The sequence below is a fragment of the Paramacrobiotus metropolitanus genome, unplaced genomic scaffold (genome assembly GCF_019649055.1).
Source record: "Paramacrobiotus metropolitanus isolate TYO unplaced genomic scaffold, Prichtersi_v1.0 Parri_scaffold0000218, whole genome shotgun sequence".
In the NCBI taxonomy this organism is placed as follows: domain Eukaryota; kingdom Metazoa; phylum Tardigrada; class Eutardigrada; order Parachela; family Macrobiotidae; genus Paramacrobiotus; species Paramacrobiotus metropolitanus.
Window position 1 is genome coordinate 1,217 of NW_026570438.1, and position 68,403 is coordinate 69,619.

A 68,403-nucleotide genomic window follows, 5' to 3' on the forward strand; every position below is an offset into this window, starting at 1 on the left:
GACACCTTCTGGGTCACTCAACAGTTTTCAAAATGGCTCGCGCAAGAATATTTGTTGGGACATTTTGAATCGGTCCAGTCATAAGCCCCCGAAAAACTACCTTCACCCCCGCCTCTTATATTCCGCCTGGCCCCTTGCTATCGAGTCGAATGATTGAAAATTTGACACTGTTAGATTAGCAAGAAAAAGTTACACTAGAAAAGTGAAGAAACGAAAACAAAATGGCGTACGGGAATATTTACAATTTATTTTACGCAGCTGCCCGAACTTGGCGTAGCACCCCTGTAAATTAACCGTTACAACATCGGCGCAAACTGTATCCACAAAAAATTCACCGTGAGTAGAATGAGAATTTTATTTCAATTTTTTTTAAAATAACGGCACTCTGAATTTAATGAGCTTGGGATTTACAGACATAACCGGCATCTTCAGATCAGCAATCTTGTTCGCCGGGAAATTGTTGCCGGCACTACCTTGCCTGGAAAAAAAAGAAAGAGAGAAAAAATAAAGCCACGCGGGAAAAAATTTACATAAAATATGAAATTTCAATTTCAACTTAGGCATCTGGCAAAAACGATGTTTGATAATTTTTAATTTCGCAAAACTACAAACAGAAAATTATTCCGGAGCAGAATCAAACAAATCAACGAAAAATTACAAAAAAGCAACGACAAAACTATCAAAATTAATCAAATAAATCAACGAAAATTATCACAAAAAATTAAATTTAAAATATTCAAATTAAAGAAATCAGAAGAAAAATAGCAGAAATAATTAGGCCAGCAAATTCCCTAAAAAATAATATTCAATTCGACAAGAAGCGCACTAACCTGGCCCCTGAAAATCCACGGTGATAATAATTATGCATATGTAGGCGAATAAACGTCGGAATCGTGTGGAATCCCACTTCCCAGCACCACCGGGTAGTGCGTTTTCGGTCGAATATCTGCTCATCCGCAAACCACTGCGCCCGACGGAACGTATGCCGGAATAACGGCACATGCTCCGGCGTCAAATACTGGACGGTGTCGGCTCCAGGGCCCAGGGGTGTCGGTCGGTGATGGGCTCCAGGGGCAACGCCAGATAGTGATGGCGGGACTTGGGGATGGAGTCGGACAGGATGACAATGGATACATCGAGGTACAGTTGGCGCGCGCGGGGTCCTTGGAGGATCGTAGAAGCCCCAGACGCCAGCGCTGCTGGAGGGACACCTCCCAGAGGGTCTCCAGAGGGGCCCGATCACCCGTCGCCCCGGACCGGCGTCGTAGGCGGAGAGGGAGGCGGGGGCCGGGGCAGACTGATGGAGGTAATCACGGGGGTCTGTGTCTCCATCGCACGGCGGGCGGCGCTGCGACACGATACCACAACGTCGTCACGACGGTCACGTCAGGTTTAGGAACTCGAGTTTCTGTCCGAATTTTCTGTTACGGTGGAGACCGATGGACTAATACAGAAAATTTCCGTACTGTTAAAACAATACATATACACAGTACAATTATTATTAGTCAATTAAAAACCATGAAGACTATTTAAAAAGCATTCTCAACATATCAAAGTATCGTCGCAACCTTATGGGGACGGAACTAAAAAGCTAGTGGAAATGGTTGGAAACGGTATAGCGACTTCCACTGGCCAGACGCGGGCGAAAGAGTTTTTTAAACAGCGAATACAAATACAACGGAGAAACGCGATTTGTGTAATGGGTACGATCCCCGATCGTGATAGCATAGAGGAAGTGTTTGTGTTATAAATGCTGTTTCGTTTTGGTACATAGTTTGTACTCGTATCATGATAGTGATGATACTTATTAAAGGTTATTTGTCAGGTACGTATCGTCGTAGCGCAGGAAGTTTGCATCTCTTTTCCAGTCGCTTCGTCGGTAGGTTAGTAAGGTAACAGTAGGGTAAAAAATCCTGTGAGTACCTGGTGTATCGAATACTCCTATGCGTATCCGTTGTACGGTATCTGTACTTGTACAGCGTATCCGTTGTTCAGAGCCTAACACCTTTAAAATCTACGTGACCACTACATCGGAACCTCCGCGTTTGCACATCTCTAAGCGCTGGACATCTCTGAATCTTGAACAGATTTTTTGTACATATTGGCGGTAACCTGTGAGTCGTGAACACCTCTGAACCCTGAAACAAAAATTGCGTACCGAGGGTGTTCAAGATCGGGAGGTTCCACTGTATCAATTTTTGCAAAGAGGGAGGTGTTGCTTATCTTTTGATATTCGTACTGTCATGATATTTAAAGGGTCGCGACCCGTAAAGTGTAATTCTTGTGGAAAATTACCCGATACAGGGTGGCAAAATCATGTACATACACATGTCTACACATGAAAATTTTCGCGCGCTCTAGACATTTTTTGCACTGCTACATAGGGATCTATAGACTATAGCCAAATGATTTGTATTTGTTGGCGTGAAGACCGTTTGTACGCGCAACATCCGGATGGGAAGTTATCGGTGAAATTATTATTATTACGGCACGAGAGCCGACAACCCCGATAGGACTTCAAATCCGGTCATGAAAATGGCACTACACAAAGTTTAATTGCAAGAAGAGGTACCACAGTCTCATTACAGACAGCTCTCCTTCAAATTAAAAACTGCGCATAAGGATAAAATTAGTTTTGTCGTTGTATTATGATGCACGGTGCATTTATGCTTAGGTGCATGTTAATAATGCATGCTGAGTATTCCTCATGTATGTAGAATTCTAGCGAAAGCTTTTCTACGATAATGCGAAAAACATGGAAGTGATTACTTATTTCACGCAACAGTACCGCGGAATGAATCAGCAGTCTAGACTACGTTATTGTTCGTATTGTCCCATTGGATAACGGCTGTTACCGTACCGCTATACAACGGTCAGCCGGCGTGGTCAATGCGCAGAGGTCAAGTACGCGGCAGTCCGAATCATCATTTATCTAGTGACAATTACGCAGCCTCTCCACGACAACGCTATACCGGTAACACGCTCGCGACATAAACAAACACCGGCTTGTATCGCATCTAGCACCTTACAATGGACATCTGGACACATTGCAAAGATAAACATCCGCGCGGGTATCGCGACGCATTACGCTGCAGAAAAAAGCGTAACACGAGCTGGACATTACACACATTATACCCGATATCACCGATGTAACCGGCATCCGCAGAGCGAATTTACACCGTGCTGCAGCGGGTGTCATCATCAGATTTTAATTTAATTACCCGGCGATGAAACGCCAGTTCGGCAGTTATTTATTTGGTCAACCGGCAAAATAAACTGCTGTATCGGGAAAATGACATTACCGTGGATTACTAAACCATGCGCCGCTTTTGTGATGTTGTTTACCGGATTCTGCTTAGTTTGTGTTTTTTGTTTGCTTGTTGATGCAGCCGATCATCGCTCCAAAAGTGATCCCAGGGTACGTTAGATAGTAAATTTTTAAAATCATTAAAAAGATAATTTTGCTTTGATTGATTTAAAGACTAATTAAAGAAAAATGTTGATTGTTTATTGAGCAACCAAGCATCATCATCACATATCTTTATTCACGAACAACATCAAATATACTGGCTATAGGCTAGTCAAGCCACCACACTCCGAATTAAACGCAATATTGTTTATTACGCGGTCGCAATTAATTATTCGCAGCTTAATTATATATTGGCCATTTTTGCTGTACACGACTATTCTTAAACTGCTGCAGCTAACGGCCAACTGGAAGTTGACGATCAGCCGGACCTTGTCGGCCACGCCCACCCGCGCTAAACGCGACCACCGTTCCAGCGCCTCCTCGGAAGAACACCGCTCTCGCAACCGCTACTGGAACAGCAATGGGCTGCTGCGCATGGCCCCGGTTAATCAGAGTCCGGCCCGGCAGAATAACGCCCTCCCGGTGGCCATGCTGCTGCTGTTCTCCGGTCTGGGAGGTACATCGATCAGCGGAATACCCGCTCTCGGTTTTTTTAACATACTTTTCTTATGTTTCTTAGGTTTTCTTATGCATTATACAGCCGACACGTAATTTAAAAAAATGATTTTACATTAGAAAAAATACCGCTAACGCATTTTGGCGGTTAAATAAGCAACCGGTGTTTAATACAGGTAGTGGCCCGGACAGAATTAAAATATAATTATATTACAGGGACTTGTTTTATTAAAAAATTAGTAATTCTGGAATAGGAAGTACTGGTAACTGCGCCGTAATGTTTTTAGGTGGAGGTGGAGGCGGCCACATTGGAGGCGGTGGCGGTGGACTGTTGGACGGCGGAGGCGGTGGCGGCGAAATGGGACTCCTGCCAGGTCCGCCGGTCCCGCCCGCACCCGGTACAATAATTCTAATTCGGTCTAATTCTTGACCACAGATGGGCCGGCACGCGCCGTACCCGACGCCGAAGACGAAATCGATCTAAGCGATCTCTTCCAATTTTAGGCCCCGGAGGAGGCGGCGATTTCGATAATCTATGTAAGCGTAGCGCGCTGCTAATCAACGGAAATTATGTTTAAACTTTTACATACAGAATAATTATTACTGAAATTATGTGTAAAACTTTAAATAATCAACAAAATCGTTGCTAAATTGGCAAATTGTATAAATTATACGGATAAATCAGTAGATGCAAAATTATTTAAATCTGAGCGTCTAGCTATTAAAGAAATAATAAAAAAGAATATTAAATAAAACCTTCCACATATTAATTTTTGGTTATATAGCTATTAAAGGGATAATAAAAATGATTAATAAATAAAATCTTCCATAAAATAGTTTTTTCTGTATTTTTCTGTATACTATGTTAATTTTGCAGGGAATCTTATCGAAAATTGTGAGTGCCTTGACGAGCGAAATTAGCCGGCAACGAATTTCCAGGAGGCTAAAACTGGCTGGCTGCGTTAAAAGAAATCGGGTGGCATCCTTTCATAATTAATTAAATAAAAGAGCGGGTGTTGGTTGTTGTGTCTTTGCAGTAATTCCCGGAGTGCCGCCCGGAGCATTTATCTGAATGATTGCGTGCATGCTGCATGCGCTGTACATCCGCTAATCTCTGGCTGTACATTCTCCCTTTAGATCTATTCGACACGGACCCCACCGCCAAATTAACCGCCCGCCGCCCCTTAGCCCCGCCCACCCTGCAGTTGCGCCGTGTCGCGGATGTACCGCCCGCTGACGGCGCTCTGCGGGAGAAAATCTCCTCGTCCGCCGCGCTCTTAGCGCGCCCGCCCGCCGCTTCCGAGTTCCGCAATGCGCGCCGCCCACAGCGCCGCCGGCATCTGTGACCTTTCTAATTTATTCTTCTCTGTACATTTCCGCGAGATCTGTATAATACATGAGTACAACGTCAGCAGTTAATAAAAGCGGGAAAAATTAAGTCCGCTTCACTTAATAATCATAGGCAAGTTCTCATCACGGTAGATCCGACCGCGTCAAACCGCAGATGTAGAAAATCGCAGAACGATGGCGTAACAGTTGAAACCCTCGACCATTTGGCGTCACAAAAGCACACCGATCATTAGAATCACGGCGCAAAAAAAATTTCAGATAATTTTTTTACGTGCGAATAAATTTAAAATTCAAACATTTTTAGCCCTTTTTTATTAAAAGCTTGATTGGGAACTGAATGAAGTTTGCAATTAAAATCAGAAATTTTTAAGAATTTATTTTCCGAATTACGCTTTCTGTTATGAACAAAGTGATTAAATCAGGTATTAAAAAAATACGAGTATAAGCCAGTTTCTTTATTACTGTATATCGTTGGTTGCAATTTCCGCTGATGTTGTCAGATCGGAATTCAAATTTGATTAATATCTCCACTTAAAATTAGCAAACAATAATTTTTGAAAAGATACATCTTTTATTTTAAAGCGTTTTAAAATTGCCAAAGCTCGGACAGATTTTGAAATGACGGAATGTGACGCTTGAAACCGCAAACGTTTAAAATTGGGATTTGAATCCTACCGTTTTCCAACAAAGTTTCTTGTATTTTCTTCAGCAATTTTTCGTTCTCACGTTTTCTTAAATAATTTTTTACATAGTCACGAACAGCATTTTTCACCGTCATTTCCATCCGCAACACTTCAGAGCCCGAGAATTTCAAATAAGAAAATCACAACAAAATTGCTGCAGATAAGAAAACAACACCGGAAGTCCCAAAAAATTCCCCATCGGTCGAAAAAACACATTTTCGTTATTAAAAACACATGCTCTAAAATTTCGTCAACGGGCACTGCATTCCCACGTTGTATCGCCAATTCGCAATACTGATTCTCTGATGCAAAAGCTCCCCCGACCGCAGATGACCCCGACATCCCGGTTTTTGCCGATAAGGCCTAGAATAATTATCGAGCCTTTTTCGCCGCGGGATCCCAGTCATAATCGCTATCCTCATGCTCCCGGCCGCTTCCCCGGCGATTGTCCCGCCGGCTGTCCGCAGCGCCGCCGGCGCCCGCCGCGGACCATCGCCCGCGTTCCGGCCGACCCAGATCCCGTCCGTAGCGCCTGCCTTCCGCTGACGGTGGGACGTACGTCCGTGGGCGCTCGTTCTCGGAACGCTGGCTCTGCAAATTCGGTCCAAAAATCATAATTTGAAACGTATTAATTTTATTTATTATTTCAATTATTTTAAACTTTTATTTCCTGAAATTCTTTCATTTACAGCACAACGGAATTTTTCTAAATAAATTTCTACAAATCTAGTTCATAAATTTAAAATTTTATATATTTCTGTATACATATTCATAGCAGAAAGATATTCTAAAGAAATTTATTTCCTAAATTTCAAATTTATTTATTTGTAGCACAAAGATATTTTACGCAGATTTTTAGAAAATTATTTCATAGATTTCAAATCTAAATTTTTTATTTATTTAAAACAGAAAGATAATCTATATATAAATTTTTAGAAATTTATTTCAAAAATTTCAAATTTTATTTATTTTTATTTATTCGTAGCACAAAGATATGCTAAACAAATTTTTCGAAATTTATTTAAGAAATTTCAAATTGTATTTATTCATAGCACAAAGATATTTTAAACAAATTTTTAGAAATTTATTTCATAGATTTCGTTAATTATTAGATTTTTAATCAAGTTTTCTAATCAGTTTCCTGTCTAAAATGGCCAACAGACTGCCAGAATGGCAAGCAAACCTGGAAGGCCGCCCGTTCGATGGCGTCCATGAAGGGCCGCTCCAGGAACTCCTCCAGGGTCTGGGCGTCCACGGCGTCCTCCTCCAGCGCGGCGAAGATCCGCTCGAATTCCCGCCGCAGCTCCGCGGCGTTGCTGACGGCCACGGCAGCCTTCACTTCCGCCATCTATCCCCACAGAAATAACCATCAGTAATGTTTTATTTAACTGACCAGTAATTCATTTTCATACTGCATAATTTTGCAGCTTGATTCGATTCAAGAAACTGGGGAAAATGGCCCGGTACAGGGTGTCAAAAATGGTATACATACACTAAAACTTTCACTTTCGCGCACTCGAATAAGTTTATAACTTTTGGGAAGGAATACATACATTAAATGCATTGTTGTGTATCAAAAGTCTGGTTATTGTCCAATCTTCTTGAAACTTTGCTGGAAAAGATACAGAGTTATGAAGTTAAAAGTGAAACAAGTTCAGGTTCACTGTTCATATCAAATTTTAAAATAGAATTAAAATTTGGGAAATCGGAAAAAAATATTATTAGTGTATACGGTTTTAGTGTAAGTATCCCATTGTTGAAACCAGGTACCGGACCATTTTCCTTAAGGCGCTGTTTAGCAAAAAATTACAAAATTTCCCAAAGATCCGACAAGGTACTAGTACTACCTCCGTTTTCAATATACTGAACACTATCGGACAATAATTTTTCTTTCACGTGCAAATTATTATTCTACAACGCGTCTCCACTTCCGATGTCCGTGCCACTTAATTTATTTTTCTCTTAATTATCCTAAATAATTTTATTCCTTCCTATTCTTTCTTAATGATTTAAAAAAATGATTTTTTCTTAATTTACAGAAATTAATATTAACTAACACATCAACGAATAATTTTACTGATTATTTTATTTCGATATTATTAAAACTTACAATAAAAAACCATCGTTCCTTTCTATTATTATTTAATTTTTATTTTATTCCTCGCTATAATAATTTTATTCTTTCTTAGTGATTTAATGAAATGATTATTTCTGAATTTACAGAAATTAAAAATAACTATCACATCAGCGAACAATTTTACTAATTATTTTATTTCAATATTATTAAAACTGACAATAAAAACCATCGTTCCTTTCAATTATTATTTAATATTAATTGTATAATAACTTTATTTTATGATAATCACAAATTTATAGAAATAATTAGTACAGACAGTGGTAAGGATCAAAAATATTCGCAGTATTATTAACTATTATTTTTTGAATAAAACTGTTATTTCCATAATAGTGACCGGCATGGATTTCACATCTGGAAAACCGATTAAATAATGTGCTACACCGTCCGTAAGGGAAAGCGTTAGCGTAAAAAAAAAAAAAGTTCAAATGTGAATTCACATCCTACGTACAGTAAATAACGCCATAGCGTGCATAAGAAGCCGTTTGCTAACGCGGTTTAGCGCCACTGTTCTACGATATCCAGCTGCTTATACGTGATTATTTTCCCATATTAACAAGTTATTCTACGGAAAAATGCTAGAAAACTGAATATTAAACTGCGTGCTTACCACATCCTGGAAGAAGGCCAATCCCGCCCGTTTCGCCGCGCTGTCCTGCGCGGCGGTCCAGCCGAGGATGGGGAGGACCTCGTCCAGACGACCCAGTCGGGTCAGCGCCAGCACGCGCAGATTGCGGCTGGACATGTAGGATTGGTGACTGTGAAAGGAACCCTGCAGCTCCAACGCGCCCGCCGCATCGTTCTACAGTGGAACCTTTAATAAGTATCATGGTACGAGTACAAACTATGCACCAGAACAAAACAGCATTTTTAAAAGAAACACTTCCTCTATGCAGACTATGCTATCCTGATCGGGGATCGCACCCATTACACAAATTGCGTTTCCCGGTGTATTTGCATAGATATTCGCTGTTTAAAAAACTCGTTTTACACAAATCCACATGAAGGTACGTGGATCCAATTTTAGATAAATTAATTAAACTAATTAGAAATTAAATTACGTACAATACATATTATACTTTATTAATACACTTAAATTACATTAAATAAAATTTGAATTTAATTTAAATTAACTTAAACTGATATTAAATACTGTAGTTTTTATTTCACAAAATGCGGTAACATCACAGTTAAATTATATTAAATTAAAACAATATAAATTCAATAAAAAAATTTAAATTAAGTATACTGCAAATTAATCTGGACTGCAGATAAATCACCATTATTTATTAAACTGCTGGAAACTCAGAAAGTGTGTTTAAAATTCTGATATACTAACTAAATCTACTTTTTTAATATTAATACAGATTAATTTGCATAAATTAACTGGCTTCATGATATTTTATTATTTTGACAGAAAACTGCGCACATTGTTTGCCAGTTAATGGCCGCGTGAATTCTTAAAAAATATCGTAACGGGGAACAGTTTAAATACTTAAACAGTGAAAGTTGACACCGCAGAGTTCAGTGGAAAACATTAATAAGAAACGTAAACAAAAATTTCTAAAATCACGCGAAAAAGCCAAATTTAATCGATTTAATTGTGCTCACAGTTTTCAACGCTAAAGCCACCACGAAGGCCGCCGCTTTACGCATAACCGGCGCCTGTTTGTCCACGGCACCCTGTATCCACCCGCGGGCGGTGGCGTAGGCTTCCGCTGTCCCCTACGCAAAATTAACAAGTATTACTTAATTTGTTAAGTATCAAAAAGTATTATAAATTTCTTAAAGATTTTTTTCAGTATCGCGATTCTGACGGGAAACTGTTTTGCAATTTAACGAATAAATAAATCTCATGAAAAAGAAAATAAACAAATTAGTAACTAGATAAACCGTATCATAAATAACCACCATATACTGTAATGCACGAGAAATTAACCAATTAAGCCAAGTTATTTATTGGTTAAATCCTTTCGATGTTCTTTTTCGAATATCTGGCCAACTGCAGAACAGATTTCCATAGATTGTACAATTTTACAATTAATTAAATTAATTTATTGATGGAATTAATTTTAATACAGATGCTATTCAATTCATTATTTGGAAGAAAAGGGTTAAACAATTTTTTTACGACATTTCTAATGGCGCATTTTTATACGAATTTTAAATAATAATTTATTTTTTTTAATCTGAAAGCCAGGAAAGTCTCTCAGTGTTTTCTCAAAAAAAATCTGACCAACTAAAAAGCAGAATTCCGGTAAATTAATTCAACTAATCACAGAAATAAATTTTCAGATTTCCCTCAAGTATAATTTAATTGATTAAGTACAAGTAATCAATTTTAATACACGAGGTATTTTGTTTCTAAACTTGAAAGAAAATACTAACATGATTTTTTCGGGATATAACTGGAGCATTTTTGTAGGAATTTGTGGTTTTAATTTTACTTTTTTATAATAGGCCAAAAAATAAATCCCTGTTAAAAAAAATTTGAAAAAAATTGGTAAAAATTTTTAAAATGAATCTCAATTAGAAATTTAAAAAACCGGGCCAGCTAGAGAAAATTATTCGACTGGATGGTACAAGTTTATAGCAAGCCGCGCAGGCCAGCGCCAGATTTTCGCGGGGGAATCTCGTCGCGATGAAGGGACGCTGCAGCATGTATGTGTACAACTGCACCACGTCGTTGTAGCGCTGGTGATTGTACAGGAGATTCATGGCCACCATGTACGACGTCAGCTGGTCGTACACCTCCGCCAAAACCTGAAGACAAAATTAAGAAATTATTTGGAAAATTTACGGCATTTTATTTAACGTAAATTTATCCGATTTATTTGAAGGTATTTTCTTATTTATTTTTGTTTATTATTCTTTTCTATTTTTTATTTTTTCTGATGGATTTTTTGCTTATATTTATGTCTTGTTTTATGTTTTTCTAATTAATTGCCTTTTTTTAATTTTTCTGTTTATTAACTTATTCATTTATCAATTATTTGTTGAATTTCTAGTATAATTTTCTTATTAATTATCTACTTATTAACTTATTTGATTTATCAATTATTTATTGAGTGTACCATTCTTTAAGTGATATTTAGTTATTTTTATTCAATGTAGAATTTATTTTTGCTCGCATGAAGCAGTACAGAAACAGTTAAGATATTCTATCAAAATATTTAACAATCCGATTTTATTTCAGCTGCAATTTTGTTGGCCTTCTATGATTCCAGTTATTTTGATTTTTAATAACACATAATGCCACGGGAAAATATTTGCATATAAAAACCCATTGAACGCAACAATTTTTAAATGAATACTTCATAAACAAAGAAATTTTCCAGTTTTTAATGAACAAAAAAACTAATCATACTAGTATCAAAAGTGAGTGCATCTCAAATTAAAAAAATAATAAATAAATACAAAAATGGTTAATAAGTACAAATAAAAATGGTTTACTAATGGTAGACAATTGCCAATATTTTAATTATAGAATCGTTAATAACGACATTCTGAAACTGTTCTCATTTTCCCAGAATAACTACAATAATTCGCTTTTATTTGCGCTTTTAATTAGTGTGCTATTCTACAGTTCAAAATTGCCAATAATGCGTAAAACTAAACGCATTTAATTTTCACATACCTAAATTAAAATTCTAAATCAAACAAAATTACACAATATAAAAAACTAAAAATAAACAGCAAACATAAAAAACTACCGAATTATTAAATTATTCAATTAAACTACCAAAGCAAATTGATGCTTCATATACAGAAAGCATAAACAAGAAAATTACATTCAATTACTCGTAGAAAAATACCCTAGAAAAAATAAAAAGACCTAAAAAAGAAATGAATTACCAGAATTATTTTTGGATAAATTCCAGACAAATTCCAGATAAATTCGATTATATTTCAACGAGCTGTAGCGGACTTAAAGTATTAAAAAATAAAAATCATAAATAAATAAAAATATTCAACAAATACAAATTAAATACATAAAAATATTATGTAAATAGTTAAAAATTAAAGAATAACAAATAAATACTTAAACATATTTCAAAAATTCTTTAAATATAGAATAAATAAAAATGCAATTCTACTTACGGGATCCTGAATGGAAGACAGAGCGGCTTCGGGTTTATTGAGATGATAATGCAGACGCATAAGAAGCGGGCCGAAAACGAACGAACCAGTGCGCGATCGTCCATATTGCTGCACATACCTTCACGCAAAAAAAAATCAGAATTCGACGGTAAAAATTCCTCTGCAACGTTCTCAGAATCCCCAAAAAAATCCATATAAAATACCCAAAAATCAGAAATATTACTTAAAAAACATAATTAAAATAAGTAATCTGAAAACCGAACTAAGCACCAATAAAATCAAATTAAATTAAAATTTTAAAGAAAAAAACATTCATATTTATTAGATTTTAGGAAAAAATAATACTAAAATCAGGAAAAAATTAAATAAAATACTAGACAAAAAAACTAGCAAAAAAATAAAAATTCAAAAATACAATTAAAATTAATAATTTAAAACCAGAATTAAGCGCGAATAAAATCAAACTGAGTTGCAAAACAACAATAAATATTGAAAATAAAATAATGAGTACAATTACTTCTCAACGTACTTTTTCAGCATTTTATTGATGATCTGCAGATCCTTATCGTCCTGCGCCAGATAGCACATCTTCTTCAGGTCTTCCGTCACGGTGACGTTAAAGAAATTGGAGTTAGTCGTCAAATACTGCTCCATTCGTTTCCTGAAAACCTCTACACCCCCACAAAAAATTCAAATAAAATTCTGAATAAATAAAAATAAATTTCCGGAAACATTATAAAAATATTAATTAGAAAATAAAATTAGGCCAGGTTAAAACCACAACAAATTTACCAATCGAGAATAAATAACTCGAATAAAACAGAAAATAAAAATATAAACTTGGAAAAGACAGCTGCAACGAACAGCTACAATTAGAATAAAAAATAACAACTAAAATAAATAATAATAAAAAATAAATCTTGAAAAAGACAGCATAAAAATTACAACCAAAATAAATATTAACAAAAAATAATGGAAGAAATTCTGAAAATAATAAATTTATTTTAAAATTAAATTAAATTGATTTTAGCCCTCAAAAATGAAGAAATATTAGAGAAAACAGAAAAAGAAATACCTAAATAACAAACGAAGCTGCTGTAGGAAAGAACCACGAAAATCCCGCAACAAATTATACTTTCAATTTAAAATCAAGATTTAACGGACAAGTTTAACGAAACTGGATAGGAAAAAGGCTTTGCAACGCACCTTCCCTCGTGTCGAGTTGGGTGGCCGTCGCAACGCGGTCCGCTTCGTATCTGTCGAGTCCCAGGGAGTCCTTAGCGAAGAGTCGCTGGCACGCTGACACTGTCGGGATTCAAATTCACAGTCACACATTTGCACGCCCGAACACGGTAGAACATTTTCAGACGATGAGCGAGGATCTAAACTAACCAGAGAAATTCCGCGGCGCAGTAATTACGATGCTGTTGTGGCGAAATATTCCGCAGTTAAAATGCACGCAACTGGCCACTGTTCTCCATGTCGCTCCCATCCAGCGCGCACTCGGCGTCATTTCTGCAGAATCGCCAACTAAACAAAATCTAGAAAACTGTACCAGTTCCGGCTGTTCCACAACTTGCAAACTGAGGAATAAATGTCTAATGAAAAGGCAGAGAAAGCCCAGGAAAGAATTTATTGTGGAAGAAATTAGAAAACTGAAAAGTCAGCCAAAACAGAAATAACATGAAACATTAAACAACATGAATTTAGCGTCGTGCAGTGACGTGCACCCTGCGCTGAGGCCGTGCTCGCTACGCAACGCTACAGATTACCGTAGCGTAGCGAGCGCAACCCCACCCCAGCGCATAAGATCTCCTCGGCCACTGTTCTCGACGGTATGCGGGTGCCGCCTCGGTACGACAGTCTGCTGCAACGCGAATTAATTGTTTTTCATTTTGACAAAATAATCGTGGATTGCTCGGAATTTGCTTTGGTTTTTGATCTTTTCTTTTGTAAATGTATATTACCATCTCAAACTACAGAGTACTTGAAACAGTAAATAGCAAAATGCATAGGCGAGTTTAACTCGCTTGGGCGGGAGGGGCACTGAGAACCCAAGAACCCCAAAGATAGCCAGATAACTCACTGCAAAACTTATAAAAAATTTTATATAAAGTATGAAACGAATCAAGATTGTTGGTACAGCAAGATCTCAAGTAAGCAATTACATGATAACGGACATTTTCGCGCGGAGCGCGAAGCCGACGAACGTTTTCACTGCAGAAATTACTAGAAATTTTATAAAAAAAAAGCAGAAATAATTTGAATAATTTTCAGCGGAATTCAAAAGGCAAAAAGCATTACAATATTTTAAGTACAGTCTGTACAGAGTCAGAAAACCAGTGAACTTTAGCGCAAAGCGCGAAGCCGGCGCACGATTTCATCGCAGAAACTGCCAGAAATTATATAAAAATTTCTAAAAAATGTAAGATACAGATACGTCATTGAAATTTTTCTGCAGCGGATGTTAAACGGAACAACAGCAATGCGGTATGATGTACAGAGTTGAGAAAAACAGCAAATTTTCGCGCGGAGCGCGAAGCCGATGCACGCTTTTAAACCTAAGATTGCTAGAAATTCGATAAAAAATAGTAAAATATTACGAGTTTCTGATAAAACTCCTTTAGGAACATGGTTTATTAATAAAAGAATATGTTATTCCCAGATAATGTGCGCTTCGTGGAAGAGCGTGAACTGTACACCCACGTTTTGCGCAGTGATTTTAAGTTACATTCGTTAAAGTGCAACAAAGAGGCAATTTTGCGCGGAGCGCGAAGCTAACAAACGGTTTGACTGAAAAACTCGCTAGAAATTCGATAAAAAATAGCAGTTTCTGCAGTTTTTTCCGAAGCCGGTAAATTTTTTCTAGCAATAGTCCCCCCTTTACTTTTTTGAAGTACCCACTTTTCCGAAAATTTCGGAGGGGGCACGTGCCCCCGTGCCCCCTCCCTAAATTCGCCCCTGGGCCAAAATGTACCCAGTTTTGTGCCGCTGCACACAGACTTTTGATTAAATCAGCAGTGAAATTCCAATTGTAGCTGATACGGCAGACGTGCCGGTTGTTGCTAAGTTTAAGCCAGTAAAAACCGTCAAGAGATCGTTTCGTGATAGTGTTAGTACAGGCTACAGCTGCCATATACACTGTAACTCGTCCGCGTAATTATTCTGAAAACTAATGTAAGATTTCCTGGTCGCGATAAAGAATGCACGCATATTTTCGGGAACCATCATGCGGCAATCATGATCAATCGATAACCGTGGTTTTCTTCGGCTACGAGTCTGTCCTTGCAGGTCCTTGCAATTTCACTCGTTTTGTACATCGATGGTAGAAACACTTGCTTATCCAGTCCGTCGGTGAGAACCGATTTTGCTGCCATAGAATTCCGGATAATACTGGAAAACGATGGTTCTCCGTGTTTGTTTGACAGCATGTCTGGTGATCGTCGCAACGAGCAGTCAGCGGGCGGTACCGCCTTCGCTCCTGATGGTGCCAAATAACTGTACAACCGAAGAGCAGACAGCGGCTCAACAATGCCCACACTCCATCGACACTCTGTTACTGAAGAACAGTGACATGGTGCAAAAGCTGGAAACTGTCTTCGGGGGAAAACCCAGAGGGAATCCCAATGCGACCACCATGTCTCGTGTCGTTGAATTTTTGTGCGGGTAATTCTCCATCGCCATAAGGAACTTTACTGCTGCCTTTTGCTACGTATTCCTTGTGTACTGACATGCGAAAGTCGCACCGCAGTAGATTACCAAACCTGCTCAATCGGTAGGGGAATATGCTCTGGACTCCGTAAGTGGTACAACTGCCTACTTCCGCTAGGTACAAGCGGATTGCTGTGCCTAACGAAAGTTGTCGAAACCGAAACGCTCAGAAACTTCCCAAATGTTTAATCACCAAACCGAACGAACAAACAATCAGAACAGAACAGAACGAGATATGAACTTCCTTCTAACCTAGAGTCACTCCGACCTTTCAGCCCGAGACAAGCTCACAGATTTAGTTGAAGTTAGAAACTAGAGCCCTGCACGAGCAGCAAAAGTGCTGCTCAACTCGCTCGTTTCTGCTTTTTTAAACTTCCTGCTCGCTCAGCTCGCTCGCGCCCAAACCGCCGCTCGCTCAACTCGCTCGTTTTCAAATTTTTCTTTGCTTCCGCTCGCTCAACTCGCTCGTAATTTTATTTTGGCAAATCGGCTCGCTCGTGAGATCGGCAAAAATTTACGTATCAATTTTTTTTACACGAATTGATTATACCAAACTTTTCACCAACACAAAAAACTCAGTAAGTGTAATTGGATGTTCGGAGACAATCACTTATATCTCCATACTGGTAGTCCATTTCATTACAGTTTTCCATTTTTTCGCTAATACATTTCTCTAGTTTTCAACTGGATGTAGATTTCTTAATTTAGCCTGAAATAAATACGTATAATAGAATGCATGCTCGAAAATTAAAATGCGCCTTTCTTAGGAAGCATTCAACTGGTTCATAAACCCGTCAAATAATGTTTTTGTTGGCTACGAGTACAAAATATCAAAAGTTAGTCCGGAGTCCCAACCGGTCTAGAAAAGTCGGTACTGTAAATCACTTCGCGCGAAGCGCGAAGGTGACGGTGGTTTAAGATCGTTTTCAGGTCGGTCATTGTAATTTAGTACTAGAAACTTCTCCAGTTCGCACAATGTCAGCCTGTAGGCTCGCGATTGCTCGCACCCGACCATCCTGCTCGCTCGGCTCGTTCGCAATTTTTTTCTATTGCTCAGCTCGTTCGCAAATTCGCAAAACGACGCCTGCTCGCTCGAAGTGCTCGCGAGCGCCGAGCGCTCGTGAGCCGAGCCGAGCGGCTCGGCTCGTGCAGGGCTCTAGAACTTAGTACTGTATAAGGTAATATTTTGTTTAGCCTAAATGCATAGTAGATGTGTTTATTTTTTAGTCCGGTGACTACCGCGATTTCCTGTATCGAACGGCTGCCGCGTCCATGCTTTTTCCACCCGGATTTGCCAACATCCATGCGCTGGATTCTGTTTAACTCCCGCATCGCAATCAATGTCAGCGACATTTTCCGTCGAATGTGTGGTGTGCCGGATCTCGACCAGCATTTAATCCGGATTGGTGAATGCACACCAGCACTGAACAACCTGACGATTGTTCAAAGCGGTGGCATACGGGAGGAAATTTCTCGTGCAGCCGGACCGCCACCCCAACTCACAGCCCCGTACATGGATTTTGATTGGGAGTGCCGGTAAAAGCATGTCCAAATTTTGCACGGTTTTAATTTAATTTCCGGGCTCTCCATGTAGCGTAGATTTCTTGACAAAAGTTTTCCTTCGTATACCATGATTTTTATTACTTTATAAAGTTCCACAATCGCTACGGAACTGGAATATCCAGTTCTCGTAATAACCAATAAGCAGTGGCCAATGGAGAAGCCCGCCTTCACTAACACTAGTGTAGTGTATGTGAAAGTACACAGTATGTATCGGGAAGTACGCATCTTTATTGTAGCTCGACATCTCGCAACTGAACATGAACCGTAGTAACTGCAGTCGGTACATCATAGCGTTGCTAGGTAGGCAACATTGCAGAATCTCGAGAATCTCGTGCACGTACATGTCGTACGTACACTCGTACATCACAACTAGTCAGAATACTCCAAACAAAATTTCAAAAATCGAAAAAATAAATAGAGTGGCATATAGTGCAGCAGACTAATGATCCCGACTGACAAGTGAATATGTTGCAGAGCGATCCGCCGTCATATGGAAATCATGAACCGGGATCTGGTCACGTCGACGTGCGGCGAGGATGCCGGTGCGACGTATACCACGGTATTTTATCCGCTGGCGCGAGACATCTTTCTCTGTTCAGAATAATTAAAGCTCAGCAGAGGGAAGCCGTCGTCTAAGTGCTTCATCAACCAGTTACGGAGAGTTTCTTTTGACCGAGCGGTTTGCACTTTGCAGTAGTGGCGGTAGCATTTTGGGCAGGGGGTAAAACGTGGCAGTGGCACCTGCCAGTGGCACTGCCAATGGCATGGCAAGCGATAAAACCTGGCAGATGCCACATAAAATGTGACACCACGTACGGGAAGCTCGTTCGAAATGGCTGGTCAACTCTGTAATTTTTGAAAATTTTGCCCAGCACACAAATAAATTTATCGTGTACAGCGCACTGATCATGCACGAAATGTGTATGGGCCGAAACATAAATTTCCAGCGATCACACTGCATGCGGCGTTTGCACAAAGCGCCGCAATAAAAAGAATGACAAGACACGTTAAAAACCCCTTCCCAACGTGTCCTAAATAATCGTTATATGAATACGTAGTAATTATCTTTGCCAGGATTTCGGCCCCTGTTCTTCCCGGCCAGCGAACTCAGCTTCTAATCACTCGAGTTTACTGATTTAAAGTGCAGCAGAACCTTCAGAATGCAGGGAGTGTCCCTGGGCTGTTCGCGCTTTGTCAACTTTATTTTGTTACGCCCAGTGGTCACTCAAACACTTGTTACCATGGATGCTATAGGGCTAACATGTGCTGCTTAGCAGCAAAGAGAGCTTCTTGCTAGTGGAATCAGCTTACCGGCCATGAGAATCGACCAACTGAATAAAAAATAGAATTAATAATTCGATTAAAAAAATTAATTTCCAGCGTGGAAAAAATAATTTCGATAATTCGGACAGAAAAATCGTGATTGGCTGGTTTCAGTTAGCTGCTGGACCAATCACTTCACGCGAATCACTTTTGAATCTACCACGGTATTTTTGCTTCTCCAAAAGGTCTGAGTTCTACAGAACAACTTTTTAAAAGTTTGCCACGGAAATCAAGTTGGGAAAACTAGTATCTTCGTTTTCGTACTAAAGTCATCTCTATCAACCAAGTCTGCACGAGTTGGCTTATCGATTTGCAAGTTGCACTTGAGTGCAGTGTACTAAGTGAACTATCGTACTGGTACCAACACAGAGCGAGCGAAGCGACGGCTGTTCACAACTTTGATTTTAATTCCGTTAACGCAGCATTCAAACACTCCACAGACTTTGCGCCCAGAAAATTACATTTTCCCGAATGAAAAAGAACAGCAGTACATGCGGATAAGCGAATAGGCAAACCAGTAAATAATTCAGGAGTATAGGATAACTGCAGGCGATTACTGATACTTTCCAGATTTAACTTCTGACCAAAGTTAAATGAACCAATCATATTAACAATACGATAATTTGTAACCATACAACGGTAACCACACTGACGTAATAAACTAGTGAAATAATGCAAGAGAGCGCAGGACTCCCGCCGAGATGTGCCGCCATTGACCGTAATCCGTCCATTAGCATACAGCTGGCAGTGACCTTTCATGGGATGCAGTGTCCGCAAGAGTAAGCCGGAAAATCTATGCGGTAGGTACTGGGCCATCGACAGTGTCTTCTCCAACTGGGCGAGGTCCAGGATACAGTTTAGTTCCGCAGTCGCCACAACATTTTTCACCGCCACTATCTGTTGATACGAGTACAATTACCAGTACGTACAACTACACAAGACTGGCAGCGCCTGCATCCCAGGCACCGTCATAGTTTAATGGAACGCGATCCGTAAGTAAAAATAGGATTTGGTAATAAGCAGCGAAATAATTTCCACAGATTACCTCACTGTTTTAGCTGCTTTATTACTCCGTACTATTTCTGTGTTTTAATGTTGTATTATTAAAGTTATTGCGCTTGTGCTGCTGAAGCTTCGTTTCCTTTCAGTGTCGCTTTATCATCATTAACTTTCCGATTGTTTTATGTGAACATTAAGACTAAAGTAACAACAAGATCGTAACTACAATAATATTACGAACGCAAAATTTTACGCCTAAATTAAATGCATTATTTCTGAATAAATCTGTATGTTTAATAGCGCCAACGACGAAATTCTCTTTCCTTCTTTGAACAGTGCAGCGTTATCGCTGACTGTGGTCGAAGGCAGATCCAAGGCTACCAGTACCTAGGTAGTGCAGAGGGATCGTTTTTTCGACGGCTGGTCGGAGCGTTACAATGCTGGTGACGGCCCTTCCGGTAGCTAATACCGATTATTGCTGTTCGCCAAAGGTTAGAGATAACGAGCGCCATAAGCTTTGTTGGAACGCCCACTAATCATGATAATTTACTTCCGTGCAGATGAACCATACATCGATATTAGTAATTTTGGAAAGGATTGGCATGTTACTTAGCGGGTTGGGATTGTCTGTCAATGGGCAAAATATCTATTGTGGAGATTACATCTACAGTGGGCACACATGCGTCTTGGTCCTCTCCGCACTGGTCGTCAATGAAGGTACGCAAAAACACAATTTAGCATACAATAATAATCGCATAAATCGTACTTGCAGCACAGTAACTGATTCGGCTTTTTAAAATATATTATTTAAACAGATTGCAGCAAAATGACGCGCTTTTTCTTACAATTAGATGGTCGGCATACTTACGCCGGTGCAGCACCAATGTTACTGTAATATTACAGTATTATAAAAAAATTAACGCACATGCATATGCACACCAGCACATGTACTCGTATGTAAATTTGAAATTGACACAATTTGGAAAGCTGAATTTGATTTGGAAGTTTTTTTCTGGAAATTTCTTCCAGTGATGACTACCAGGAATTTGCTTGTTAACAGAAAACATTTTCATAATGTTTTCCGTAACTTCTGCTTGTTCCTCTGTTTGCAAAACTGTCCTCAGCGAAGCTCGGTACTATTATGTTAGACGCAAGCGTAGACAAAACTGTGAAGTGTTTTCCGTAGTGTGGTACTCGTTAATTAAAAGTTGGATGCCTTCTTATAGATGCTCCTCGCAGATCTTTGCCCCTCATGGTGGGAGTGTATTTGATTGTCACTGACCGGAATTGTGATGGTATCCATTTCTTGTGGTCACTACACTGTCGACATTATTTTGGCTTATTACATAACTACCAGGACATTCTGGATGTATCATACAATCATTTGTCACGTCGAATTGAAGTTAAAGGTGCACCCTTGGTCGTTGTGTGGCGATTGTTTTTAAGGCAGGTAGGTAATAATAAAAATAAGGCAGGTGATAATAAACAATAAAAATACATATTTATCTGTACATGGTATACACTAATACAAACACCCTAAATTGTGCTGTTTTCGGATATTTTTTCAGAAAGCATGCGAATAATTTATTTACACGTGTAATGAATTTTTAGTGATATATTTGTTTTGCTGCCCATTAAAGCTAATCTTCGAGCTTCCTTTCTTTGCAGGAGAAGTGCTTCTGTTCCGTGATACCCACATCGAAACAACTGAAGGTTGGCTGGAGCCTTTATTAGCACGGATTGAAGGGGGTAAAGAGCGCACCGTTTGCCCAATTATTGGTGTAATCTCCGACGACACTTTCGAGTATGTTACAGTCTCCGGTATGGTGGGTTCAACTGGAAACTCAATTTCCGCTGGTATACAGCGCCCATTCGGGGAATGGTGCCACGCGGTCATGACCACACACTGCCACTGCAGACGCCGATAATAGCCGGTGGATTGTTTCCTAGTAATCGGGACAACTTTTACGAGCTGAGATCGTATGATGGGGGGGGGTATGGATGAGTGGAGTGGAGAAAATTTGGAGTTCAGTTTTCGCACATGAATGTGTTCATTTGGTTAATATGTCGGAGCTATCTGTACTATAGAGAAAGACTGAACAGTAAAATCTTCCGATGGTATTTTGAAAAGTATTTCTCCGGAAGCTCTTGTACCGCTGAATGGTCGTAGTATTAAGTGAGCAGTGATATCGCTGATACCAAATGATATGTTCATGTTTGTGTGCAATGAGTACCTATTTAGTTTCTTTTCTAGGGTAGTTTGACTATTAAATCGTGACGACTGAAACAGTGAAGTTCTATGTGAATTTTGCGCGTTTGGCAGACGGAAATAAAATTAATAAATTAAAAAATTCTCATTGGCCTAGTGGCTAAGCGACACATTTTTCACCACTTTTTTCCAAATAAATACGGGATGTTAAAACCGGATTGTATCCATAAATCCCATTATTTTCCAACAAATTTACTAGCCATACATTTTTTTTCCTTTTCTCACGTATTGCAAAATCTTATTGCTATGGATAATAACGCCCTCCACCCCGCAGCCGTCGATCATTTTCAGGATGCTACCGCCAGGGTCGAAGCATACCTGCAGACCTTGGCGCCGACGGTGTCGACGCTGTATTTTGACCATATTAAGATGGTTGAAATTCCAGCAACACCACTGTTTGCCGGATTTACTAATATTCAGTAAGATTCTGGTATATTAATAATTTTTAGAAATTTTAATAATTTGGCTTAAGTTGTAAATCGAATAAAATGCTTAAATAAATGTAAAATAATTCTACAGGTCTATCACTGCGGCCAAGTGTGGCCTTACTTCGCTGGCCAACCTGCCCGGTAAAGCGACACTGCAGTCGCTGTACCTGGAGGGCAACGCTCTTTCCGGATCGGCCTTGGAGGCCCCCGGGACTTTCACTCCCTCCGACAGCTGCACCTCCCGGACAACCTGTTTGCGTCGGCGGACGACTTCCGACCGATCCGGAACCTGCCTCTGGATCTGCTAGATGTCGGGTACAACCTGGTCACCCGCAGCTCGTCCTGTCAGGAAGCATTGGAGCTGCTGTTTCCCAACACGGACATCCAGGTGACCGGACACATCGTCCAGGAGGACTCCAGCAGCAGCGCGGAGGAATCGGAATTATATGTTTCCGACACAGGTAATGATTTTAGCTACTGTAATTTATTTTTAGCAATAACGTTTATGCTTTCTTTACTTGTTTTGTTTCATATTAACTAGAATTTGAAGAGGAATCCACCAAGGATTCGGAAGAAATGGCAGCCGCCGTCAAGGCGCTGGAAGAAGGTAATCCTGATTTTCGAACTGATTTATTATTATTTGCTTTTAATTCTTTTTATTCGTAGATCCGGATTGGGAGATGGATCATGTGAGCAACTCGTGCTCCGAGGATTCTGCGGATTCGGAATTGTAATTCGTTGGTTGTTTTTGCGCTACTTGTATTTTTTTTCAGCATTGTTGTATGAAATTAATAAATGCCAGTGGGCTACGGTGTCGCTTTACCTTACAAGATAATAATCACAGGTGCTCGCAAATGCATTCACATACACATATTATAGTTCTTTATTCAGTTTATTGTTGATAATAGTATTGGTATACACACAAACGATCTCACTCGTTGCCAGAGCAACGCTCCGTAGCTACTTTACCCATCTAGTTGCTACTCTACTCAGCTAGTTGCTAGCGTATTCAACTTGTTTCTTAACTGCATAGTCTTTCGCGGGTTCATCCATGCAATTCGATCTTCATGCAAATTATTCGCACTTGTCTGCACTTACAAACTTGTAATATTTGACTTGCACGATTTCTTTATCTGACGTATTTTCTAAAATGTCCGAGTATCTTTCACCTATGGATTGGGAGGCCTGGGGCCGTAATTTTAATGAAAGTGTAGCGTCCTTTAACGCTGAATTTGATATCGTGGATCAGATTTTGCGGGAAGCAGGTGTGGTTCCTGAAGTGCCCGAGGGATTTGTCGATCCGGATACACAGAAGGACCGATACCTACCACGGTACGAGGCGATCTCCCCGCCGCCGCCGGCCGAAGCGGATCCTGAGCCCGTCCTGATCCACGTACCCGAACCCAGCAATGCCACCCAGTTTCAGCCGCCATGCCAACTCGTGCCAACGTTCGACCCAGCACCTCCGGCTCCTCCATCCCAACTTACGCTCGGTGAGCAGGCAACGCTGCACGAGTTCCTTCAAGTTCGACCTAGCGGACCGGTATCGATGTATGCCAATGTGGATACCGTGACTTTGACGCACGGCGGAGCGTTGACGGTTAACATCCACCGTGAGAATGGCGTCCCGCAGTTCGCGACCCTGCACACCTGCCGTGGGAAAGAGAAGGCCGGTTGTGCCACCACCATGGGGGAGCTGCGTGCTGTACTGCGCTTTCTTCTCTCGGCCGAGTGCGACGCCCAGATCCACCGCGCATCGCCACCTGTCGAGAGGGGCGAACTCGTCGACCCGATGTTTCGAAAAGGGTTCTCCCTCACCCTGCACGCCGCCTGGATCTCCCTGAAATCCGGCAAGCACTTCCAGCTGCGGATTTCGCGCGTGGGCGACAATCATCGCAGCGTAGCCACGCCCAAGATCAGCCAAACCACCCTGCAGCGCCTGCGATGCAAGAACTGGTACGAGCTCCTCCCACAGCTCTTCCCGGGCTTCTCCCATGGGATCAAACGTAAGGTCACCAGTTCATTCAAGTTCATTTCACTGTTCAACCAGTTCAGTTCAACGTTCATAAAGTTCAATGTTCACTAAAGTTCAGTGTTCATTCAATTCATTTCAATTCAGTTCAATGTTCATTAAAGTTCGGTATTCATATTTTTACATTCATTGTTCACTGAATCGAATTGAATTCATCTTTCATTTTTTTAGCGTTGCCGCAAGAGTTTTGGAAGGACTTCCGAGCATACCTGGCTATGGAAGCCGTCCATGCTGCGCGCTCTATGGACATCACTGGACCGACGGAAGAGCAGTTGTCGGTGATGCTGTCTAACCTGCAAGCTTCTAGTTTCTACAGTATTTTGCTTGAGCTGATGCCTGTGTATTCTGATTGTTCCTTTACATGCTTTGCCAGTATTGATTTCGTGCGTGAGCAGTGTCAGATGTGGAACTTTACTGTTAACAATTATGTATTGTAGCATTGTGTAGCTTAGCCACTGCGTAGGTCAGCAACCGTTTGTGTACGTTAGCCACTGTCAGTATTTCATATCAGGCTCACTTGTTCTGAATTAAATTCAGTTGGCGGGTTTTCGTTTAGAAAGTGTTGCATACAAATTTCAATCATGGATTACACATTATCTGATGTTGATATGGCTGATTTAATAGCGGACGGTGATTGGGATGACGATGATCCCATGCAGTTAGATAGCGATACATTACGTGATGCAGCCATGCTAGCGGCAGAGGATGACTGGGTTTTGGATGAACCTATGCCCCAGTGGGGCGGTAGTTCTGAAATAGCTGACAGAGTCGATGTTCGTTGCATTGGCCGTAAATATTCTAGAAAGTTTCGTGTACATCTGAACACTTTTGACGTTAAGGTTTCTGATTTAAATGGTACTGCGATCAGTGACATTCCGCAAACCATTTGTAGTATTTTGGAGTATATTCTGGCTGTTGTATTGACTGGTGTGAACGACAGCGATGCGGTCCGTCTGCGTGTTGATTCCCGTCATTTTGATCGTCCTCTTTATACATCGTTGACCCTCCGGACCGAGTTGAGTGTCCAGCGGTGGATGGCCGATATCCAGCGCGTTTTGAATAGCCATGAAGAATTCAGACTGGACGATTCCTTCCAAATCTTTGTTCAGCATACGGAGCTGCCGTTTGGTCGTTGTGTGAAGGATGTTCCGGCTCTCCTGATGCGTCGTCTGAAGAAGATGAAGTCCGTGACGATTGTTAATGGCGATGATGACCTTTGCATGGCGCGCGCGTTGGTGATGGGCAAAGCTTTAGCCGACAACGACAAGAAGCTGTTCCGGAGCCTGCGGCGGAGTAAGCGCGTGATTACAAAGTTAGCCAAGCAGCTCATCAAGCGTGCCGGTTTGCTAGAGCGGGCGTACACTCTTAGAGATTTATCGGCGTTCGAGAAAGTTCTTCCCGCATATCGTATTGTTGTGGTTAGCGTTGACCATGCAAATGCCATTGTCCATAAAGGCCATAAGCATAAGAAGCATATAATCCTGCTGCATCATGACGGTCACTTTGATTTGCTAAAGTCGTTGCCGGCGTTCTTTAAGCGTAACTACTGGTGTTTTGAGTGCATGAAGGGGTACGATAGCCGTGTTAAGCATCGCTGCCGTGCGAGGTGTTCGTTGTGCCTCCGCGCATCTTGCTCGCAAGATGCCGACAATCTTCTCGTTTGTCCGGATTGTCATCGTACGTTTCCTGGCCAGGATTGTTTTAATTATCACAAGCTTGGTAGCACAAAGGGTCGTTGTCATCGGCGTAAGGCTTTATGTGACACCGTTAAGCTCTGTGTCCAGTGCCGCTGCATTTATTCCAATGCCCAGCGCAAGCCGGACAATCCTCACCGTTGTGGCGAGACGAAATGCAAGACCTGCGACGTCTTTGATCTTCCCGCGGATCATCGCTGCTACATGCGGCCTAAGCCATTCTCTCTGGACCGGATGGCCAAGTGCTCCTCGGCGAAATTCTTGTATTTTGACTTTGAGACCTACGTTTCTCCGTCCGGCGACCTTGTGCCCAACTTAGCGGTAGGTTGTCCATTGTGTCCTAATTTTTATGGTGTAACATGCTGTATTGCGACAGGTTGTACAGAATGACGTAGGCGATGAATGGATTTTCCCTGACTCTGCGACCGAAATTGGCAAGGACGTTACCGATAACCTTTGCACATTCCTGTTCCAGGAAGACCACCAGGGCTATTACGTCATCGCCCACAATTTTAAGGTAATTTATTAGACCATTCATTTAAAATCACTCTTATACACCCGGCCGACTTTTGTAGGGGTTTGATGGATACTTTATCCTCAATTGGTTGCTGCGGAACGGCATCGTCCCAAAGGTCATCATGAACGGCGGCAAGATCTTGATGTTGGACGTTCCGGCACCATACAACATCCACTTCCGCGACAGTTATAACTACAACCCGCAAAGTTTGTCTAAGTGGCCGGCGACCTTTGGATTGGAGAATGCCAGCAAGCGAACCTTCCCCCACCGGTTCAATCGGCCCGACAACTGGAACCGCGTCGTGCCCTTTCCTTCCAAGGACGAGTACGGCTACGGCAGTATGAAGATGAATGACCGGATGGATTTTGACCGATGGTACGATGCGGAGTTTGCGGACAAGGGCGGGATCTTTGACTTTCGGAAGGAGTGTGTCCAGTATTGCCAGAATGACGTCACGGTACTGCGTCAGTGTTGCCAGCAGTTTGCCCAGCTGTTTACGGACATCAGTGATGGACTGAATCCTTTCGTCTCGGCCGCCACCATTGCCGGAGTCTGCAGCGTTTACTGGCGGACCTTCCTGCTGAAGCCGGAGCAGATCGGCCTGATTCCTAACCAGGGCTTCGGACGCAACCGCCCACAGTCCACCAAGGCCCTTCGCTGGCTACAGTGGATGGAAGCCGAAGGTCTGTGTGCAATCCAGTCAAAGGTCACCGGCTCGGAGCACAAGATCGGCTCGTACTTTGTGGATGGATTTTGTGCCCAGACCAATACAGTGTACGAATTTCACGGCTGCTGGTTCCACGGCTGTCCTCAGTGTTTTGCCGGCAATACTGTCCATCTATACCGCGGCCTAAAGATGTCAGACATTTACCGGGAAACCATGGACCGCGACCAGTATTTTAAAGATACGGGATATAACGTAGTTGTTATCTGGGAACATGAGTACGACCGGATGCGCGTCAGTGACCCCGACTTCAACGATTATGTTCGCACCATCAACATTCAAGCCGGAATCAATCCCCGGGATGCCTTCTACGGTGGACGCACCAACGCGGTCAAGCTCCATCACAAGGTGGCCGAGGATGAGCGGATCTGTTACTATGACGTGCAGCGAATATCCGTTCGTGAACAAGACCAAACGGTATCCCACCGGACATCCGGTCATCATCACCAAGGATTTTGCGGATCCGCGCAGTTACTTCGGCCTTATGTCTTGCAAGGTGTTGCCGCCCGAAGATCTGTACTTGCCCATCCTTCCGTACCGTAGCAAGGACAAGTTGACCTTTCCACTTTGTCGGACCTGTGCCGACCAGCGCATCAACGCCCCCTGTGAGCACGAGCCGGACGAGCGCGCACTGATTGGCACTTGGTGTACACCGGAAATCGTGGCTGCGCTGGACCGTGGTTACGTCATCGCGGTAATCTATGAGGTATGGCACTTTGACCAGCACGAAGACCGCCTCTTTGAGGGATACATCAACAAATTCCTAAAGATCAAGACCGAGGCCAGTGGATGGCCGGCCGACGTCACAACCGAAGACCAAAAGACCCAGTACATCCAAGAGTACCAGGCCAAAGAAGGGATACAGTTGGACCGTGAGAAAGTGCAAGAAAATCCCGGTTTGCGATCGTTGGCCAAACTGATGTTGAATAGGTAAGTGGGTTACAGGATTTCGTCTTGATGAGCAACATTTATGTTTTGTTGTAGCTTTTGGGGCCGTTTGGGTATGCAAAACAACAAGTTGACCACGGAGTATGTCAGTGACCCGGCCCGGTTTTATGAGCTGTTGCTGTCCGGCCAGTACCATGTCCACTCGTGGGACCTTTTCGGGGAAGAAGTCCTGCAGGTCATGTACACGAAAGAAGAGGGCTTCATTGACGATAATCCTAGCACCAATGTGGTACTTGCAGCGTAAGTACTAGTAACATCGCAAGTTTCTGGCCATAACCTCTCTTGTTTTTGACCGTGACCTTTCCTCGTTTTTGACTGACCCCAGGTTTACAACTTGTTGGGCTCGGCTGCATTTACTGCAATTCATGGAACAGGTCCAGGACCGGCTGCTATATTTTGACACGGGTCAGTCGATGATGTGCTCTGTTAACGGCCCGAAATTGCACTGTTATGTTGCAGACTCTATTATCTTTGTGGACCGGCCCGACCAGCCCAAGCCGGAAACGGGCAAGTTTTTGGGTGACCTAACGTACGAACTGAAACCCGGACAGCACATTGTCGAATTCGTTAGTCTGGGCCCAAAGACGTATGCGTATAGGACGAATGATGATGTTGACATCGTTAAGCTTAAAGGATTTACTCTTAATGGAGCGACTAGCCAAGCTATTAATTTTGAGCGCATGTTGTCCATGTTAGACACTTCGGAAGAAGTGATTGTTAATTATCCTGACACTATACAGCGCCATAAGCCCAGTTTAACTTTAGGGCAGCGCGATATGTCTAAGAAGTTTCGTATGACCTATGACAAGCGCCGAATTGTTGAGAATTGGAACACTTTACCATTTGGCTATGTACCAAAGTGAACAAACAATAAAATTTGACAGTTAAATTTTTAATTCATTTTGCAACAGTAGTTACAATAGGTCGACAAAGCCGCAGCAAGTCAATATTACAAAATCAATTAGTAACTATTAAAGCAGAACATCAACAGCATTAAATACATATTCCGACTGCCCCATCTCCCACTGGTTGGAAGGAGAACTGCCAATGTAAGGACTGGATTCAGAAGTCTTGTGTTGATCTTTAGTCCGCTTTTGTTGCAGAAATGACTGCCGCGACAAGTCGTAGGAAGGAGTTCACGAAAGGTCAGCCCGTAATGTTGTAGATAGCAGTGGCATTACCTGCTGTGTCGTTCACGCAGAGGTCCAACAGCCGAGGGCGGTGGGCGAAAACTTTTATAATATTTTCAAGGCAGACGAACGTTATTAGAATAACAATCAACATTAGCCATAACAAACCAATACAAAACTTTCCCAGGCGGTTGTCGATGCGATCGACAAGGTCCAGCCTGGGAATCATGCCTTGTAAATTCGCCATTTTGCTCTTTTGGGTGTTCACTGTTCACATAAATATTTACAAACTGAACTTGGAAGTATCGACCACTGTGTCAGTAAGCTTCTACGTACGTTAGCCACCGCGTCGCTTAGCCACCGTGTCGCTTAGCCACCGCGTCGCTTAGCCACTGTACCACCGGCAACAAACGAAATAAAAGCCGTAATTTTCCTTGATTTCTTTTAGTTTTTAAATAATAAACAAAAATGAGTTTCATGGAGAGTTTTGGCTGTTCCGAGTACTCCACGTACGAGGCGCGATTGGCAACGGATAGTGACTGGTATCATCCTTGCAGGCTTAACGGATCGCGCTCGTTGGCAGAGGCAGGGTTCATATATTCGGCCACATGCTTTGCAATGTGTTTTCACTGCAAACGCACTCTGTCGGACGACTGGGAGGATGGGATGGATGCATGGAAAAAGCACGTGTACCTCAATCCATTCTGCGGATACGTGAGGGCCATGCGAGGGCGGGCGTGGGTGGACCGCGTGTACGACTTGACGTGGGGAGGAGCCCAGCCACTGGATTGGTGGACGTAGACATTTAAGTGTTTTCGACCAATAGTAGGCGTGTGAAAGTGCTTTTGTACGTCTAACTGTTAGTTTTTATTCGCAGACATGTATTCAGTGCTTGATAGTGATCCACGTTTTAAGGCATGCTTCGGCTGTTGTGTGTGCGGGCCGACCATGTCGGGAAAAAGTGAATTTGTGTTTAATCTGATTAAAAATCGAGAGCAGATGATAGACCGACCGCCTGACCGCATTGTGTATTGTTATGGTGAATATCAGAAAGGATTTGATTTGCTACTAGAGGCAGAGCCGAAAGTGGAATTTGTTAAGGGCATAGAAGAAGTACTAGCCAATGATGACTTCTTTAATACTAATCAACACACACTGCTTATTATTGACGATTTGTCACACGTAATTAACAAGGATATGCGATGTACAAAGATATTTACGCAAGGCATACATCATAAAAATGTATCCGTTATTTTAATCCTGCAAAACCTGTATAAACAGGGAAAAGCTATGAGAGACATTATGCTAAATTGTCAGTATCTAGTGTTGTTTAAGAATGTGCGTGACGTGAATCAGATTAGTACACTAGCTCGGCAGATGGGTCTACCGCACCTGGTAGACGCTTACCGAAAGGTCACTTCGGAGGCGTACCAGCCAATCATTCTGGACTTGAGAAGTAACTGCCCCGACTATTTAAGGGTGCAGTCTCATGTGATGCCGGATCAGTATATGCGGATTTATTTAAGTAAGAACAACAGTACTCTGCCTAAGCCATGTCGGAAAGAGTGAAGGCCTTAGCGCCCTACATTATTACTTTACGGAGTCTGAGGCCGAAACAGCGGAAGGTTTTACTAGAGTATGTTAATCGGAACCAGCTGAAAGGGATCGAGGAGATTGCAGTCAATATTATTAAAAATACCATTACCTTGCCGCCGGCTCATCTGGATACCTGTAACACCGAAACCATCTGGACACCGAAAGTCCCTGAGGCTCTTGGCACTACGCCGATACCCGACCAAGAAAAAGCGAAAGATCCTACAGCAAGGCGGATTTATTGGAGCACTTTTGCCCGTCATTGCCGGTGTGCTAGGCAGTTTAATCGGCAATGGATGAATTTTTAATTGTACCTAAGCGAATAATGGACGACCGCCTGGCCAGTCAAATTCAGTTGAATAAGCAACCCCCGGAGGCGGTAGAAGTAATATCCCTCGACAATTTAGTTGCCAAGATCGTTAACCGTAATGATATAAGCGAGTACGAGAAGGCCAACCAGCTATCTTCAACGTTAGAGCGCTTTCTTGCACTGAAGCCACGTGCGATTCCCGAAGAAAACCCCATCCAAGTTCCCAAGTATGTCGCGCCAAAACCACCCGAGCCGGCTAAAGAGCCCAAACGCAAAGTACCCAGGCGTCAGTTGAGTCCGCCAACTACACCAGCAGAAGTTGACCACCAGGAGATTTTTCATACACCACCATCCGGTCGACTGCGTGCCCGCAAAACAAAAGGAGGGCAAAAAGGCGCAGGCAATCCACGAGCCAAGTGGATAACCTTACCGTAGCATGTCCTCTTTTCTGCCGTCAGTTCTACGCCTTTGCCGAGTTTTCCGGATAAATTGTGTCTCAACGTGTTGCAATGAATCAACTCCTGAAGAAATATCTGGACGCAAAAAATCCCGGAAGCTTTGGCGGCGTAAAAAGGTTTTATCAAGCGACAAAGCAACACAAACTGAACCGTGGGAAGGCCAATGAGCTGTTGGAGGAACTGGATGAGTACACGGTAACAAAGGACCGTTCGAAACGTTTTAAACGCAATCAAATTGTGGTCACGGACCTTCAAATGCAGTATCAAATTGACTTGGCTGATTTTTCTAAATATTACAAAGAGAATGATGGTATAAAATATCTGTTGTTTGCCATAGACTGCTTTTCTAAAAAATTATGTGTGGTTCAAATGAAAAGCAAAAATGCTACGGAAACAAGAAATGCTTTGCAAAAAGTGTTTGATGACTTGGGTGAACCGATGCGTGTACAGACTGATAAAGGGCGCGAATTTGTGAATGATATTGTTCAGTCATTTCTGGAATCCAAAAGAGTGGAATTTTTTACATCCGAGAATGAAGATATAAAATGTGCCATGGTGGAGAGAGTAATACGCACTATAAAATCACGCATGGTCCGGCTATTTAGACACCGAGTGTCCACACGCTGTACCGATAAGCTCAATGACCTGGTGCATTCGTACAACCGTTCTGTCCACCGCGCTCACGGCATGCGGCCTGTTGATGTCACCGAAGAAAATTCATTGGAAGTATTTAACAAGCTGTACAAAGACACCATCGCTGAAGAACCCAAGTTTAAAGTGGGCGATACGGTTCGTCTAGCTGTTAACAAGGGAAAATTAGACAAAGGATATAATTACAATTTCAAAGAAGAAATATTCACCATTGCCAAAGTCGTACGGCACAAGATTCCTGTATATCGGCTAAAAGATGAGCACGGCGTAATTATTAAAGGCCAATTTTACGAGAAAGAATTATCACGCGTGCGGAATGTGGAGAATAAAGAGCATACTATTGATTTTGTAATCAAACGGCCAAAAGGTAAAGCACTAGTACGGTGGTTTTGATACGGGCCGGAACACGACTCGTGGGTCAGTGAAAAATGTTTGAAGGATCGCCATTCTACTTAACGCTACCCAGCGATGTCAACAGTTTCACCGAAAATACTGCATCGGACTGGACAACACGCCTTAAGCATCCCATATCACTCAAAGGGCGCTGGGAAATGGCTTTGGTGGAATTCCAGTGCAATAATTCTTTATATACTCTGAGTCATGACCAGCATATTATTCTGGATACTGTATATGGCCTGGTGTATACTAGAGTCTGGGATAAAGAGAAAGAGGCCAATACGGATCGGTTAGTAGAAATACTAGGGCGGAGTTCGTATACTGAGGACATAGTAGTGCCCGCTGGTAATTATAAAATGTGGCGGCAATACTGGAGGTGATCAATAAGAACGCACCAGTGATGAGCATGAAGAGCCCTTATTTCCGCGTCAACGGAAGCCTTCTCAAGAACTTGAGCATTTTGCCAGAAAATAAGTATGTGCAAATGCAACTCGATAGCCATAATAATCAACGGGTCAAAATTACTGTTGGAACACCGCGAACAACCGTGTATTTTCCCCCGGAATCCATGGCATTGCAGAAAATACTGGGATTTCGAAAATCACACCTAACAACAGACTTTTGGGATCTCACCCCGCAAAAGGCAGATTTTTTGGCTGTTGATGGCGTTGTCGAATCGTTTATAGAAAAATGCAAGGATGAAAATTATTCCGAAACACGGGAATTTATTGCTGATCAAGCGGCTAATGCCCATTTGCAAAATCAGAATTTATTTGTTTATTGTGATGTGGCTGACTACAGTTTAATTGGCGATACTGCAGCGCAGTTTTTGCGTAATGTACCTATTAGAGGCGGAACGGATCGTCTCGTGGAAGCAAGGTTCGACAAGGCCCATTACGTCCCTGTTATTGCTCAGCATTTTGAGACAGTGCACTTGACATTGGCTGATGACCTGGGAGAAAACGCCAAGTTTGAGAACGGCAAATCGTTGGTGAAATTGCATTTCCGACCGCAGAAGCTGTTTTAAAATGCCTTTAGTACCGTATGTTCCTGATCCGCGGCGGTATGAAGATGTTTTCGTGGCGCAGACTGGCGGCAGCCCTCTTCTGCGCTATCGTGGTACATTGCAGAATGGTTCTGGTTTTGCGCAAGTATTAAAGAATATTATTGCTAAGATTTCTTCATTTGCTAAACCCATTATACGAAGAGCGGCACCGCATGCTAAGGCAGCACTCGAAGCAGCAACACCGCACTTGCAAGAAGCAGCCACCGGAGCTATTGAAGACGTTGCTGCACAAGCCAGCGAAGCTATTAGTAGACGGATGCAGCAAGGCGAAGGTGTGCGGAGAAAGCGTACTCGTAAAGCCCGTAAAACTTCAAAGCGTGCCCGTAGAATTCCCCCGACAAATATTCCTGATTTTCTGTAATCATGGCAATGATGATGATGCCCAATTCGGAGCCAGCAATGCAGTTGGAAAATCAGCTCTTTGCTTTGCCTGCAACATTGACCGACCGATGGCGCACTGAACACGAGAAACTTAATCCTACAACGATATTTACCGAGGATGGGACTGCTGGCGATATTAACTTCTACATTCCTCCAAGTACGGCTGGACTGTTGAGTTTAGGTGACATGGTACTGGAGTTGGAAGTGGCAATAAAGGTCAAGAAAAATAACCAGAATAATTTTGAAATAATCACTGCCGCTGAAGGGGTGGCCCCGGTGAACAATTTTCTGCATTCATTATTCCAATCGGTTCATGTAACGGTGGCTAATCGCCTGATCTCGGATGCGGCAACATTTTATCGGTATCGCGCTTATTTTGAATCATTGTTATTTCATTCTCCGGAAGCGCAATTTTCGCAATTAAGCTCAGCGGGCTATGCGCTGGATTTGCCGGGAAAAATGAACAATCAGACCGATAACACTGGTGAAGTATGGCGGCATGACCTTTTTGGGAAGGGAGAATATGTACAATTATCCGGAAAAATATTTGCCGATTTATTTGACCAAAGCAAACCGCTCTGTACGGGCATTCCTGTCCAAATACGATTAGTTATGAACCGGCCAGAATTTTGCCTACGTGTTTGGGATGCCGATAAAGATACTAAAACATACAAACCATTCATTCGAAATGCTCGGTTATCAGTACGCCGTTATATTCCGGCTCCGGACTTTATGACCGCTGTAGCCGGCCAGTTACTGAATCGCACGGTTAAATACCACATTGAACGGACTGTCATGCGGGTGGCCGACATTCCGAAGAACACCCAAAGTACTGTAGTGACCAATCTGCAGATTGGTCAAATTCCTAAGGTGGTATTCATTGGTTTCCTGGACAGCGAAGATTTTCACGGCAATTACCAGAAAAATCCATTTAATTTTCACCATTTCGACGTACGGCAGATAAGTGTGGAAGTGGATGGACAAAGTTATCCGACCAAACCATACAATGCTGATTTTGCGAAAATTCAGTCATTGGAATGTTACGATGGGTTGCTGGATGCACTGGGCGCAAAAAACCATCCCACCGGATGCTGGTCGGTCAATCGTAATGGCTATAACGAAGGATACGCTATTTTTGGTTTTGATTTGACACCTGGTCATACGGGGCGTGGACCGTTGACTTTAATCAAACAGGGAAATTTAAGTGTGTCGGTGACCTTTGCAAAGTCACATGCTAAATCATTGATGATGGTGTGCATAATGGTGTTTGATAGTATTATTGAGTTTAACCAGCATCGTCAGTTGATTGCGGACTTCTCAACATGAACTCGGAACAATTATCGGCGGCCATGCGGGCTAACCCTATCACTAGCTCGACATTCCGTGGTGTGTTTGCTGCCGATGAAGTACCAATGGACCTACAGCCCTATCCTGCGTCATGTATCGTCAATACGGACCCAGCGAAGCAGCCGGGCGAACACTGGGTGGCCATATACCAGAACCAAGCCAGTGTCATTGAATTTTTCGATTCGAATGGAAAATTACCGGCATATTACAGCGAGGCACTCAAGCAAAGATTTTCTGGTAGCGTTAGACTAGTGACCCAAGCCGAAGTGTTGCAGTCTGAATTTTTTACGGTGTGTGGGCAGTACTGTATGTTTTTTATTTTACAGCGATGCAGTGGTCAGCCATTTGGCTCAATTGTTAAAATGTTTACTGATAATAAGGCGAGCAATGACAAGATGGTTTGCCGATCTGTTAATCATCACATCCAGCTTAATACAGAAATATGCAACAGCAGATTTCTAGAAAAACAGATTGTTCGTGGATTAATATGAAACAAATAGCCAGTAATTACGGCATGCAGCGTTACGCATTACATCATCATTTTATCCAACTGGGCACGCACTTCCTTACGAAACTGTGCCAAGTAGCCATCAACATCCAGATCAATACACTGACCAACATCTAGCTGATTAAGCAACAACAACACACCATGAATCTGCTTCTTTTCCAAAACGTCCTTCTCGGCAGTGTTCCATTCTTCATCCGTAGCGATTCCGCGCATCGGCGTACGACCAGTCGCATTCTCACGGTGCTCACGAATATTGCGGAACATGATTTCAGCCAATTCCTAACAAATAAAACGGACCAGTGTAAAAAATCTGACGGTTCAAAAATTAACAAAGTGCAAAAATTGACAGCTCAAAATTTACATGTTGTAAAAAACACGTAACGCGAAATTTACTTTGGTAAAAACAACCAATTCAAAAATGACATTGTAAATTCGGCCAAGTAAAATTATTAAAACTTTACGTATTCAACTAACCTGTTTTAACGAAACGGAAGCGAGTCCGGGCTTGGGATCCGCGGCGACATCATGAGCCTCGTTGGTGTCCTGGATCTCCTTCAGCAGCGTGAAGTCCACCACCAGTTCCTTGAGTCCTTCGTAGGCCTTCCGACCGAAAGAAATACCGACCTTGGTTGGATACAAATTTTTATTAGGTGTCAGGTTAAAGCGGCGTACAGTGGCCAGGTCCATGTTGTTGTAGCGGCTCCACTGGAAGTACAAGTTGTCGTCCAGGCAGTAGTGTAGTGACAGCTTTCCGTTATCGAACAATGGCGGGCACGACGAGACCAGGTCGGCTTTACCAGTCAGCATTAATCCACAGAGGCGCAAAAAGTTGTTAATGGTCATGGCGATGTACTTGTTGGCATCCACAGGCTTAAAGGTACCGTCCGGCTGCTCTTTAAATTCGGCTAAGACCACCTTCGTCCCTCCCTCCAACTAGCGAACCACGGCAAACTTGTCAAATCCGATCTTGTAGACCGGCATTCCCTGTTCGGTGAAAGCGTAGCGGGCATGCTTGCCGGGAAGAGCGGAGGCGCTGCGGGCCATGTCGGATTTCTTTTGGCGTTTGATAGGTTCCAGCTGCGTCCGGTCCTTGGAGATCTTCATGGTGATCTTGCGCTTAGGGTTCTTCCGGGCCGATGTCGAGGTCGACGGGATATCAGCGAGAAATTCCATTATTAAATAACTGTTGTTAAAAGTACAAGTAGTTAGCGATTTAGACAAAAGTCAGATGAGAAACGGTAAGGAAAACTTAAGAACTGTTTGCTCAAGGTTTCAGCTGCAGACCGATTTTATACTGATGGTTCGGTAGCTTCGTACACCAAGTCGTTGGCCTGTCAATGCGTACGTTAGCCACTGCAATGTGTACGTTAGCCACTGCGTCGGTTAGCTGCACCATTGTGAACGTTAACCACTGCGTCGGCTAGCTACACCATTGTGTACGATAGCCACTACAGTATGTACGTTAACCACTGTGTACATTTGCCGTTGTGTAGGTTAGCTACAGACAAAATTCTATATAATAGATGGAAACAATTCTCCATAATTTAGTTGTTCGTAACTAGTGTGATGATTTAATTTTTTTCGTGCAACAAAAATGGCTACTTACTGCTTTGCTGATGTTGAGTACCTTAATCATCATGGTGTTAAAGTGGTCACATACGTTCATTTTATTTCTCCTGAACAGCAGTGCAGTTCTTTGTCGAAAATTAGTTTTCCATGTAGAGAAACTATTGTTAAAGAGTATGGTTTGCGTAACGTTAACAAGGGCGTAATTGTCGGCATGCAGTTAGCAGAAAACAAACGAAGTCTGCAACGTGCTCTCGAGCATTGGTACTCGATGATGTTTTTTCGGCTCGATAAAAGGCATGACCCTGACCACTGGGGAGGTGACGTTGGCGACGTTACGTTTTATGCTAAAGGAGTGGGACAGTGTGACGTACTGGCCAGCGTTGTGAAACCTGCCACTGTTATTAATATCGAGGATTTGAAGTGTCCGTCATTTAAGAAGTTATCGCCTGATCCCCCGAACAAGATCAACCAACCGACCGAGTATGCCAAATGGTTGGAAGGGTATCTGACCAAGGGAACCTGTGCGACCTGCTTGATGGTTCTACCGGATGTCAAACCGAAGCTGATTAAAGATGAATGTGAATGTGGAAACACCTGCTGGATCAGTGAGTGTTTTCATTTATTTTCGTACTAGTGAATCTTTTGGTAATTAAAAATGCAGGAACTTGTGTAGTTGTACGTACTGGTAATTGTACTCGCATCAACAGATAGTGGCTGTGAAAAATGTTGTGGCGACTGCGGAACTAAACTGTATCCTGGACCTCGCCCAGTTGGAGAAGACACTGTCGATGGCCCAGTACCTACCGCATAGATTTTCCGGCTTACTCCTGCGGACACTGCATCCCATGAAAGGTCACTGCCAGCTGTATGCTAATGGACGGATTACGGTCAATGGCGGCACATCTCGGCGGGAGTCCTGCGCTCTCTTGCATTATTTCACTAGTTTATTACGTCAGTGTGGTTACCGTTGTATGGTTACAAATTATCGTATTGTTAATATGATTGGTTCATTTAACTTTGGTCAGAAGTTAAATCTGGAAAGTATCAGTAATCGCCTGCAGTTATCCTATACTCCTGAATTATTTACTGGTTTGCCTATTCGCTTATCCGCATGTACTGCTGTTCTTTTTCATTCGGGAAAATGTAATTTTCTGGGCGCAAAGTCTGTGGAGTGTTTGAATGCTGCGTTAACGGAATTAAAATCAAAGTTGTGAACAGCCGTCGCTTCGCTCGCTCTGTGTTGGTACCAGTACGATAGTTCACTTAGTACACTGCACTCAAGTGCAACTTGCAAATCGATAAGCCAACTCGTGCAGACTTGGTTGATAGAGATGACTTTAGTACGAAAACGAAGATACTAGTTTTCCCAACTTGATTTCCGTGGCAAACTTTTAAAAAGTTGTTCTGCAGAACTCAGACCTTTTGGAGAAGCAAAAATACCGTGGTAGATTCAAAAGTGATTCGCGTGAAGTGATTGGTCCAGCAGCTAACTGAAACCAGCCAATCACGATTTTTCTGTCCGAATTATCGAAATTATTTTTTCCACGCTGGAAATTAATTTTTTTAATCGAATTATTAATTTTTTTTTTTATTCGGTTGGTCGATTCTCATGGCCGGTAAGCTGATTCCACTAGCAAAAAGCTCTCTTTGCTGCTCTGCTTTGTAACCGCGGACATAGTGGTGTACTGCAAAATGCGCTGCAAAAGCACAGTGACAACAGTATACGTAGTTACTACCACTGTGCTTCGGTTATTGTTCAGGGAATACGTCCCTAACCTAAAGTTACAAGCTGCATTAAAAATTTTAACGACTTGTTTCTGCCAATATTGAATACATCAGTCCGAGTCCCCGTCGGTATCTAAAAAAAGATATAGGCGCACAAACCTAGTACAACTGTACAAGTAAACCGCAAACGTAACACTGAGAGTCCTGTTAACAGTCCAAATTTCATAAATGATTACTGTAATGTTCTCAGTGCTCTCGCTGAATTTAATACAATGTTTTCATTCTGACAAAGTTGCATTACTGTATAGTGCACTGTGCATGAGAAAGTTCACACGAATTTAATTTACCACTAAACGTGAACGTGAACCTATATTCATCCGTGCTCGGCTTGTAATATGTATCTGTACATGTATTCTAACTGCATTGATTATGATTAAGTGCGAAAACAATTGTGAAACTTTTGTTACTGTACCGTCCAGATCAAAGGGAGTGTGAAGAAGATTCGGCATGCCGAGTCCAGTTGCCGGCAACTGTACTGGCAGGATGAGACAAACTTTTAGTTCAGTTTACTACCATATTTTTCGCGCTAGAGAATAGACAGATCTAAACGCAAAAGTTCAGAACAGACAAAATCGTTTTCTCCTTTTTTTATCTGTATTTTGTAGCTACAACCTTGACACTGTAATAAAAATTAATATTTACATACTGTTTATTGGCAGACTACATCTGCCACACGCGATATTAATGATACTTTGAATTAATCGTTTAGCAGTTTCAACCGTACAGTCTGTACAGCGCCTTCGCAGAAACAGCCGCCGCACATCCGGAAGGCGTACTCATGTTGAAAGTGTTTTTCTTAATTTTTTCAGTACACTTATTTGGTAGTTTACTTGTACTAGTAAGTTAAAGTCAGTATAATTTATAAAAGGCAACGCCTAGCGTTCACATAAGCAAGTTAACTCAAGCTATAAAATATTAAAATATTCATCATTTGATCATATTTGTTGAGCGAAGCTCACCTTGTACATATTGAGAAATAAAGTATTATATGATTAAAATATTAGTTTACCAAATCCGAAACGCAATTGGCATGATTTTATGAAAGAGATTTGGAACAGAGAAGCTCAGAACAGCAGCAATGTACTGGTTTGTTAGTTTAATTTTACCACTTATTTTTGTTTTGGATGGCCGCAGTGCACATTGCCGCAACCGCTGCACTGCAACATACTAGTGCATTACAGACTTTACAGTACAATACAACTGTACAAGTACGCAACAAAGCAGGCATATAAACACGTGGTAGTCCATCAAATTTGTATCATTATTACCACTTAATACAGTCGAGTAAATCAAGGATGAAAACTCGCTTTGTGCTCTACAACATTAAGTGGCCCTTGTCCTACTGAAGACTGGAGTGTGACTTTGATTTTACGGAATTATCCAAAATTGTATTTACGTGTACAAGCTGCCCAGTAATTTCTTTCGCAGAAACTAACACAGCGAGAAAATACAAATTAACCGGTTACACCGTTATATTGAGCCCCATACGATGGCGCGCCGCGGCACACTATTTACAATCTACGCTTACGAAATTTGGCATGATGCCGACCGATCCACATAAATTATAAACTTTCGATATAAATTATAAATAATAGCTTTTGTCCTGTATGATTGCCCTAAATAGAGAAAATAAGTCTGCCATAGTAGACTTAGCGTAGCGGCAAAAATCGTAGCGAAATGTTTCCGCTAAATACTGTAGTACGGCTATCTGTACTTACATTGGAAAATTACGGGGATAAAGTTTTATTACGTCAAACCGCTAATCAGAAGTAACTGAAGTAATACATTAGATTACCCGCGTGCTAACTGTTAATAACAAATCATTTATTACGATACCAATTCTGCATGCATGTTTACCAATCGAAAACTAATAATTATCCGTATCGATCGAATAAAGCTAGTGAATAGTGATACTGGCACTTCGTATAGTGATATTATTGAATTATTTAAAGAAATAGTTAGGTATTGTACTGCCAAATAAACGTACCCAAAAGCGCTTTAGTCCATGTCGTGTTACTGACGACAACAGTTTCTGACCGGAAGGGAAACTATAGTGATCCTACTGCTTGTATAAAACATTACGGGATGATTTCTGTAGAGAAAATGGCTGTTTAAGTGTTACTGAGTGAATCGCGCATTTGTAACACGCTTTAAAATCGTACTTGACTACAAACTACAGCACAGGTCCCGCAAGGTGGCTATCGGTCTGGCGTTTTTGTTTAATAATTATTTTTCTCTAGTTCCATTCGAAGCAACTGTTTGTTATATGAGAATGTGAACTTTGCTGTTATTACAAAAAAACCGGCGCCTTATATATGCATTCACACATTTGCATTCACACGGTAGCTCGACAAACTGCCAGACTCTTATCTTCCTGTTTGGGTAGCTTATTACTTCACCCGTTGTACTCGTACATAGCGGCGAAAATGAATCATGACACAAACCGATTACTAATTCAAGCGGAAACATATTCTGCAGCGGTGTGTGACAGTATGCGTACTTACGTTAAAATCGGATGCGTTGGCACTTTTTAATATCTGCGAGGCTCTGAGTACCGAACAATTCCGGTTCCTTCCGTTTCCGCCGCGTTTTTCAATTATGGACTTCATCAAGTTGGATAGGATCTTTGTGGGACGGATTACGTGGAGCTTTAGTCGGGGAGATAAATTCGTATTGGTCTGTATATGCATTCTCAGTTTCGACAACTACGCCAATATACGTAAGTTATACTGTACATAGCTTAATTTGCGTTGGCACCTCTTTTTTGTCGTAATTATTATTGACGCTCACTTTAAAGTTTTCAAAAAGTTAAAATACACTACAATGGTACTATACGCCATAGCGGCTATACGTACTCGTATCGCAGCTTAAGTATAAACTTTGTTAATTAACAAGTTAATTAAAAGGTTTCCTTATCAATAAATATTAAACAAATACTTGCGAATTACGAACAAATACTTGCGAATACTCGTACATATAATTTTTTGGTCAGCGTGATATTTGCTTGAACATTATTAGCGGCAAATGCACTACACCAAACAAATCATCATCGTTATTATGAATTTTTAATTAACTGTCGTGTTTATGATTTTAGTCGCAGAGCTGCGTAACATTAACTAATTACGAAAGGTAAGCTGATTACTGTACAATTAAGAGCGCTTATTCGTATTAATTGTTGTGTCGAGCGCGAGCGGGATACTGTGGTTACCTATCAGTCAATCACCCACAGGTTATACTGTATAATTATGACATTCATGTTGCGAACATTCTTACTGGTAAGCAAAGGGTTAGGTGGTAACACTGGTACGCAGTAAAAATTATGGATGACCTTTACATTCTACGATGAGAACGCAGTTAAAGAGAGTTACACGTATGGATGATATACTGTAACACGAGCACCTTTACAATATTGATGGGGTAGCGTTCCACGTTGGTAGTAGCGGCAGTTGGACGCTTTATTCGTATTGACTTTTTCTTTCATATAGTTTGAGAGGTCTGCCACATGAATACTTCTACTAAAACAATATTACAAAATTCTTCATGGCAGTTTAAGTTGGTTTTAATTCAGAACATGTCGTTGATTTTTGCTACTACAATCACAGCGTCGCCGGTAGAAAATGATGTTGTTGCACTTGTAATTGCACTCTAGGGTCTAGACTGTATCTAACAATGGTTGTTTAGGTTATTTCTACTTAATTATTGTTAAGGTTACCCCCAGGTCTTCCATCTTGGAAAGTATTGCTCATTCTGATGCATTGTCGCGTTCGCTGCGGCACTTTGCGAAGACGGCAAAATGCTATTTGACCTTTTTAAATTTTTATGCCGGCGCTTGCTTACGCACTTTGTACATGGCGGTGCTGTTAGCACTATCAATTTGACTGTTTGTGTGCTGGCGACGTTTTCAAAACTATGGGTTTGGTCAACCATTCCGAACCCGCTTCCCGTAAGTGGTGCCACATTTTATGTGGCATCTGCCAGGCTTTATCGTTTGCCAGTTGCCAGAGTCTCCAGGTTTTATCGCTTGCCATGCCATTGGCAGTGCCACTGGCAGGTGCCACTGCCACGTTTTACCCCCTGCCAGCATTTTGTACCACCCATAAGACCACCCAGTTACGTGTGATGAATTCTGATCATATTTTTACCGGCCATAGTTGTCTATCACTGGAGTTTCTAGAATCCATCGTGTACTTTATTTGAACAGTTAGCCCTTGCTGACAACCGTACTTAGAATCCTGTATGCCTTGTCATTAAACATGCCGTGAACTTGTGTTGTTGCGTTCGAGCGCTGGCAATCCATCGGTGTCATTCCAGTGGCAATGAATCCTCTGTAACTGTAATTACGACCGCCCTTACCGCATCGTTATCAGCCATAATAAAAAAATGATAGGGCACAGAAAAAGTAACAGGTACGCCCTCGACCAGAAATCGATCGTTTTCACATGAGGAAAAAATGGCACGTGCGAAGAATTAAGAAACCCTCCACTGGGGTACCGCTACATTTATTCCGCGACCGAATGACCAATCAAAAGAAACTGGCAAGACCAAATGACCAATAAGCAGAAAACGCGCAAGAATTTTAACACTTGCACCTTGCGCATTTCCAGTTAAAACCATCAACCGACATCTTAAACGAAAGAGAAAACAAATTCAAGAATTTTGATACCAAACAAACAAATTTTTTGTCAGATCTAAGAGACAATCGAGACATTTTAATTTGTCGTAGACAAAGCATACGATTTCTGTGTAAAACCTGAAACCAAACCGTGGATTCAGTCCTATGCTATGCCTACGGGAAACTTTAGGTGCGTCGATTTTCTCTTAGAACTCATAAAGAACAACTTGTTTAAATGACCCAACCTTTCGCATTTGTGTCGGCCTGTGGCTTGTAGCAAAAATTGTGGAGCGGCATTCGTGTGTCAGATGGGGAAAAGAAGTAGCGGAGCATGGACACCATGGGCTGGCTTGTAAAAAGTGTGTCGGAAGAAGAGAACGACGTAACGGTATTAATGACATTTTCCTGTGAGCGTTATGCAATGCCATTGTGATGAGACAAGCGGCTCATGTACAGCGACAAAGTCTTTCAAGGATTTTCAACACTTTGCGCCGTGGTGCAGTGGCACTGCCTACGCGGATCTTACGACGTAGCCGGGGTTCGATTCCCCCATCGGTGCATTTTTCGGCCGTTTCTCGGTTTCCCTCGGATGGCGCCCTGCTGAGACCGTGAATGAATCATATCCGGAGCCTGTTGGTTTTGTGCGCGAAAATGGAAAGCGCCTGGATGGAACCACGCGCTGGAAATGGTACCGCGGACAGCCTTTAGTATGTGACGTGACCATCGGAGACACTCAGACACCATGGCGGAATCGTTTATTGATGCGACCCCGAAGTGCGTTGGCGCCTCTGCCGAACGGGCATTCACTGACCTAATGGGGAGATATAAGTCGCATACTGATCGCTGTTATTTTGTCCCTACTGCATGCGAGACATCTGGAACGTTTTTTGAGGACACAGTGGTTTTGTTAAAGAAGACGGGCAAGAAACCGTTGATGAGTGACCGGCGAGAGTCGCTGTACTTGTTTTTGTTTCAGCGTTTAAGTTTGGAAATAATACGTGGTAACGCTATGAGTGTTTGGTGTGCAGTCCCATCCCGTGTTAACTGGGACAAATTTTTCATTGGAGTTTATTTACTGAGTGGTGTTCGCTGATGTGCATATTGCTAATAAACTCGCACTTGTTTAGTATCAAAATTCTTAAAATTTTATCCTCATTTGTTTGAGATATCGGTCGATGGTTTTTGTTGGATGCGCAAGGTGCAAGTGTTATTATCAAGAGGCCGATGGTCAGACTCAAATTTGGCTGTATGAATACAGAAAAGTGCCTGGTTGCGCGCGTTTGTGAAACCTTTCACTTTCGCGCACTCCCAAACCCTTTTCTCTCTTGTTTTATTACATCCTGTAGCCAGATCAGTTGTATACACGGGCCTGAAGACCGTTTGTGCGCGCAACATCCGGTTCGGGGGTTATGGCTATTGGAAAATTTCAAAAAGTTTAAATGCGTTCAGGTGTACCAAAAGTCTCGATATGGATCGATCTCCTTCAGATTTTGCACGTAAATGCACATAACCACGAAGAACGGTTTTACACCCATCCACTGTTCTAGCATGATTTTCAGATTTCAAAATCATTTTCAAAAATGATAAAATTCGTTATAAAAGTTGAAAAAGATTATCGAAGTACGGATTGGTGTAAAAACGATCTCCATTGCAGTGAGCATTTACGTGAAAAAAATGAAAGAGATCGGTCTATATTGAGACTTTTGGTACACCTGAATGCACTTAAACTTTTTGGAATTTTCTACTAGGTAGCCATAACTCCCGAACCGGATGTTGCGCGCACGAACGGTTTTCACGCCTGTGAATACAAATCATCTGATAAAAAATAACCGATCCTGGCAGCCGGCAGGTACGATTTACATCTATGTTAGTTAATGCTCAAACTGGCAGTCCTTGGATAATTAGAGCCCAAATTCATAGAACAGCGCTTTAAGAAATATGCCGGTAAAAATGCCGGTCGGTCGGTTTTCCAAGGAGGTAGATCTTCCAAAATTGTCGACTGGATGCGCGGCAAGAATCCAGAGAAATTCTCCAGCGAGACACTGCCGTTTTGTCACGATGCCGCTTTAGAAAGTAGCCGAATCGGCAAATCTCAGCGGAATTGCGCGCGTTCAGATTTGCATGGAAATACGCGGCTGTAGCCTGTATGTGGCGATCGTGGCGCGCTTCTAGTCGGAAATGCGTGAGTGCACGTTAAAAAGCCGTCAACTTACATTTTAGCCAGCATATTTCTCGGAGCAAGGTCACTCCTACATTCCTATTCGAAAGACATCGAATTACTGCAGAAATACAACTAGTGCGTCTAGCCATAAGTAAAGACACCATCTATCAGCAGAACTCGTTGACGTAAAGTGCACATTCAGCAGCGTGTGGTGTCAGTGTCCAATACACGGTTCTGCGTGTCGCGAAAAGACTGTCTCGGTGACGTTGATGCTCTGGGCAGTCAGGGGAATCGGTTGTGCGCAGTCTATGGGCAGGAACACATCTGCTCGCATCAGTGGGTCGCTTCTGATATAATTTGAGAAGGCCCACACTTCACCCGCTTCCGTCTGCTCACCGTGCAAGAGCCGCGTGTTATTTGTCCACCACTGCCGGAACCACGCGAAATCGCACCCGCAGTGTAGTCGCCATACGTATTCAAGGACTCGCTTCGAAAATCCACCCTCGACAAGCGCTCGGTAAGAGAAGTCACCTTCTGGCACCAGCAGACGCAGGTCGCGCAGAGCGCCGAATGCGTCGAATTGCAGGCTGCGCAGCGTAGTGTTGCTAAACAGTAATTCGCGCAATTTCGGTAGGCGCTCAAAGTCACTCCGCTGCACCACCAGGTCGCTGCAGCTCAGTATTCCGAAGTACAGCAGACTGCTCAGCCGGAGCTCATGGGGTATCTCCGTCACACGGCTCCCCGTGCCGCCGCCGACATCGAGGCTGACAATAGTCCGCCGAATGGGCGCCACGTCGGCGGCTGTGACATTCCAGTGCTGACTGATTATCAAGGTTGTTGGTCGGAGCCGTTGCTTGGCCATCGCCATGGCCAGCTCTCGGATTTCGCGTACTTGTGCCGCGCCGCTACAGTCAGGTTCCGGGTGTCCTTCGATCTTCTCGGGTTTGAATGGATAATTTTTGCAGCTCCGGAGCCTACGCTGTAGTGGATAACATTTGGCGATCGACAATATCTGGCATTCCGTCTCAGTCACCGGCTCGCTGGAAAACGTCGGAAATTCATCACCCGTTTCAGTGGAATTGACCTGGCGATAGGGTAACTTTTCGGGATCTGTAAACACTGCATCAATTCGTACTCGTAGATATTTGAGAAAAAGAAGCTCAATTAAAATCAGATAACTCACGGAGGCTCTCGTTAACGGAAAAAACTTCCAACGTAAAGTCGACAGATGCCGATCCGTTGGGAAACGGCGTTGCTGCACAGTCTATAGGCAAAAACACATCGTTTTGCTCAGTTCTTCGTTCTTCCATGAGTCGTACTCGATGCGATAGACAGCGCCTTCCGTCGTCTGCTGCAACAAGCCGCTAACGCGCCACCAACGTCTAAACGGCTCGAAATTGTCGCCGCAGTGGAGCCGCATCAGGTAAGTCTGAACATCCTCCTGGAAGGTCTCCATTTGACTGAAGCCGCGCTCCAGCGAGAGCAGCCGCAATCCAGGCAAATCGGCAAAAGTGCCGGCTTCGAGGGACTCCAGCGTGCTGTTGACGAACTGGATCAGGCGCAGTTTGTTCGATTGCCAGAAGTCGGCTCGCCGCACGTCTAGCGCGCGGCAGTCATGTGCGCCGAACTCCAGCAAATGCGGCAGACGCAGTTGGGCCAGCGTTTTCGTGGCACGCGGTGAGCGGCAGTTGTGCAAGTGGAACACCACAGTCGGCTCGCGGATCGGTGCCAGGTTGTCGAAGGTGATCTGCGGTCCGTCATTCAGGCTGATCGAGACCGCCTTTAGGGGCGGCTGGGAGAGGGCCGCCGCTAATTTGTGCACTTCTTCGTTCGTCGCGTTGCCGCTGCAGTTAATGGCCAGTCCGTGGTTTTGGGCACAAGCAAACGAGTTGCCGACGTTGGTACGCACGCCGCAGTTACCAGTGAACTGCAGTTCGCACTGATCGCGCGTCATCAGTTCCGTGTTGAATTCAGGCAGCGGCAAAAGTATACCGGCATCGTCAATATTTAGTTCGTCACCTGTAGAGAAGAGACAGAAAGCCTTTTGCATTAAGCATTAAGATTAAAGATTATGAGAATTTGTGAGTTTATTCACAACTTTTGAATTGGAAACTCATGTTCGGACTCGATACCTCTGCTTTTCCCAGCGTCGGAGATAAACAAAGCCAGTACCACTGGGAAAGTAATCAACTTCGCTGATGGATGCATAGTGATTTTATGAACCTATCAAACGCTGGTTGCGGGTAACCCGCATTGATCAAACGTTGGGCAGGAAGTTTTGCGAATTCCCTAAAGCCTACTGAATAGAAATATATACGTTGTGCACACTGCTCTATGCAAAAACTGAGAAGTCTTATGTTAGCAACGTTCCCAGCGAAGCCTAATTATCTTGAGGTACCTAGCTGAAATTTTGCAAACCGGCTTTCGGCAACCGTTTTTCTGGGAACCGCGCACTGATACAAGAATGCTGATTCACGCGTTAGTGCTGCAATAAGCGTAATATCAAATCTCATTAAGTCTGCTCTGCACTCTGCAGCATGCAGTAGACACGGAACTGAGTCTACTTCTTGCTGAGTTTATGCGGAGGACGACTAGAAACGTTTGTAGCCCGAAGGCTTGTTCGGAACTTCGGATGACAACTGGTTTCTCGATATCTCCTAATTCCAATTCAAGAGTGCCGATTCAGGCATTTGTGCTGCCATTTAAAGCGGTATAATTTCATGAAGTCTGCAGTATGCAGCAGACACGGAACTGAATCTGCGTCTTGCTGAATGTATGCGGAGGTTGACTATAAACACTGGCAGCCCGACGGCTTATCCGGACAAGTTGGGCAACAACTCGTTTTGCAGGCATTTCTCTGTCTGCTCAGCACATGAAACGTTGTAGCGCGAATAGAAGTGAATCGATCCAGCTTCTAAACGCTTACTAGTGGTTTGTGAATTGATTGCTTAATGCGCTGCTTGAAATTGATTTTGTGCAGTTTCATAACCTGTTTGCATTCATGCAGAAAATCGCTATCCTGAATTAAACGATAACAGTACAATTCTTCCTATTACAGCAAAATTTTGAAACTACAGAATACTCCACATTGTATCAGTTAACCGTGTATTTATTTATCGTGGCGTGTATTTATCGTTATAATATATCAGTGCTTTACTTAATTAATGACTGTAGACCCATTGTACAGTCTGTAGATGTAACACTGTGTTTCTTATCGCCTTGGTTCTGTTCCTACATATAGGGAATACCTTTTGTTCCCAACTGGACATACCTTGACGGAGACGTACGTATTCCGTAGTACGGAATCCGTACTATCATACGGAAACTGCCAGCATTGCATGTAAATCTGCAAAGAATTAAATACTTCTAATTATGTTGCACCCTCCACTTGGTCGACGTCCAAATATTTTACTCTCGGTGTTCTACCACCTCTTCTATTCTTAAACATATCAATAGCTTGTTGTAATTTATGGCAGTCGCCTAATAAAACGCGTTACTTCGAATAAAACAGTCACTGGCAAAGCCATTCTCTCAGTTTATCATGATTATGTTTAATACAACTTTTCCCGAGGTGTGCCGGCAGTCTACCTATTGATAGACATCGTCCTATGTAAGCCGAAGCATATTCATTAACAGGAAAAAACCACAGTTCTCTGTGCTCAGTCAGAAAACCGGCACCGGTATTGCAGCGAATTTTAAATGCGTCCGGTCTGTATGAATACAGAAATGCATTCTTTAAACGATATGTGACGAAAAGGAGTAATATTGTTTTAAAAAGTTTTTACTATCTCGGCTTCGTCTGCTTATACTACCCAGTTTGATCTGCTGGCCGTGTATAGATTCTGCGCACCTACCAGAGCGCTGATCCTCGTCCGACTACCCCACTACCGCGGTTGCGAATGGGATCAAGAGAATTGGAGTTTTCTGGATGAGAGTGCACCAAGCCACATCAGGTTGACCGCGCTGCGTAAGGAGTGGCGATGTGGGAGAAATGTCTCAAAACGGCAAATAATTAGGCCGACAGGAACAGACGGATTGGCTCATGCGCTATGTTAAGTAAGCATCTCGAGATGCGTCGGTTGGGCCGCACTCTGTGTTTTTGGCGCAAGCAGCATCGAAGCATGGAAACGCGTTCGATGAGGCAGACGCCTTTTGCATATGTAAACTTCGGCTGGCTAAATTACTGAGCCGGCTCAGCAGTCTGCCTAACCTTCTTTAGCCGGATTTGAACGGGAGCCGACTCAGCCGACAACTTTTCACCACAGGAGAACGTTAGCATTTTTGGTGTAGAAGCCTCTTTTCTGCAGTTTTTATCGTAAAACACCGTTAGGTAAGTTCTGCAAGCAGAAAACGATCATGGAAACAGCTTTTTTTTGCAAATTTGACGAGTTTCCAAGCCTCAAAATCGGCGTTCAACGTTCAAAAAATGAGAAAATTCAATTCATAAAGCTCTTCTCTACAAAGCGCAAGCTGTTGGCCGAGATCGGCTTTCGGCTGGCTCCTAGCTGGCCGAGACTCCGAGTCGGGTCAAACGAATCGGCTCGCATCGGCTGCGGCTACAATGTGGGGTGAAGCCGGCTCATCCGAAGCCGGCATAGCCGCGGCTCATACGGCTTCGGCTGAGCCGTTGTCATCTCTAGTTGGGATGGTATCCAGCAACTCTTCTGCTATTTGTATCTGATTGCGGCAGAGGTACATTCGGTTTGGCCAGCATAGTTCAGGCTGTTCAGCCTACATCAACCGTAAAAGTGGTTGTATCTGCCAATCGGATCCGGACTCGTGTACGAAGTGGGCGGCTATGACACATCAGGATTGTAGCGCATTAACAGCGGGATCGCATAAGGTAAGTAAAATTTGGTCATGCAGTTCGTATTCTTACTATCTTAGGCACCAATACAAAGAGTGGCAGAGCAAACCGCTTTTTGCCCACAAGGTTTCCATCAATTACGGCTTCAAGCAAAATATTAAATACATACAAGCGAGGAGAAACATAACTCCAAATACAACGACCATAGAATGCTTGGAAACCATTTCGTTAAAAATCGCGCGAGCTGCTAAGCCCAATTTCCCTTTTCTTGCTATTCTACCAAGAAATGGCTACCTCCAGTGAAGTGGATTTTCTCGCCATTTCCAGGAGAAAATGCTGGAAGATCTTTCGCGCCTGTTGCAGGATTCGTTTTGCCAAGTCCTTGGGCGAGGGATTTTCCGTTTCAAAGGTGAGTTGGGATAAGTCCTGACCCCCCAAAAACTGGCACACCCGAGCCAGTACATTAAACTCCGTCCCTAAAACGTTAAGGTTAGCAATGTTCCAGTGCAAACCGGCAAGGACGATTATGCGGGGAGGACGGTGACCCATGTCCACCATGATACGACAAAAGATGACGATAGAGAACTCTCGTTCCTCGTGCGCAGAAGTGCCGGCGATGGTGATGACGGGAGCCCAGCATTTGCTCATGCAGACGGCGTTCACGTAGTCCTCGTCCAGGCGCCCCTCTCTATCCGCATCCGCATGGACCCGTCCAGTGTAATTCACACGCAACACGCAATAGGTTCTGGATACGCGACTTGGATAGAATACTGTTCCAATGGCTGCACACTTTGCGATATCGACAGCGGACTGGCGTATCGAGGCATTCAATATTTCCTCCAAGATGATAGGCGACAACAAATGAATACTACTTTCACTACTCTTCGATCGCACCGTGGTCAGTTCTCAGCCGTTGAACTAGACAGCAACAAGCCAGTTTTTCGTCGACAGGTTGAGGTTCTGCTGATTTCATACTGGAAAACTGGTGCACTTTCGTGGACAGATGTGAAACCGTTGGTGCCTGTGGAACAGTTTCATCAACATGTTCGCAAGGTGCCAAGCGAAGCGGGGTACTTACAAAAGAATCAAAAATTACGATTTAGGTGCACAAAACATTCGCACAACTCTGTCAAGGGGAATATACTTTCCGAAGCCTCTCTCAATTGACAGAGGGCAACGTTAATTCTTGCATTTCGTATATTATATTATATAATTGGACAGGGTTCTTAACGCCTCAAACCGAAATATCTGCAGAAGGGGAAGTAGCGTTTGGAAGTCCAAATCCGCAGAATTTCCGGGTTGTTATCCCCTCATCTTTCGCCCTTGCCCGCATGCATTTTATGCGCTCACTCATCTATAAAGGCTTTCTACGTATATTGTCGGACGCGACAATATCCCGAATGTATCCCACCTTAGAGAAGCAGAATTACTCAGGTTGAGGAAGACTGGAAGACAGTAAGTACCTTCGAGTCTTTCGGAAATTCCGCTGCCAAATTTTCACGGTCCTGCTTGGTTACAGCAATCCAATCAGTGTAGCGCGTTCGAATCCGGTCTGCAGGATTTCACTGCTCTAATTAATGGGAAACAAGTGTTAACTTTAATCACAAAGCTTAATATGTTGATGCGAATCTACCAATACAGAAATTCATACTTTTATTTGTTTAGTTAGCAGCGAAAGTTATAAGCATCACATTTGGAAACAGTACAAAACAAAGTACGTAAACAGCACCAGTACAAAATTGCTCTTATACAGTACCTGTTCTTTACCTCGCCGGTCGCGGTTATACCTGCTTGGCAATTGACGTCTACCCAATCGATTGCACCGTCTGCGTCCTTATGGCCTTCGGCCGGTAGCACGTCAGTTCGCCCACCTGCAGTTACAGTTACATGACTCGCCGACCGACAAATTATTGACCGATAATTTGCTTTTCTGCTAAATTGTTGACCGACGTTTTGTCGAAACCTTTTTGCTGGCCGCCGGCAACTTGTTTTTTGGCTCGATACGTGGATTTTTGAGTTTTGTTAACCTGTTGTTTTCCTTAGGTTTCTTCGGTTTCTCCAAACAGCAGAATGTCACCAACAAGTAGTCGGTGTTCACAAAAGTCGTTCAGCAAAATGTCGTTCACCGACGCATCGCATCGCATCGCATCGCATCGCATCGCATCGCATCGCATCGCATCGCATCGCATCGCATCGCATCGCATCGCATCGCTGTCGCATTTGTCTTTTTAACAAACTGTCGGGGTCATCATTTCGTCGGTCAACAAAAAGTCACTGCAGCAAGCCGTCGGTCAGCAGAATAGTCGTCAGCGAGTTGTCCGTATTCGGTCGCGCTGTTGAACTACAGTGAAACCTGTCTTTTAAATACACCGATAAATACATACACCTGGAAATTACATACGCGGAAAGTTAACCGGCGCGTCTCATAGACTGTATTATAGCTCTGTGTAATACATACACCTGGATAACACATACGGTTTTGCTTTAACCGAAGGTGTATTTACTATTTAGTACCCAGGTTTCACTGTACATGTTGTACCCTACTTATGAATATCAGGTTTGAGTGCAGAGCGATAATATACCGGATAGTAGCGTTGTAGAAGCCGTCTCAATGCTTTCCGCGGCGGGTCGTTCTGCAACAGGACAGCAACAAGCAGTCTGTTTTATCCTTTTGGATCTCAACTTCTCGTAACAATAAGTCTGCGCTGGTTCACCCTAGACGTAATGTTTAAATCAGAATTTTAAAGAAGAAGAAGACAATCTGCACAGTCCTGACAACCGACGTCACGAGTGGATATCATAATATACCGAGTGCATTGCTCTTGCATTTGGTTTCGTTATCCCAGGTGCCCCGGAGAATGCGGTGCGGGAATATGTACAATGTGAGCACAGGCTTGTTTGTTATGCAATAGAAAATTTTTTTAGTTGGTGTTGTTACACTAACTTTTATCTCATAAAATTAAACCAAACAAAGTATTAAATTTTCAGAATTTAAAGATTTCCAATAGCCTGGTAAACCCAAAGGTTTTTACCTGAATTTAAAGCGTCTTCGTTAACGGTGTTTGGCTACTGTAGTGGAATAATAGTAATAATAAAGCGTTGCTGAACAGCGGCGGCAGGCCGCGCTCAGTCTTATTTATATGGCTGCGTCAGAACGGCGGTGACCTTTAATTAATGCCGTCCAATCGGTGTGTTGCGCCCACACTGCACACTGAACAACGTGCCGGCATCCAACTCGATAGCGTAACCGGTTAATTATCCGTATCTAGAGTGAAATATTTGAGTTCTGCCACGGAAAGAAACGAAAATAGCCACAGGCAATGCCAAGCAGAACATGCTGCTACGAAACAGGCTCGCCGTATGTATAAACATGGCATCTAACGTGTACATAAAATATATAATATGGCTTCTTGGGTATGTTTAACGATTTTACAGAAAAAAGTAACCGTTTCTGTTTGGCTTTGAGATCGTACGTTGCTGTAGAGTGTGGAGTACCCTTCTTCAACTTCCTCTGCTCCTTGCGTACTTCGTGTCAGTCAGCCGTAAGATTTTTGCTACATCGCCCTCGGTAACGCATTGCACTGCTCCGTGAACAAAACTCTGGATTGAGATCAGAAACACATTGACATTTGACTGCGCTTGACTACTGGTAAGAATACATGTCTCTCTTGAAGATTATTATCGTGTAGCCTTCTTCCTTAAAAAAAAGCAATAAAACGGTATTATTAAAAAGCATTTTTAAGTGATCGTTCAACTAGCCACGTTTTAAACCTCTTAATCACGCTAAAGACGGTATTGCATGTTTAGTATTACTTGAAAATCTCTTCCAGGCCTTTTGAACAAGCAGCAGTTCTTAGAAGAGAAGCGGCATTTCCGCGCTGAATTTAAATCTAATTTTGCAAATCTTGCGAAATCGAATTTTTTTCCCAAAGTTAATTTTAAATCAGCCGTATCCGGTTAATGTTGCCGTGAGGACAATCAATTATCATGAATTATGAATCGAAATAAATGCCCAGTATAATTGTTAATTAATATAATAATTATTATTGGTATGTGAGTTTAAGTGCAAATGGCATTTGCTTTTACAACTTTGAAATAAACCTATAAAAGAATTGCAAGTACGTCATTGTACGTGTAATACTAAACATGAAATAATAATATTAATAATATTTTTTAATTATTATTCTTATTAGTTACCAGTATTATTAGTTACCGGAGTACGTTAATTTATCGAGATTAAGCGTAAATATCGTTAATCACTGAGCATTAATCTAGAATGGAATGGGACCTTCTCCCCGCTCTGTATCACGAGTAATATTGTAAACTTGCAAGCATGATCGGCATCATCATCATCTCCATGATGGTCCTCCTGGGCCTGGCCGGCTTCAAGTACTGGCGCTTCCGGCGCCGACAGGCCAAGACCGGTCACTACACCAACCTGGACAAGGAGGCGCCCATAAGCCCCGCCCAGGTCCCGGCCGGCTCCTACCAGAACGCCCCCGTCTCCGCCCACCAGGCCGTGCCCCCCGACGTCCCCGCGGAGGTCATGATCGATCTGGAGAAGGCGCTGCGCAGTACGCCCGGCGAGAAGAGCAAGCTGTTCGGCACCGGCAAGGGCAACTATCAAGCGGCCGCCGGGGAGACGGCGGCCGCGCCCAGTCCCACCATGCGCACCACCGCCGACCTGGTCATGGCCTATGTCCGCTCCTTCACTGACTGATGCACTTGTTGCTCCACCGGACTGCGCTCATTGCAATTATTAAAGATTTTACAAATAAAAAAATTTAATTTTATACGCAATTTATATTGTCTTATAGGCAGTCGCTGCTTGGATCGACTTTTGGCTTGACTATTAATTTTTGCGTTTTTAGAAAAGTAGTTAGATATTGTTTGATTTTACCTTTTGGCATATTCTGAAATATGTGTTCTGGCATATTTTTATTATCCCGGCTTCGCACAAATAAAATGCGATTTATTTTCTTTGAATTTACGAGCAAAAATTTTATTTCTATGCAATAGGCAGTAGTTATTTTTATGAATGCATTCAAGGGTAAAAAAAGATTCAGATGGTTTCGACTTTCGACTGCCTGGGAATGATTGGCGCACGAGCGATTTTATTGAGGCTGACCTGAATTCCTGTGGAAATCACTTTCCTATCTATTATGAGTTATTTTCCAAGGAAATAGCCAAGCTGAACAGTTCAAATGCAAAAAAATTCAGGGACTTCCGGCGACTAACGCAGTTGTAACCGCCCGGCGTGGCAATGTCATTCCAATATTTTCTTGGCAGGTTTTAAACATTTCCATTCTTTTCTTCATTGATTTGCATCACAAAAAAAGACTTTCTCTCCATTACTTGAAACAGCAAATCTAGAAAAAAAAATTACAAGAAATCATTCGAAGTTGTAAAGTATTTAAGTTAAATCGAGAAACAGTGCGAGCGTAGTACGTGAAACAGAGCAAATTGTACTATTTAAAAGCAAAGGGCTTCAACTCGGCGCGCAATTCACTGGCCGCACATAGTATCATTAGATTCCTTGGAATTTGAGGAATATGTTATCATGCAAAAGGTTTCTCCCAAGCAGTGAGCTGAAGTTGCAAAACTTCGAAGAACCCAGCAAGGTAAAGATGGTTAAAAGCAAGTCTTGACGTCAGCCTGCGATGGTCGCAATCACACAATGCGGCGCTGCGTCTGTACAGCTGTTTCGTACGTATGGACGTGCGATGACTCTCACAAAAATTCACAGCTCAATAGATCCCGCTGACAATAAGCGGTGTAGCGGAGAGCAGCGAACACAGATGTGATCTACCGTAAAAATCGAATTATAAGCCCTGGGCTTCAAAAGTTGGAACGCCCTGCGGAGGGGCTTTAATTACGGGCATGGGCTTGTATTTTGGGGGGGGGGTATTATATTTCAAATGTGTTTTATTGGCAAGGTCGTAAAAATTACATGATAATTGCTAGGTACCGGTACATGCCGGTGCTCAGAAATTTCATTTTCCGTGCATTTTATTAAAGCCCAGGGCTTCTGTTTCGGGGGGGCTTATAATTTTCGAACCATTTTGAGGGGGGCTCTACCGGGTGGCTGAACAAAATGGCGGTCTCATTTGAACCGTCGCACTGGGTCCGTCAAATGTTCGATTGCCATAATCTTAATTTCATTCGAAAGAGCAAAGTCTACCGCGTACAAAAATTAAACTCGGATTACATAAGGCAGAGGTTTAATTTTATCTTGAATTATTTTTAAAAATTGGGCAGGTTTTAATGATGTCCTGAAAACGGAAATCTAAAATTACCTTATTATAAAATAAAAATTGCTGTTGTTCAGCAAAGAGCCGTAATGTAACTTACGTTGCTGTTTCGGGTTGAGGGGTGGTCTCTAGTTTTTTTTATGTAAAGAACTGTTGTATTCTAGTAACCATGTTTGGCCAATACACGGAATGGCGGCGATTAGGCATGGGACAATTTTCATGAAATTCGTAAGCAGGGATTTTGGTAGTAAATTTCTGGCCAACCCTTCAGAAGTTTATCAGGTTCAACAGTGCATCTGCACGCGCAATACATTAGCTACTGTAAAAAGCTAAAACCGGCATTTTTTGGTGCAGTCCTTATTGCGGCCAAAATTTAGATTAAAAATAATCTTAAAAATAAATTAAAAAACCAGCATTTTTTCGGAAAGTTACAAACTGTCCTGACTGCATAACTCTTCCTGGGAAAGCACGATGTCTACACCTTTTTTTATAATCAAAGTAGACGTCGTGCTCTAGATAAAACACTGAAGATTTTTCAAAAAGTACTTACGGGAAGGCAGTGCTACGAGATTCTGGGTTTTGAAACCTGGGACACGAAAAATTTTCACCCGCTTCCAAATAACTCCAGTGCAAACAAGCACGAATGAACATTTTTAAAAACGCTTTGCTGATTTTGATAGCTGAATAAATTCTCTATCAAATGAGTTTAAACAGTTCGCGGTGCGACAACTGACCCGCAAGCAACAAACAAAAATCCGAGACCGCCATTTTGTTCAGCCACCCGGTAATTACGGGGAGGGCTTCTATTATGGGGGGGCCCATAATTCGATTCTTACGGTACGAGGACGAGCTTAGTACATGTGATAGACAAAAAAACTAGCGAGAGAATCTGATAACCATTTGCGTGCTGTGCAACACTGTCAGCCACCTTAGGCTGGCGGTAGCCGCGCGCCGTCACGCAGCCGTTAGCTGAACACGGTCTGCTATTTACGGTAACGCACACTCGTATTGAAATTTAAATGCGAGTTTTGTTTTGGTTTTATAACTCTGTTTATAATTGGTTCTCCGCAAAATTTCCAGTAACCAGTGACTGACATTAATTAACCAATCTCTTGATAGTAATGTTATAAAATTACCATCTAAATATAAAGATTCATCTGGCGAGATGTACTACGATGAGAAATTGAGAATATCACCGACGTACGGCTACCTGCCAGTTTGTTTTCTGCACCTGCGATGGAGATTTCTTTCACGAGTATCAGCGTTGTTTCGGGCCTACCGTTGAGTGAGAATTGTGTGGAGGAACCTGCCAGCGACGTCCTCAGAAAAAGAGAAAACTTAAAGATTCTCGTCTGCGCGCCGAAGCAGGGCTTATTGCGACTGACAGTAAAGTAATCGCAGCGCTCGAGCAACGGGAAGCAGAAAAACTGATGCAGAAATGTGATTAAATGTACAATGTATTAATTGTATTAAATGTGATGTATTTACCAGCACTGACAGACCTGGGTGGTTGCCCGTGTTGCACGGGCCGGGCATGGTTATCAGATTCTCTCGCTAGTTTTTTTGTCTATCATATGTACTAAGCTCGTCCTCGTATCACACGCGCTAATGATTAGGCAACGTAAGATTATGCGTGGAGTTGATGAGCATCGCAAGCTGACGTTTTGACATCAATTAGCCATCTTTACCTTGCTGGGTTCTTCGAAGTTTTGCGACTTCAGTTCATTGCTTGGGAGAAACCTTTTGCATGATAACATATTCCTCAAATTCCAAGGAATCTAATGATACTATGTGCGCCGTGTTGAAGCTGTTTACTCGTTAATAACTGCACATAATCACTCTTCTCAACTGCCACAGTGTGGGTGGATGCCTGTTGCGACACCAATAATCAGCGTGATCCGCTCCGCGACGATGGTTACGTGCACGACTGTTACAAGCATGTTGTCACTGTTGTGGTTTCAAATTCCGACCTGTCGAAGTGTCGAATGTCGATCGCTGAATTGAAATCTTCCCTTCCACTTTAGTCTGCAGTTTTTAATTTATGTCCACCAACGATCATACTGCGAAATTGCGCGTAGCTAGCGGTGGTGTACGTGGAGATCTCGTGAAAGTGCCGCGTCAGCCGTCAATCCGTGTCGCGCACTGCTCACTGCTGCTGACAGCCAACCGACACTGCTGGGTTTTTTAGAGTTTAAACCAGGTCCGGGAGTTGAATTATTCGGGACAAATGGAGATGACATGGCAGCTGTTCACGGTGGTGTACGTGATGTTGAGCGTGCTGCTGGCCTTTCCCCCGCCGGAGCTGTGGAGTATCGGGCTGACGGTGGAAGGGATCATCGGCGGGGTGTTGGGGTGGTTGGGCGATGAGCACGAGCAGTTTGTCAGTTTTCACATGCGACGCATCGCCGCCACGATCCTCTGCCACAGCGCGCTCCCCCTCGGTAAGCGTTTATAATGCCTGATTAATAATTAATAAATATTTGAAAAATATATTTATGTTTGTAACTATTTCATAAAATATTTGTTCAGATATTTGTTTACTGAGCCTACAAGTAATTGAATTCCATCGAAATTATTAAATTTGCTTTGATGGATTCATGAACATGATCAATTTTTTTTGTAATTAATTATTGTTATATTATTATTGTAAATGATTGATTAATATCTTATTTTTTATTTATTTATTTCTAGTTGTGAATTTTTTGTTCCGTCCGAATTTTTTCCCTATGTAGTTAGATTATACATAGTTACATTTAATTACAGTACGTTTTTTTAACTGATTGTATCTTGATTTAATTTTTAACTTTTTTTTAACTAATTATTATTTGTAATTCATGCGTTTGGGATTTTTTAAAATTTTATTCAAGGTAATTTATGCTCCCAGAAACCGTATTAGTCTGACATTCTTTTAATGCCTGTAACTTTGATTTTTTTGCTGATAATATGGGGATTTTAATTAAAAATTAATTGGAATATTTAAATACAAACGTGAATTTCTGAAAAGAAATATTTTTCAGGAATTTGTAATTTGTGCCATGATTTATGTATGTTTTATAGGATACGTGGCGTGCGTGCAGTGGTTGTATCCGGAAGTCCTCATGTCCGGCAGCCTGGTCTGGACGCTGTACATCATTTTCTGCGTGACTTGGCTCTCCCTGACGGCACTCGTTGTCCTGCACTGGCGTAACGGATTCCTCCGCCGACTGACCGCCGCCGACGCCGGCGGAAGGGACCCGCCGTGGGCGTGGCATCCGCTGGCGCGTATCCTGCAGACGTACGCCGGCGTCCTTGGGCTTCCCTCCTGGACGGATTTGGCGGAGCGCATCGATGAAGAGTACCGGGAGATGGACAAATTCTACTCCCTCCTCACCAGCTGGAACGCCAGGACGGTGGTTACGCGGTCGTTTATCATTCGCATCAGTCCCTACCGGGTAATTTCTGTACCGAAATATTCCCTGGATCTATTCGCGAGTTTTTCCAGGTTTTTGTTGTTGCCATCATCTGTAAGGGAAATTTTCTGTTTTCTTCCTAATTTTAATTAAATTATTTTATTTTTTAATAATCCGCTGAATTCATTGTAATTTAAAAATGGCTGTGATTACATGTGTTATTTACTATTTAGTTGGAGAGATTTTTAATAATCCTTTACACTTACTATAATTTAAAAATAGTTGCAATTTTATGTGTAGTAAGCTGAAGAGATTTTTAATTTGGTTAGAATTGCTGGTAATTCATTTTTGAAGTAACATTTAATAATCGATAAACATTTCATTTTATTTATAATTTTATTTTGAGTAAATTTTGAATAATTCGTCCGATTTTGATTGGAAATTTGAAATAATCAGTTTTTGATTAAATGATTTAAATCGACATGAATAATCAGACTTGAATTTGATTTTAGTTTAATATGTGTACAGATTTTTATTATATCAGGTGGATGTGGCGCTGCAGGAGCCATGGGCCGGTGGCGAGCCGGCGGCCGACGACGTCGAGACGGATGGATACTGCCGTCTGGAGGTGTCCGGCACGGACGAGCATATTTCTCACACGTCGGAAATGACCACCGCGCAGTACCTGAACATCCAGGTCCACAATCTCGTTCCGCACGTCGACAGCTTCAAATTGCGGTAAGTGATTAAGTCGTTCTGATTAATATTATTCTTATCATTATTCTTAAATTATATAACAGTAAATCTGTACATTACTTAGGTTAAAACATATTAATAAAAAATTAGTAACAAGTATAACTCAATAATTAAATACGGCAAAAAATGTAGCTAAATTGTTTGAGTTTTAGTAACGTATCAAAAATGATGACACTAAAATGGAAGAAAGAAAAAATCAATTGTAAATATGAAAATAATAAAAACAATTACAAATATTAATAAAAATAAAAAACCTATAAAATAAAAAAACAATAAAATCGCAATAAGTAATAGAAATAAGTACAAAATAGCCGAAAAAATTGTAGATAAATTTTAAAATTAATTGTAGGATAAATTCGCGGGAGCTGGACAACTTCCGGCGGTTCATCCGTGTGCCGTTGCACATCCCGGCCGGTGTCATCATCCACCGCACCCTGGCCGAGCGGTTCAGCGTGGAGTTCGCCGAGCAGGTGGCCCGCAACCAGCCGGTTCCTCGCTCCGCCATTCGCGGCGTAAACAATTAACAAGATTAATTACTGAAATTTATTTTTAACGCGGACATTTTCATAGGAAATGGAGAACTGCATCGGCTGCTACGTCCTGCCGGCGCAGGTCAAACTGACCAAACGCTGTGATGCCGCGGAGTGCCAGAACTGCGGCTGCCGTCCGCTGTGGTGTGTCGGCTGTATGGGTCTGTGGTTCGCGCATCAGCAGGTGAAATAACAATATTAACTGTTATTAAAAATGCAATATATAAAAATTAATTTTATTTTATACTATTGTCTATTTTTTTATTACTATTGATTTATATTTGTTTGTTTATTATTCTTAATTTATATTTTGTTATTATTACTTACACTTTGACTTATTATTTACATTTTTGTTTATAGTTACATATTTTGCTTGATGATTTACATTAAAATTAATTGTGTTGCATTGCTAAATTGTCCAGGAATTAATTTCAGAATAATTATTTCAAGAGTTTTTCAGTGTGTTCTTCCTGTGTTTGCTGATGTTTCCCTCATGTTTTCAGGATCAGCAGCATCCGGAAGGCTGGATGGCGGCACGGGCGCCCTGTCCCAGTTGTCGGTCGCCGTTCTGCGTCCTGGATGTCTGCGCCATCACCGATAACTGAATTTCCCTACTACCACCATGTAGATTTGCTCTTTGATTTTTTTATTTGTTTTTCATGAGTAACAATGTGTGATGGAATGTGGTAATTGTAGTTGTTGCTGTTTTCATGAGAGCCAGTACACGACTACACATTCTGTTGTCCTATATCTATATACAGCGGAAAACTATTCCGCGCTGGCAGTTGCACGCCGAGTTGTGCGTCACTTGCTCCTAACCATAAGCAGATTACCATAAAAACAGTGTCATCCATACTGTTTGTATACAATTATTTGCACCAAGCGCGAAGCGCGAGGTGCTGCAGTAAGTCTTCGTCAAGAGCATATCGCACACCAGTCGCCGGTATGGTCTGCAGCGTCTTCGACTGAGCGCGACAAGCTAGCCGGACTACAACGTAAAGCTCTGAAAACCATCACTGATTACAAGATGCCGGTTACTCCGGAACTGTATCAGAAGTTGGGTATTCCTCACATATTCGACCGATGGCGGCAGAGCGATGCGGTGTGGTTGTTCAAGTTCTGGAACAAAGATCAGTTCCCGCTTCCGGCTTACCTCCTGGACATGATCCAAGTAAAAGATAACACCACGCGCTACAACTTGCGAAAGCCGGCCCGGATCGATTTTACGCGGGCAAAGAAAGTTATCGGAGGGTGGACTATGGAAATGCGGCTAAAGCGTCTTCTTGATAAACTTCTTGCTGTTAATCCTAAAATTCTAGAAGCCAGTTCTGTACCTTCTTTCAAATTTCTACTCAGATCTGTTAAACTCTCCTAAACGTTTTTGTTAGCGGAAAATTGTTTTTGTTCGACCAGACTTGAAGTCCCTTCGGGGTTGTCTGCTCTTGTGCCGTAATAATAATAGTAATAATAAAATTTGTCTGACGCCACGAAGAGCGTACGTCACGCTTTTCCGATTCCACAATCCCACGCTCGCGCTCGTGCAGTAATGTGGTTCGCAACCACCGCTAGTAAACTGTTGTTCAGCTTTCAGAACATAACGACGTATTGTGCAACGACACGCTTGTGTCAGTTTAATAATGGTCAGTTTAGTAATGCATTGGCACAATAAACATCAAATAAATTATAACAGTTTGTATACCCGTATTTTGCTGGGTGCCGAATGAAGGGTGAATTAAATAGACACTACGGTTATGCTTATATGAAATAGTCCTTTCCCATCCGGAATTTTAAACGGCAGCAAGTATTGGGGAATCAGAATTATTGGGAGTCGATAGCAGATTACAAAGTACCCCAGATCATATACCGGTTGTCATTGCAGATTGCTTTATACGAGGTTCCGCTAGCCGCGGAAACCTGCAAAGGAACAGTATTACTGGTGTTATGTACCAAGCATACAGTATCTGCAGAAATTACGCTTATTCGCATAATTTGCTTATTTCGCTCCGCACTAAATAAAACTCAATACACATGAATGCATTTAAACTTTTTGGAATTTTTCTACGTGTACAAACTGTCAGGGCGGGCTTATGATTCACCCTTCTCTCATTGGTTGGTTTTGGGTTTTTTCCTGTCTGGGCATTTGCATGCGCTTTGATGGCTCTATAAGGCAGCTGCGCTGCCTACAGAGACCAGTTGGTTCTTGGCTTGCGCGCAAAGCGCGGTGTGTGTCAGATTTCGGCATTAAAGCCTTCACCCGGGTTTGCTTTTGTTTCGCCGTCGATGGTCGATGCGCGCCTAGTCAGCGCCATCTGATATGGTAGCAGACCACGGTGCCGATCGTGTGCTACACAGCGGGCTTGCCCCGCTCACGGGCCACCTCTGAGTTGTGGACCAGATCGCGTGATCGCGTCCTGTGCCACCCCCGGGTACGGAGCTCATCCCGCTCCCCCGGATTTCCCGTCAGTCGCCGGAGCTGTGCCGTCACTCCCGCAGAACGCGGAGAAAACTGCCTCTCCCAGAAGGGGATGGAGATATCGCCAAGCCAGAAGTGCAGCGATGGACGGACAAACCCACAGCCACACCGTACCGATGACGGATGCCGACGGTGGACGCAACCCGGACCAGCAGGAAACCTGCGGACCCTTCGCCACCACCAACAGCCACGCCAACCCCGATCCCCACGGCCGGATCGACCACCATTACCACGCCGAGAAATTCACCCCACCAAAACCCTGCCCGCCTTACCTGGGACAGCGACCTTTCCCCCGGCGGAGCAGTGGAATTGCCCCACCGGAGCAGCGTAATTTTGTGTTTGCAGGGTCATGGCCGTACCTGTGCCCCAAACCTCTGCGCGATTTTTCCCAGACGGTGACCTTTCTCCAGACGGATAAAATGCGGAATCTACCGATTTCCGCATCCGACCCTGGATTCTATCGCGACAGTGCGTTGACCTAGGCACTGGACCGCGTGAAGCCGAACCAGACCGACCGAACCCGAGCCAAACCGACCGAGAACCACTCCTAAACCGAACCTGATCCGAGCCGACCAAACCTGGACCGAGCCGGACCAAACCTGACTGAACCAGATCCCATACCGGACCACGTGAGCCGACCGAACTGGAACCGAGCCACCCGGTAGTACAGTCTATTAGACATAGTACAGGGACCGTACCGGTCCCTGTATCCACTGTTCTTTTACGGCGCATCACGCCATTTACCTGCACTTCGCAGGAGCTCAGTGTTAGACCGTACAGGGATGTCAGGGCGGGCTTATGATTCACCCTTCTCTCATTGGTTGGTTTTGGGTTTTTTCCTGTCTGGGCATTTGCATGCGCTTTGATGGCTCTATAAGGCAGCTGCGCTGCCTACAGAGACCAGTTGGTTCTTGGCTTGCGCGCAAAGCGCGGTGTGTGTCAGATTTCGGCATTAAAGCCTTCATCCGGGTTTGCTTTTGTTTCGCCGTCGATGGTCGATGCGCGCCTAGTCAGCGCCATCTGATAAAACCGTTTGGCTACAAAATATCATAAAATAAAATAAAAAAGTGTTGGAAGTGTACCGGTCCGAATCCCTTAAACGATTATGCTCTCATCATGACCCTGTTGACTTACTTTTAAGCCACTGTCGCCGTCTTCCACCACCACGTGCCAATTGTAGCGACCGTAGCTGCGTTTCAGGTTATCGTGGATTTTCGAAGCAATCAGTTTCCGCGACGTAGAGCTGTAGGCATTTCACGCAGAGGTCACAAATGAATCCGTGACTGAGAACATGGTGCTTGTCATGTCTGTCCAGCCAATCCAGTCGACAGTTGTAGTATATCCTGTGTCAACATAACATGATTCCCTATCATTCTTGGTGTAATTCGTTTCGTTGCATTATCGTAACGCATACGAAATCAACGTGACTTTTCGTTATCGTAACGAACATTATGCGAAATCTCATACGAAAACGTTTAGGTAACGAACAGCAACACTAAATTATTCACCACAATGCGCTACTAACTCATAAGCTGCGTCCCGTGCTTTACTGGTATGCTATTTTCTACAGTAATACGAGTAATTACGTTTGTGCGTGAAATAACAGTAGCGTAGTTGTTAGTCTAGCATATTTACCGATGTTTGCTTCGGAACCTTAGAACGAACATTTTTGTGGTGTAGGATTGCCTTTTTGAAATTTTTTTACTAAAACGCAACCGTAAACAGCGCAACTTTTACCGATAATTAAAATTATAGACGAAAATTTTGTACTAAACAAGACAACCTGACCAGTGGCTATGAAACAACGAATTTCTCGAAATCACATCCATAAGTTCTGCGCATATATCGCATGTATATAAAACTCAAGTCAGTACCGAAAGTGCAGCAGATGCTTATACGATCTTGTAGAAGCTATTTAAAAATATCAAGTCCTATTAACCTGCTGATTGCCCAACCATTAAAGTAGCCACGCAAATAACGGCAATGAAGAACGTTGCGTTATTCATTTTCTTATGAATCAGGAAGAAAAACATCCTCGACAAAAAATAATGAAGTTAAATAATGCTGTTACTTAAAATCACCTTTACTGATCAACATTAGTAAGTATTGACTGATTTTTAGCCCGAGACTTCGCAGTTTCCCTCACGAATTGGTTAGTGTTACAGGTGCACCCTTTTATTCCCGGTTAGTTACAAGATAGGTGTACGATGTACACGATAGCTGCCAAAACATGATTTCCAGTGGTGTGGTACGTAAATATAAGTTTTGAATGCCAGTCGATCATGTTGAGATAGAATGCCATTGACGCAATATCCGTACAAGATGCCTACATGTTGCGTTTGCAAGCAAGCACAAAGGTCATAAAGATGTTTACTATCAACAACAACAACCTATACTGCACCGCCTTTCTGGACCATATCAGAGATTACGTTCCCTGATTTGCCCTGCCAGTTACACAGTAATCAGTAAGCAGATGTTTCCTGTTTTTGTTTTGCTTAAAGGCTTGCGTGGGAAACCACTGCGCTCGCTTTAGGATCTGCGGATATGGCGGCGATTGACGCCTGTTATTACGCGTTTACACCACGCTCAGGGCGCGTGCTCCGTAATTTCTATCGCAAAAATCAGATATTTAGTGATCTTTGCGCTATGAGCGATTGCCGCTGCAGTGCATCTAACTGCCATCACAATGACAAATTTATTCCTCTCTACATGTAAAGTAAATACATAGGGAAAATCTAATATTTCAAAATTTTATTGATTGTTTATACTTTAGATCGATGTCTGTCAGATATTATCTGGCATGCACCGGCCACGGCAAATGCATGTACAGCGCAAACAGTGCGACATGCCGCGCCATAGTATAGACTATAGAGTATAGCGTAACCCGTACAGCTGCATGTGATTGTCAGTGTGCTGATGCACTAAAATTACGGGACAAGCTTGCACATTCACCCATGACGGCCAAGCAGGCGCCTCAGCGGGAATCGAAACATTTGTGGTTCAGAAATTTCGAGTATCGCAGGCGGGGTGGTTGCTTTCAGGACCAACAGGATCCGGAAGGCAAGATGGCGGCATAGTCACAGACGCTCTGCGGCCTCTGCCCTAGCTGTGGGTCGCCGTTCTGCGTCCTGGATGTCTGTGCCCTCATCGACGATCAAATTAGTTGTCCCTACGCTTGTACGAGAAAATTTGATCATGGATTTTTTTATTTGTTTTTTTTCAATGAAATGTAAGCTCGAAGAGTATTTGGGAGCCGTAACATCAATCCGGTCGACATGCGACGAGATAATAAAAAGTTTTGAAACACAGTCCGATAACGTAGCAACCACTACGGTTGCAAGTTGCAACATACAGCATATGGATGACCCAACTTATGTTGTTATTGCTCATAATAATTACTAGTACACGCATTGTTATGTCACATCATTACAACAACATTGCACTTTTACGCAAATCCGCATTCAAATTTCAGCGTTCCGCTGGCATTTATGTACACAGTCTAAGTACATACTTATGTCGAATTCAACGTCACCTGCTCTCAAGCAAGCTAACCACAAAAAAAGTCTCATTCTACCATCTGTGTACTGCTGTTTCTCAGATTTCGGTCGCTCCAGATATTCGTATTTCGTTTGCACGTTTTGGTCAGGTGGTGATGAAGTTCCTGACAAACATATATAGATACCAGAAAATCAATAGTTTTCATGGTAAAAACTTCGCTCATAAATTTCAAAGCATGAAAACTTGAAAAAAGTGCCCATAAAGAAACCAAACAAAGAAAAGTAATTGGACCGGGTGCAATGCAGTTGGAGTCATTACTGCACCGGTAATA

At 42.7% G+C, this 68,403-nt stretch overlaps 9 protein-coding genes and 1 long non-coding RNA gene across 14 annotated transcripts; 6 read left to right on the top strand and 4 right to left on the bottom strand.

Moving 5' to 3' along the window:
* Window positions 1–3,240: 3,240 nt before the first annotated feature.
* On the top strand, window positions 3,241–5,271 carry LOC129601191 (uncharacterized). The gene is made up of 6 exons (XM_055499934.1): window positions 3,241–3,418; window positions 3,704–3,926; window positions 4,213–4,323; window positions 4,430–4,462; window positions 4,803–4,820; window positions 5,063–5,271. Exons 1-6 carry the CDS (start codon window positions 3,293–3,295, stop codon window positions 5,269–5,271), a joined length of 720 nt encoding a protein of 239 aa, XP_055355909.1. The 5' UTR covers window positions 3,241–3,292.
* A 724-nt stretch (window positions 5,272–5,995) lies between these two features.
* On the bottom strand, window positions 5,996–13,919 carry LOC129601192 (pentatricopeptide repeat-containing protein 2, mitochondrial-like). Its single transcript, XM_055499935.1, has 9 exons — window positions 13,586–13,919; window positions 13,400–13,498; window positions 12,723–12,864; window positions 12,194–12,311; window positions 10,676–10,855; window positions 9,704–9,817; window positions 8,703–8,894; window positions 7,142–7,306; window positions 5,996–6,549 (listed from the first exon to the last, which is right to left on the bottom strand). Exons 1-9 carry the CDS (start codon window positions 13,704–13,706, stop codon window positions 6,331–6,333), a joined length of 1,350 nt encoding a protein of 449 aa, XP_055355910.1. The 5' UTR covers window positions 13,707–13,919; the 3' UTR covers window positions 5,996–6,330.
* Window positions 13,920–15,405: 1,486 nt separating this feature from the next.
* On the top strand, window positions 15,406–20,230 carry LOC129601194 (uncharacterized). Of its 2 annotated transcripts, XM_055499937.1 has the most exons (5): window positions 15,406–15,859; window positions 17,132–17,440; window positions 17,942–18,009; window positions 19,525–19,782; window positions 20,090–20,230. In XM_055499937.1, the coding sequence occupies exons 1-4, from the start codon at window positions 15,597–15,599 to the stop codon at window positions 19,539–19,541; spliced, it is 657 nt and encodes a 218-aa protein (XP_055355912.1). In that variant the 5' UTR covers window positions 15,406–15,596; the 3' UTR covers window positions 19,542–19,782; window positions 20,090–20,230. The 2 variants fall into 2 exon arrangements, with proteins under 2 accessions (XP_055355912.1, XP_055355911.1); XM_055499936.1 differs by lacking the exons at window positions 19,525–19,782; window positions 20,090–20,230 and having other exon boundaries at window positions 15,407–15,859; window positions 17,942–18,865.
* Window positions 19,939–21,821, top strand: LOC129601195 (ceramide phosphoethanolamine synthase-like). Its single transcript, XM_055499938.1, has 5 exons — window positions 19,939–20,280; window positions 20,350–20,506; window positions 21,016–21,239; window positions 21,458–21,538; window positions 21,605–21,821. Exons 1-4 carry the CDS (start codon window positions 20,227–20,229, stop codon window positions 21,521–21,523), a joined length of 501 nt encoding a protein of 166 aa, XP_055355913.1. The 5' UTR covers window positions 19,939–20,226; the 3' UTR covers window positions 21,524–21,538; window positions 21,605–21,821.
* A 13,297-nt stretch (window positions 21,822–35,118) lies between these two features.
* LOC129601201 (uncharacterized protein F54H12.2-like) lies at window positions 35,119–35,712 on the top strand. The gene has a single exon (XM_055499943.1). The coding sequence runs from the start codon at window positions 35,119–35,121 to the stop codon at window positions 35,710–35,712; it is 594 nt and encodes a 197-aa protein (XP_055355918.1).
* Window positions 35,713–36,262: 550 nt separating this feature from the next.
* LOC129601202 (uncharacterized) lies at window positions 36,263–37,414 on the bottom strand. Its single transcript, XM_055499944.1, has 3 exons — window positions 37,217–37,414; window positions 36,716–37,174; window positions 36,263–36,520 (listed from the first exon to the last, which is right to left on the bottom strand). Exons 1-3 carry the CDS (start codon window positions 37,412–37,414, stop codon window positions 36,263–36,265), a joined length of 915 nt encoding a protein of 304 aa, XP_055355919.1.
* An 8,702-nt stretch (window positions 37,415–46,116) lies between these two features.
* Window positions 46,117–48,904, bottom strand: LOC129601188 (uncharacterized). Of its 4 annotated transcripts, none has more exons than XM_055499928.1 (4): window positions 48,767–48,904; window positions 48,501–48,667; window positions 47,552–48,387; window positions 46,117–47,487 (listed from the first exon to the last, which is right to left on the bottom strand). In XM_055499928.1, exons 3-4 carry the CDS (start codon window positions 47,676–47,678, stop codon window positions 46,583–46,585), a joined length of 1,032 nt encoding a protein of 343 aa, XP_055355903.1. In that variant the 5' UTR covers window positions 47,679–48,387; window positions 48,501–48,667; window positions 48,767–48,904; the 3' UTR covers window positions 46,117–46,582. The 4 variants fall into 4 exon arrangements, with proteins under 4 accessions (XP_055355903.1, XP_055355906.1, XP_055355905.1 ...); XM_055499930.1 differs by having other exon boundaries at window positions 46,120–47,478; XM_055499931.1 differs by having other exon boundaries at window positions 46,119–47,487; window positions 48,501–48,903.
* A 3,781-nt stretch (window positions 48,905–52,685) lies between these two features.
* On the bottom strand, window positions 52,686–53,509 carry LOC129601197 (uncharacterized). Its single transcript, XR_008692195.1, has 3 exons — window positions 53,203–53,509; window positions 52,932–53,046; window positions 52,686–52,745 (listed from the first exon to the last, which is right to left on the bottom strand). It is a non-coding gene; the product is annotated as an uncharacterized LOC129601197 (long non-coding RNA).
* Window positions 53,510–54,532: 1,023 nt separating this feature from the next.
* Window positions 54,533–56,161, top strand: LOC129601196 (uncharacterized). Its single transcript, XM_055499940.1, has 2 exons — window positions 54,533–54,824; window positions 55,451–56,161. The coding sequence occupies exon 2, from the start codon at window positions 55,509–55,511 to the stop codon at window positions 55,893–55,895; it is 387 nt and encodes a 128-aa protein (XP_055355915.1). The 5' UTR covers window positions 54,533–54,824; window positions 55,451–55,508; the 3' UTR covers window positions 55,896–56,161.
* Window positions 56,162–58,425: 2,264 nt separating this feature from the next.
* On the top strand, window positions 58,426–63,572 carry LOC129601182 (E3 ubiquitin-protein ligase TM129-like). The gene is made up of 6 exons (XM_055499923.1): window positions 58,426–59,867; window positions 60,484–60,857; window positions 61,360–61,553; window positions 61,921–62,083; window positions 62,142–62,285; window positions 62,605–63,572. The coding sequence occupies exons 1-6, from the start codon at window positions 59,654–59,656 to the stop codon at window positions 62,704–62,706; spliced, it is 1,191 nt and encodes a 396-aa protein (XP_055355898.1). The 5' UTR covers window positions 58,426–59,653; the 3' UTR covers window positions 62,707–63,572.
* The last annotated feature ends 4,831 nt before the right edge of the window (window positions 63,573–68,403 follow it).

What these genes read in the sequence shown, in the direction of transcription:
- LOC129601191 (XM_055499934.1), top strand. Translation starts at nt 3,293, where the DNA reads ATGACATTACCGTGGATTACTAAACCATGCGCCGCTTTTGTGATGTTG. An exon ending in GCTCCAAAAGTGATCCCAGG is followed by an intron (nt 3,419 to 3,703) that starts GTACGTTAGATA and finishes AAACTGCTGCAG; the next exon opens with CTAACGGCCAACTGGAAGTT. An exon ending in GCTGTTCTCCGGTCTGGGAG is followed by an intron (nt 3,927 to 4,212) that starts GTACATCGATCA and finishes TAATGTTTTTAG; the next exon opens with GTGGAGGTGGAGGCGGCCAC.
- LOC129601192 (XM_055499935.1), bottom strand. Translation starts at nt 13,706, where the DNA reads ATGACGCCGAGTGCGCGCTGGATGGGAGCGACATGGAGAACAGTGGCC. An exon ending in TGGCCTTCTTCCAGGATGTG is followed by an intron (nt 7,307 to 8,702) that starts GTAAGCACGCAG and finishes CTGTGGGGATAG; the next exon opens with ATGGCGGAAGTGAAGGCTGC. An exon ending in TCGAACGGGCGGCCTTCCAG is followed by an intron (nt 6,550 to 7,141) that starts GTTTGCTTGCCA and finishes CCGAATTTGCAG; the next exon opens with AGCCAGCGTTCCGAGAACGA.
- LOC129601194 (XM_055499936.1), top strand. Translation starts at nt 15,597, where the DNA reads ATGGTTCTCCGTGTTTGTTTGACAGCATGTCTGGTGATCGTCGCAACG. An exon ending in GTCGTTGAATTTTTGTGCGG is followed by an intron (nt 15,860 to 17,131) that starts GTAATTCTCCAT and finishes TTTATTTTTTAG; the next exon opens with TCCGGTGACTACCGCGATTT. An exon ending in GATTTTGATTGGGAGTGCCG is followed by an intron (nt 17,441 to 17,941) that starts GTAAAAGCATGT and finishes AATATGTTGCAG; the next exon opens with AGCGATCCGCCGTCATATGG.
- LOC129601195 (XM_055499938.1), top strand. Translation starts at nt 20,227, where the DNA reads ATGCTGGTGACGGCCCTTCCGGTAGCTAATACCGATTATTGCTGTTCG. An exon ending in ATTATTGCTGTTCGCCAAAG is followed by an intron (nt 20,281 to 20,349) that starts GTTAGAGATAAC and finishes ACTTCCGTGCAG; the next exon opens with ATGAACCATACATCGATATT. An exon ending in CGCACTGGTCGTCAATGAAG is followed by an intron (nt 20,507 to 21,015) that starts GTACGCAAAAAC and finishes GCCTTCTTATAG; the next exon opens with ATGCTCCTCGCAGATCTTTG.
- LOC129601201 (XM_055499943.1), top strand. Translation starts at nt 35,119, where the DNA reads ATGACCGCTGTAGCCGGCCAGTTACTGAATCGCACGGTTAAATACCAC.
- LOC129601202 (XM_055499944.1), bottom strand. Translation starts at nt 37,414, where the DNA reads ATGGAATTTCTCGCTGATATCCCGTCGACCTCGACATCGGCCCGGAAG. An exon ending in TCACCGAACAGGGAATGCCG is followed by an intron (nt 37,175 to 37,216) that starts GTCTACAAGATC and finishes GTGGTTCGCTAG; the next exon opens with TTGGAGGGAGGGACGAAGGT. An exon ending in CTTCCGTTTCGTTAAAACAG is followed by an intron (nt 36,521 to 36,715) that starts GTTAGTTGAATA and finishes TTTATTTGTTAG; the next exon opens with GAATTGGCTGAAATCATGTT.
- LOC129601188 (XM_055499928.1), bottom strand. Translation starts at nt 47,678, where the DNA reads ATGGAAGAACGAAGAACTGAGCAAAACGATGTGTTTTTGCCTATAGAC. An exon ending in TTCCGTTAACGAGAGCCTCC is followed by an intron (nt 47,488 to 47,551) that starts GTGAGTTATCTG and finishes GAATTGATGCAG; the next exon opens with TGTTTACAGATCCCGAAAAG.
- LOC129601196 (XM_055499940.1), top strand. Translation starts at nt 55,509, where the DNA reads ATGATCGGCATCATCATCATCTCCATGATGGTCCTCCTGGGCCTGGCC.
- LOC129601182 (XM_055499923.1), top strand. Translation starts at nt 59,654, where the DNA reads ATGGAGATGACATGGCAGCTGTTCACGGTGGTGTACGTGATGTTGAGC. An exon ending in TTCGCATCAGTCCCTACCGG is followed by an intron (nt 60,858 to 61,359) that starts GTAATTTCTGTA and finishes TTATTATATCAG; the next exon opens with GTGGATGTGGCGCTGCAGGA. An exon ending in TGTGGTTCGCGCATCAGCAG is followed by an intron (nt 62,286 to 62,604) that starts GTGAAATAACAA and finishes TCATGTTTTCAG; the next exon opens with GATCAGCAGCATCCGGAAGG.